The sequence below is a fragment of the Bos indicus genome, chromosome 16 (assembly GCF_029378745.1).
Source record: "Bos indicus isolate NIAB-ARS_2022 breed Sahiwal x Tharparkar chromosome 16, NIAB-ARS_B.indTharparkar_mat_pri_1.0, whole genome shotgun sequence".
Lineage (NCBI taxonomy): Eukaryota > Metazoa > Chordata > Mammalia > Artiodactyla > Bovidae > Bos > Bos indicus.
In genome coordinates, this window is record NC_091775.1 from 47,448,228 (window position 1) to 47,520,316 (window position 72,089).

Genomic DNA, 72,089 nt, shown 5'->3' on the forward strand with positions numbered 1-72,089 from the left:
ATTTTGAAAAAAGACTTGATAAACACCCAAAAAATGAAATTTGGGAGATTGTGAGTGGTTTTTCTTATTGTCTCTATTTTCTGTAATATAACTATCAGATCAGATCAGATCAGTCGCTCAGCCGTGTCCAACTCTTTGCGACCCCATGAATCGCAGCACGCCAGGCCTCCCTGTCCAGCACCAACTCCCGGAGTTCACCCACACCCACATCCATCCAGTCGGTGGTGCCATCCAGCCATCTCATCCTCTGTCGTCCCCTTCTCCTCTTGCCCCCAACCCCTCCCAGCATCAGAGTCTTTTCCAATGAGTCAACTCTTCGCATGAGGTGGCCAAAGTACTGGAGTTTCAGCTTTAGCATCAGTCCTTCCAAAGAACTCCCAGGGCTGATCTCCTTCAGAATGGACTGGTTGGATCTCCTTGCAGTCCAAGGAACTCTCAAGAGTCTTCTCCAACACCACAGTTGAAAAGCATCAATTCTTCAGTGCTCAGCCTTCTTCACAGTCCAACTCTCACATCCATACATGACCACAGGAAAAACCATAGCCTGGACTAGATGAACCTTTGTTGGCAAAGTAATGTCTCTGCTTTTATAATTAAGATATATGTTTAAATCTAGACTTCTTTGGCAGTCCAGTGGTTAAGACTCCATGCTTTCAATGCAGGGGGTGCCAGTTCCATCCCTGGTCAGGGAATTAGATCTCACTTGCTTCATGGTGTGGCCTAAAAAAAATTTTTTTAATTTAAAAACTATAAATAAATATATATATTTAAATTTAAAATAATTCTTTCAAATGTTCACTAGAGACTAGACACTGTTAGATGCTGAGGATGTGAAGTTGAATAAGATGGTATCCCTCCAAGGGGTAAAGCCTAGTGGGGTTGACATATGTGAAAAACAGCAGGTCAAGTGCAATGGGGAAACAGGAGAAGATACTATCACCTGGGCCTCAAGTCCAGCCTGTAAAACTATAAAACAATACCACTCTGATCGCTAATTTTTTGTTTAGGAAAATGTAGTTATAAAAAATATGATGGATGTTAATGTGTAATGGTGACTGCAGTCATGAAGTTCAAAGATGCTTGCTCCTTGGAAGAAAAGCTATGACAAACCTAGACAGCATATTAAAAAGCAGAGACATTACTTTGCTGACAAAGGTCCGTCTAGTCAAAACTATGGCTTTTCCAGTAGTTATGTACGGATGTAAGAGCTGGACCATAAAGAAAGCTGAGCACTGAAGAATTGATGCTTTTGAACTGCGGTGTTGGAGAAGACTCTTGAGAGTCCCTTGAATAGCAAGGAGATCAAACCAGTCAATCCTAAAGGAAATCAGTCCTGAATATTCATGGAAGGACTGATGCTGAAGCTGAAACTCCAATACTTTGGCCACCTGATACAAAGAACTGACTCATTTGAAAAGACCCTGATGCTGGGTAAGACTGAAGGCAGGAGGAGAAGGAGATGACAGAGGATGAGATGGTTGGATGGCATCACCGACTCGATGGAAATGAGTTTGAGCAAGCTCCAGGAGTTGGTGATGGACAGGGAGTCCTGGCGTGCTGCAGTCTGAGATGTGGAAAAGAGTCGGATACGACTGAGTGACTGAAAACTGAATGTGTAATGGGTTTCTATTTTCAATGAACTAATAAAATATTTTGTATGTCTATACAGCACATACACTACAAGTAAATCACAAAACAGAAGCTCAGGACTTCCCTGGTAGTCCGGTGGTTAAGAATACACTTTGCAATGCACAGGATGTAGGTTCAATTCCTGGTGGGGGCAACTAGGATCCCACATGCCACCGGGTAACTAAGTCAGTGAGCCACAACTATGGATCCTGCATGCCACAACAAAAGATCCCGAATGACCCAAAGAAGATCCCATGTGCTGAAACTAAGATCTGATGCAACCAAGTAAATGAATATTTACAAAAAAAAAAAAAAAGTTCTTCAGAGTCCTCAATTATTTTTAAGAATGGAAAGATATCCTGAGACCAACAAGTTTGAAAGCCTCTGCACTGGAGAATGAGATGTTTTGTGGGGAGGGGGACTGGTTGGCTGGTCTCCTAGACCATTCCAATTGCTATAACAAAGCTTCAAAGACTGGGTGGCTTATAGCAACAGAAATTTACTTCCCGCAGTTCTGAAGGCTGGAAGTTGAAGTCAGGGAGCTCCTCACATGGCAGAAAGAGGAAGTGAACCCTCTCATGACTCTTAAAAGGGCGCTAACCCCATCATGGCACCCCCCTACCATCGTCTCATCTAATCCTAATCACCCCCCCAAGGCCCCATTTCTTAATACCATCATGTGGAAGGTAGAATTTCAGCACATGGATTTGGGGGGCGCGGGGAGGGGGACACAAGCATTCAGTCCATAATAGCTGGTGTTTGTCTTTGCCCAGGAGGGTAACCAAGAGATGGGTATTTTCAGTAGGGAAAGTGGCCTGTGTTGCTAAAAAATTTAAAAAAGCTCAGTTAGAAGGGCTTCCTGGTAATTCAGTGGTTGAGACTCCACATGCCAATGTGGAAGATATGGGTTCGATCCCTGGTCCAGGAAGATCCCACCAAGGCAATGAAGCCCATGTGCCACAACTACTGAGCCTGTGCTCTAGAGCCCAAGAGCTGCAACAGCTGAGCCCACGTAACACAGCTTCTGAGCCTGCGTGCCTAGAGCCCAGGCTCCCCAAGAGAAACCACCACAATGAGAAACCTGCACACCAGCAACTAGAGAGTAACCCCGACTGCCCCAACTAGAGAAAGCCCACGAGCAGCAGCGAAGACCCAGTGCAACCAAAAATTTTTAAAAATAATTTAAAAAAAATTTTTTTAAGAACCCAGTTAGAAAGGAGAGCAGTCAGAACACACGCTGGACACCCCACCATCTGAATCCTTGCCCATTTTGGCCTTAATGTTCTTCCCAGAAAGGATGTTACTGTCCAGGACCAGATGGACATACATGAATAATGGGAATATTAAGAAGTTACTTTTCTACCTCAAAAATACTTGTAAAAGAGTGTCCTTTCCTGGTCAGCATGCTGAAGTACTTAAAAGTGACTGTTTGTTATTACTGCTGATGATAATAATAAAAGTGCTTGGGGGAATTCCGCTCAGTGTTATGTGGCAGCCTGTACGGGAGGGGAGTTTAAGGGAGAATGGATATGGTATATGTATGGCTGAGTCCCTTTGCTGTCCACCTGAAACTATCACAACATTGTTAATCAGCTATACTGCAATCATTGTGGACAGTGACTGCAGCCATAAAACTGGAAGCCACTTGCTCCTTGGAAGAAAAGCTATGACAAACCTAGACAGCGTATCAAAAGGCAGAGATATCACTTTGCTGACAAAGGACCATATAGTCAAAGCTACTGTTTTTCCAGTAGTCTTGTATGGATGTAAGACTTTGACCATAACAAAGGCTGAATGCTAGAGAATTGATTCTTTCAAACTGTGGTGCTGGAGAAAACTCTTGAGAGTCCCTTGGACAGCACGGAGGTCAATCCTAAAGGAAGTCAGTCCTGAATATTCATCGGAAGGACAGATGCTGAAGCTGAAGCTCCAATAATTTGGCCACCTGATGCCAAGAACTGACTCGTTGGAAAAGACCCTGATACTGGGGAAGATTGAAGGCAGGAGAAGGGGGTGGCAGAGGATGAGATGGTTGGATGGCATCACCGACTCAATGGACATGAGTTTGAGCAAACTCAGGGAGATAGTGAAGGACAGGGAAGCCTGGTGTGCTGCAGTCAATGGGGTCTCAAAGAGTGAGACACGACGGAGCAACTGAACCACAACTATACTTCAATACAAAATAAAAAGTTAATAAAATAGTAGAAATGCTTGGACTTGCTTCCTTCAACTCGTTAGTGAAGCTCCATGTTACTGGGATGGAAGAGGAAAGCTAGGGCTGAACTGAACCCATCTGAGAGCTTAATGACTCCTATAAGGGCAACTCACCAACACAGGATGAGGAAGAAATAATTATTCTGTCTATGCCTTCCTTAGATTTGAAGGGGCTGCATTGTGAAAAGCAATAACATTTTACAGTCCTAATTTCAAAAACTTTCTCCCCTTGCCTTTCCTTTAATTAATTCTTTTAATTTGGAGGTAATTGTAGATTTGCATGCAATTTTAGGAAATACTACAGAGATATCCCTTGTCCCACTGCCTTTTCAAGATAAAACATAATAAAAACTTGTGGGCTTGTTTTTTTTTTTCTACCACACTGAACAACACATAGGATTCCCTAACCAGGGATCAAAATGACACTCCCTACAGTAGAAGGGCAGACTTTTAACCACTGGATTGCCAGGGAAATCCCCTTGTGAGCTTCTTAAAAGTAACCTTTCACTAATATTCCTTGTTTTCCTACCCTGCAAACCCTCATCTTGCAGCCTCCCCACATCTGTTCAGGAAATCTGTCAGCTATTGCTATCCCAGAATATCTAACATTAGCATACAAGAGTAAAGATTTGTCAGATACCTGCAATATAAGGAGCTATCTGGGCCTAGTAGGCCTGAATTTCAGGTCATTTGAAATGTGATTTGAACATAAAAGTTCTGATTTGTGGACCAGGAATCTGTTGAAATTTTGAAATGAATATGCGGTTTCCCTTGTTCAATGTTCCGTAAGTGTAGTAAGAATGGACAGTAGGTCTAAGGACCAACCACACCACTTCGGTTGGTTTTATTTTCCTTTTAGTATCAAAACCAAGAACCTTATCCATCACAATAGGGGTTTCAAGAGATGTTGTTTAATGGAATACTACTGAGTCATATAAAAGAATGAAGTAATGCCATTTGCAGCAACAGGATGGACCTGGAGATGATCATACTAAGTGAAATAAGTCGGAAAGAGAAAGACAAATATCATATGATATTATCTATATGTGGAGTCTAAAATGTAACACAAATGGATTTATCTGCAGAACAGAAACAGACTCACAGACCTAGAGAACAGACTTGCAGTTGCCAAGGGGGACAGACAGTAGGGTGGGGGAGAGATGGCGTGGAAGCTTGCAATTAGCAGATGCAAAATATTATATATAGGGTGGATAGACAATAAGGTCCGATGGTATAGCACAGGGTACTATACTCAATATCCTATGATAAACCACAATGGACAGGGAAGCCTGGCATGCTGCAGTAAACAGGGTCGCAAAGAAGCGACACAACTGAGCAACTAAACAACAAACCACAATGGAAAATAATATTTTAAAAAAGAATGTCTGTATATGTATTGAATATAACTGAATCACCTTCCTGTGCATCAGAAATTGACACAACATTGTAAATCAACTATCCTTCAATTAAAAAAGAGATGTTGTTTACAATAGCTATAATCATAAAATCTCTCCCTATCACCCAGCTATTGCATAAAACATACCTGAGTGCACCTGCTGTCTAGAGACCCCCCTTGGAGTTACAGCTCAATGCCTTTGACTGAGTGTATCTCACCTCCATACCCTACTTAAAAAGTCAACCCAGCTTTTTCTAGACTTTCCCTTTTAAACTAGAGCCTTTCCTCTCCCTCTTGAGCCTTCTGGTATGACAACTGTATAGTTTCTTTTATTCAATCCAAACTCAGGACCAAAGAAATGCTTTTTTTTTTCTAAAAAGGAAAAAGATTAAAGAGATGGGGCTTGGCTGGTTCAGATGGGTGTGTAATGACTTCCAAAGTCAATAGATTTATAAGACCAGGATGCCACCTCTGCTTCCTGGAACCCAGCAAGACATCTGTGGAGCCCCCCAAAATCCCTACCGAACAAGGACTTGGGGCAGCAGTATGACTGGAGAGAAGGGACTTTAGTGTCTGCACAGCAAGGCCCAGTTTTCACATGCATTGTCTTGTTTATTCGGGATGCTTCCAGGAGGCTGATGGGGATGGTAAGGTTTCTCAAGGTCCCCCCTGCCCAGCCACCACTGAAGCCTGGTGAGACCATGTGGAGGGCTCTGTTTTGTCTGTTTCCTCATTTATTTGCCTCAACACTTTCCAACATCATTTATGTTGACTCTCCATCTCCCAGGGAAACTTTGTTTAGTTGTCGAAAGCAAAACGATCTGTCAAAACACCTGAAGGAAAAAGCTGCTGTTCCATCAGCACTATTGTCTTTGATGGTCGCTAAGAAGCCAGGGCTGGAGAAGAATTACACCAATGCTATCTACCAAAGAAAATTTGAAGAAAAAAAAGTGTAGACTCAGAGGCATTTCGTTGTCATCTTTTCCATTTTTCAAATGAAGTAAGTAATGTAACATGTTATAGAAAAACTTGAATGAATTTTTTGGCCAGCCCGGTAATTTTCTTTGTGTCTTAAGCTGTGGCATATTACACAGCCATTTAAAGTAAAAGTGAAAGTCACTCAGTCATGTCCGACTCTTTGCGACCCCATGGACTGTAGTCCGTAGAAATCTCCAGGCCGTAATATCAGGCGGAGGGTTGGTCGGCGGAGTAAGGGAGATTTCACGTGCAAGTAGGGGGCATTATCTTCCGTCTCCCTTTTCCCCCAGGGCTCCTGGGGAGGGAGAGTGACTTCAGTCTCCCTTCCAGGAGATTCTTCTGGCGGTATTTATTAAAAAATGTTTTCAATCCCCTGCCACGACCGAAACAGCGTGTTTATTAAGGCCTCTTTAAACCTCAAAAGCACGTGGTACCAAGCACTCCTTTTTCTATTTCTTTTGTTTCGTGTAAATAAAGGGGGGAAAGGGGTATAAAAATATCAGTTTGTGAAGGCTCCATTCACATCCCTGACAAAAAAAAATAGAAATCTCCAGGCCGTAATATTGGAGTGGTAGCCATTCCCTTCTCCAGGGGATCTTCCCAATGCAGGGATCAAACTCAGGTCTCCCGCTCTGCATGTGGATTCTTTACCAGCTGAGCCACGGGGGAAGCCCAAAGGTCAGGGTAAATCCATATGTCCTGCTATGGAAGGTTCTTCAGCTTAAATGTGTCACTGATAAGAAGGAAGGCACAGGGCATAGTACATAGGATTCTTGTGTGCGTACAGATACAATGTTCATTGTCTATATAGATATTCTTGTATATACAGAAAAAAAGTTTCTGGAAGAATAGCAAGAAGTCTATTGCCTGTAGTTAACTTTCAGGATGAGATAAAAAAAAATAGAAAGCTCACTCTTAGTTTTATATTGTTTAAATTGTTCGTCAGGTACATTCAGCCAAGCAGTATTTATTGGGTGCCTCTGATGTGCCAGACCCTGGTTCAAGGCGCTGGGGATACAACAGTGAAGAAAACAGACAAAAATCCTGGCCTCATGGAGCTGATGTGGAAGTGGGAGAGACACGATAAACAAGCATATGTATCATCACAGGTTAGAGAAGAAAAATGCTAGAAGAAAAATAAAGTAGTGTGAGAGGGAGGAAGAAGGAGGGTGCTGCCTTAGGGAAGCAAGATCTTGGACCTGAAGGAAGCTGGAGGGAGCCAGGCAGTTACAGCAGGCGGAGGAACATTCTGGACAGAGGAAACAGCAAGTGCAAAAGCCCTGGGGCAGGGGCACACTTGGTGTGCAGCAGGAACTGGGATACATCATTCGCAAAGGGCTCTGGGACAGGAATCCAAAGAGGAAGCTAAAGCTTTATCACACAGGACTGAGTTCCATGGTGAAATCTCTGGGTTTTATTCTGGAGGTTGTAGAAAGCTGGTGGAGGACACTGAGCTGGGAGTGTAATCTCAGTGGTGTCATAAAAGGATCTGTCTGCCATGATGTGGAAAACAGACTGCAAGGGAGCAAGTGAGGTAGCAGAGAGACTGGCTGGGAGACTCTTGCAATCACCAAGACTTGACAGTGGTTTAAGGCACTTTCCCTTTCCTGTGGCTGCTGTAACTAATTACCTTAGCGGCTTAAAACAAGCTAAGTTTACTCTCTTACTGTTCTGGAGGCTTAAAGTCAGAAAACAGTTTCATTGAGCCCAAATCAAGGTACCGGAAGGGCTGTACTCTCTCCAGAGGCTCCAGGGAATATCCGTTGCTGGCCTCTTCCAGCTTCCAGTGGCTGTCGGCATCCTTGGCTTGTGGTCACCATGCCTATCTCTGAGGCAGACCTTCAGACCTTTCTCTGTCCCATCTTCACGTTGCCCTTTCCCGTGTATGTGTTTCAAATACCCCTCTGTGTCTCTCTTATAAGCACACTTGTGACAGCATTTAGAGACCACCCAGACAATCCTGGATAATCTCCCTCATCTCAAGGTCCTTAACTTGGTCACATCTACAAAGATCCTTTATCCAAATGAGGTGAAAGTGACAAGTTCCAAGGATTATGACCTCATATCTTTGGGGCCATCAATCAGTCCAGCATACCAAGGGGTGGCAAACTGTTTTAGCAAAGGACCAGACAGTAAATATTTAAGCTTTGCATACCCTGTGGTCTCTGTCACAACTACTCAACTGTCACAACTGTCATAGAACAGGCAAACGCAACAGTGGACAGGGCTTCCCTGCTGTCTCAGTGGATAGATTCGAGACACAAGTTCAATCCCTGGTCTGGGAAGATCCCACATTTCTAAGAGCAACAAAACCGGTCTGCCACAATTATTGAGCCTGTGCTCAAGAGCCCGGGAGCTGAAACTAATGAGCCCAAATGCCATAATTACTGAAGCCCAAACACTCTAAAGCCCATGCTCTGCAATAAGAGAAGCCACCACAATAAGGAGCTGCAACTAGAGAGTTGTCCCTGCTCCCTCAACTAGATAATAGCCCCAATCCCTCAACTAGACAAAAGTTTGCTCAACAGCAAAGACCCAGCACAGCCAAAAATAAATAAATGAATGTTTTTTTTTAAATAAGCAACCATAGACAATATGGAAACCAGTGGGCATGCCTACATTCCAAAAAGAACTAAAAAAAAACCGGCCTCAGGTCTTAGATCAAAGTGGAAGTCTTGGAGATACGTGGATTTGGAATATGTATTGAAGGTAGGCCATTGCCCAAGTTTTGCTGATGAATTAGATGTGAAGTATATAGGAAAGAAATGCTCTGGGCCAAGATTTGACTCTTAAGAATTTTGCCTGAACAACTGAGTAAATGGTGTTGTCATTTAAAGTCAGGGGCAGAGCAAGTTAAAGATAAGACTTCCATTTAGGACTTGTTCATTCTGAAATGTCTATCAGATACTCAAGTGGAGATATCAAGAAGGCAAGTAAGTATATGCATGTGAGGCACAGAGAGGTGTGGCTACAGATAGAAATTGGGAAGTAACCAGTATTCAGTGGTTTCTACAACTATGGGACCTGATAAGGCTTCCTGGGGGAGAGGAGAGTGTAGTTCACTCTTTACTCAATCATAATTTTCAAAAAATTTTTAGAATCATAACTCTCATAAAAATATAGTGCATATGTATCGAAAATTTTCTTTAATTAGTGAGGGAACAAGTAAGGTGTTGAAACCAGTCCAAAAGAAAATCTGAAGAACAGAGATATAAGTGTAGACAAGGAAGAATGCTTGCTAAAAGATGCAAAATGCATTCATATCCTATAGGGCAATAGTGTCATGTGGGACTTCCCTGGGGGCCCAGTGGATAAGAATATGCCTGCCGATGCAGGGGACACAGGTTTGATCCCTGGTCCAGGAAGATCCCACATGCTAGGGAGTGAGTAAGCCCATGTGCCACAACTACTGAGCCCACACTCTAGAGCCTGCAAGCGGCAACTACTGGTCTGTGTGCCACAACTACTGAAGCCCAAGCACCTAGAGCCTGTGTTCTGCAACAAGAGAAACCACTGCAATGAGAAGCACCGCAACTAGAGAGTAGTCTCCACCCGCCACCACTAGAGAAAGCCTGGGCAAAGCAACGAACACTGAGTGCAACCAGAAGGAAAAGTGTCATATTTGGGGTTATCTTTTCTACAGAACAAGAATCACTTACATCCACGGGCAAGAATCATTTGCAATACTCCCAGTTTTCTACTTGTGCTGAGTCCATAGAAAGCCAGGAGAAAGATGCTCACTCCTGAAGAATCGACTCCTCCCCAGAGGGTCCACTGGGCAATGCCCAAGCCTTGGCTGAAAGAATGCTCCTGCTCATTTCCAAATCACAGGCAAATTTTTCCTGACGTTGTCGTTCGGCATTTTTAAAATTTATATTATTGAAGTGTAGTTGATTTACAATGTTGTGTTAATTTCTGCTGTACAGCAAAGTGATTCACTTATACATATATATATATTCTTTTTCATATTCTCTCCCATTACGGTTTATCACTGAATGTTGAATACAGTTCCCTGTGTTACACAGTAGGACCTTGCTGTTCATCTATTCTATATGTAATAGTTTGCATCTGCTGATCTCAAACTCTCATCCCATTCCTCCCTCAGCACACGAGCCCCTTGGCAATGCACGTCTATTCTCTGTATCAGTAGGTATGTTTCTGTTTTGTAGATAAGTTCATCTGTGTCATATTTTAGATTCTACATATAAATAACACAATATGATGTTGATATTTCTCTTTCTGACTTATTTCACTTAGCATGGTCCCCTTTAGGTCCATCCATGTCGCTGAAAATGACATTATTTCATTCTTCTTTATGAATGGATTAGTACTCTATTGTACATATACACCACATCTTCTTTATGCATTCATCTATCAATAGACATTTAGGTGGTTTCCATGTCTTGGCTATTGTAAATAGTACTGCTCTGAACATAGGGGTGCATGTATCTCTTTGAATTATGATTTTGTCCAGATATATGCCTGGGAGTCGGGTTGCTGAATCATGTGGCAACTCTGTCTTTAGTTTCTGAGGAACCTCCATACTGTTCTCCATAGTGGCTGCATCATTTGGCATGTATTGAACATCTACTAAAGGACACACACCATTCTGCAAAATTAGAGTACATCACTGAACAAAACCCAGATTCCTGGTCTCTTGGTACTTTTCTTCTAGCAGGGGACAATAAACATAACAAAGAAATTCTGTAATACAGGAGAAGGTTGTCAATGGTATGGAAAAAATAGAAAGTGGAGCACTTTGAAGGGGATCAGGAGTACCCGTGTTTGGAAACAGTTTTTTGATCAGTGTAGATCATTAAGAAATTGATATTTGAGGACTTCCCTGGTGGTCCAGTGGTTAAGACTTTACCTTTCAGCACAAGGGAGTTTGATCCCTGGGTGGGGAGCTAAGATCCCACATGCCAGGTGACAAAAAAAAAAAAAAACATAAACAGAAGCAATATTGTAACAAGCTCAGTAAAGACTTTAAAAATTATCCACAGTGAAAAAAAACCTTTAAAGCACAAAGAAATTGACATTTGGACCAAGACTCAAAAGAGGTAAGGGAGTTAGCCTTGTGACTATTGCAGAGAAAAATGCTGAAAATATAAAAAGAGTTCAGAATTTCTTTAAAAGAAGGTTTGTTTTATTTTTAATTAGTGAAGGGAAAAAAGCAGCAAAATTGAAATCCTAGATTGAGTCAAAACAGTTTGTTTTCCTGCCTACGACTCGTTCTTTCAAATTCTTAGCAGACGGATGCTGTGAGTACGAGATAAATGTGAAATCAGAAGAATAATTTTAACAGTCCTGATCTTTTCCCCTTTCAGAAGGAAAATTGGCTCTTCATTTTCATTGGAGGAGAGATCCAAGTACCTCACAGTCCCGCCCACGAAGAATCAGACTGTGTGTGTGACAATACTTAAGGGAAAATGAAAATCTTAGTAGTAAATAGCAACTCAAAAATAGGTCTCTTGAAAGAGACTATTTGCTAGTTAATGAAAGTGCTGCTCTGGAGTAGATCTGGAACTCCTGATCTGATTTCCAAAACTCTGCTGTAGTCAATGTGGGGAATTTCAGTTTTGTTTCCCTGCTCTTTATTTGGAGGGGGAGGGGGTCAGGATTATTTCCATTTTAATTTGAACTGGGTAAAGCAGAGCCCTGGGCTTCCCAGATGGCACTAGTGGCAAAGAACCAGCTTGCCAACTCAGAGGATATAAGAGATATGGTTTCGATCCCTGGATCTGCAAGATCCCCTGGAGGAGGGCATGGCAACCCTCTCCAGTATTCTTGCCTAGAGAATCCCATGGACAGAGGAGCCTTGCAGGCTACAGTCCATGGAGTCACAAAGAATTGGACACATCAAGCGAGTTAGCACGCACACAAAGCAAAACCTTAAGACTTATGCAAAGATTTCTTAAAGTACAATTTTCTTCAGTGACAAAAGATTTCTTTCTTTTTCATCTTGTCAAACATAATCACTCCCAGATAAAGTCAATTTGCTCTTTTTTGCCTTCCTGTTAGGCTATTTCCTTTTGCCAGCTGACTAACGTTTTTCTAGGGCAGGTTGGAATTAATCATTTTGCATCCTGAGGTTGCTCAGGCCAGCCAGGGCTAGGGATTAGAAACAATAAAACCAGGGTTTGCCCTCTAAAGGAAGACCTCACGCTTGTCCAGGTGTTGACATGAGACCACCTGAGAAAGGACAGTCTGGGACATTTTAACCAAATAGCCTGATCTTGATTCTCCATATCTAGGAAAATGTGTTCATTTGTCACCCTAACTAGAAGTCATTTGTGCTAATTATTCCAGAACTAGTGGCCGTTTTCTGCTTTCCCAAGAGGCCGCACCATCTTGGGAACGCAGGCACACTTCATTGTTTTTATCTCTGAATCCCCTTGGGCCTTCTAGGGAGTTCACTGAAAAATCCCAAACCCTCCTTGTATTTTCACCCCTGTGGCTAGAAGCCCTGAGTGTTGATTTTCCACTGGGCATCTTCAAGTGACCTGAAACGCTGTGTTCTTTCCACTAGGGTGGTGTCTTAATTGGCCCCTTCTGCAGAGCCAGCCTCCCGTCTGCCTGCGCTCACAAAAAAAAAAAAAAGTGCCCACTTGTCCTTCTTACATCTGGTGCCTTAAGATCCAAAGGCAGAATGTGGTCCCCAGCACACAGGGGCAGTAGGCTGGGACCAGCCGGTGCTTTTAGGCCGGCTGGCCAGGGTGCTGAAACAAATGTCAAGGGATATATGCTGCAAAGAGGCTCCAGAAATAATGTAAAATTGTTCTGTCCTTTTAAAAATGGAAAATGCCTTGGCAGGGTGATATATTATTTGCCTGGCTGCATTTTCTCTCTGTCTCCGTCAAGGCTTGAAAACTACTGGCACTCCTGCCTTTTCAAGCGAAGCTCAGTGTAACTGGACCACATCTAATGCCTGTACGATGCAAATGAAGATTGAAACTGTTGTTTCCTTTGATGTGTGTGACTAAATGCACAAAGGGGATATTTTCTTTTCGATTCTCCAGTGGATAGAGCCTCTTTAAAAATACCTGTTGGCTCCCTCTTCCCACTGGCAATGGGAGTGATTCCTGCACTGGAGGCCGGGTACCATCATGATAGATGCCTTGCTCTGGGAAGAATAACCTGCCCATGTCTGTGATGACTGTGAAAGTTCTGGAGGGAATTACGAAGCGTGAAAGGCACATTAATGCCAGGCACCTGCCATGAGCCACTCAGGCTCACCTGAAAAAGTCCAGAGAGCACATTTTGAGGGCAAAGTTGGGGAGGCAGATGAACCATAGCCAGATTCTCCAGCTCTTTCTGGCACCCAGCAGCACAAAGAGGAGGGGAAGCAGGCAGGGCTGCTGATGGAGAGAGAAGCCGATCCACATGCCGGTCATTCCGTCTCACCCCTCATCTTTCCTGCCAAGAGGAGGAACCGAACCTCAACAGCGCCCGTAGCATCCAGACTCTTCGCTGAGCCTGGGTGGTCGCTCGCTGGAAACACACAAACACAGGCAAAGAAATCAATAGCTCTGAGCACTGTCAGAGCCGCCGGGCTCCAAATTGGCTGTGCTGGGCACTTTGAACCACTTCCATAATGAGGAGAAGCATAATTATAATCCACCTCCATTACTTTTTCTTGCATGTCCATGTCAGCAAGGCAACCCATAAGCAAAGCTTACATATAAAAGCAAAAACACACTAACAAACATTTGGAACTGCTGATTTAGAACTGCTGATTTGGATCATTTAATTTACTTTCTTTCCCTTTTTTTCCGGTAAATGTTTGCAGTGTCTCACTCAGGGAAGACAGTGAAGAATGGGTCACTTTGGATGTGGGGTATCAGATGGTAGGTTCAGGATAACGGCGGGGGCGGGGGGGTGATTCCCTGGTGGCTCAACTGGTAAAGAACACGCCTGCAATGTGGGAGACCTGGATTTGATTCCTAGGTTGGGAAAAGCCCCTGAAAGAGGAAATGGCAACCCACTCCAGTATTCTTGCCTGGGAAATCCCATGCACGGAGGAGCCTGGTGGGCTACCTTCCATGAGGTCACAAAGTGTTGGACAGGACTGAGCGACTAACATTTTCACTTTCCCTCTTTTCCCCTGGTAAATGTTTGCAGTGTTTCTCCCAAGGAGGACAGTGGAGAACAGCTCATTTTGGACGTGGGGTATCAGATGATAGGTTCAGGATAACAAGGACTTTGCCACGGGTAGTGCTATGTGCCCAGCACGTAGATTGGACCATACACAGGACACTGTGCAGTAAATACTGAATGAATGAGTGAACATTCAGCCCAGCCCTATCCAAAGGAACCAACTGTAGGGCAGGAAATTCACAGAGAGAAGAATTAAAGATAGCCCTTGAATGGATGCTGTATTCATCAACTTGAGCCACAATAACAGTACCATGACTAGGGTGGCATGACCAACAGGACTGTATTTTCTCACCATTCTGGAGGCAAGACGTCCAAGATCAAATTAAGGTCTCTCAGCAGATTCGGTTTCTCCGAAGACCTTTCCTCTGGGTTTGTAGATGGCCATCTTCTCTCTGTGTCTTTGAAGGGTCTTTCCTCTGCACCTAAGCATTCATGGTGTCTCTCTGCATGTCCAGATTTCCTCTCCTTATGAGGACACCAGTTATACTGGGTCAGGGTGCACCCTAATAACCTCACCTGTATATCATCACCTACTTTCAGGGCCCCATCTCCAAATTTATAGAGTCACATTCTGAGGTACCTGAGGTTAAGGTTTCAAGAAACAACCTAGGGGGAATACAGTTCAACCGGTAACTTACAGGGACTGTGGTCACACTAACATTCAAACTTTGGTGCTTCTTAAAAGAGCACGGGTGAGGTGCTCTGTGACAACCTCCCAGTGGTCGGATGGGGTGGGGAGTTGGGGGAGGTTCAAGATGTAGAGGACATATGTATACTGAAGATCCCCTGGAAAAAGAAATGGCTACCCACTCCAGTATTCTTGCCTGGAGAATCCTAGGGACAGAGGAGCCTGGCAGGCTATAGTCCATGGGGTCCCAAAGAGTCAGACATGACTGAGCCACTAACACGTAACACAATGGTTGATTCATGTTGTCATATGGCAGAAGCCAGCACAATATTGTAAAGCAATTATCCTCCAATTAAAAAAAAAAAAAAAAAAAGCACTGGTGAGATTTCCGTGGTAGTTTCGTGGTTAGGACTCTGAGCTTCTGGTGGAGAGGGTGCAGGTTCGATCCCCACTCCGGGAACTCAGTTCAGTTCAATTGTTCAGTCATGTCCAACTCTTTGTGACCCCATGGACTGCAGCACTCCAGGCTTCCCTATCCTTCATCATCTTGCTCAAACTCATGCCTATTGAGTCGGTGATGTCATCCAAACATCACATCCTCTGACGTCCCCTTCTCCTGCCTTCAATCTTTCCCAGCATCAGGGTCTTTACAAATGAGTTAGCTCTTCACATCATGTGACAAAATTATTGGAGCTTCAGCTTCAGCATCAGTCCTTCCAATGAATATTCAGGACTGATTTCCTTAGGATTGACTGGTTGGATCTCCTTGCTGTCCAAGGGACTCTCAAGAGTCTTCTGCAACACCACAGTTCAAAAGCATCAATTCTTCAGTGCTCAGCTTTCTTTATGGTCCAATTCTCACATCCATACATGGCTACTGGAAAAACCATAGCTTTGACTAGACAGACCTTTGTCAGTAATGTCTCTGCTTTTTAATATGTTGTCTAGGTTGGTCATAGCTTTTCTTCCAAGGAGCAAGCTTCTTTGAATTTCATGGCTGTAGTCACCATCTGCAGTGATTTTGGAGCCCAGAAAAATAAAGTCTTTCACTGTTTCCATTGTTCCCGCATCTATTTGCCATGAAGTGATGGGACCAGATGTCATGATCTTTGTTTTCTGAATGTTGAGTTTTAAGCCAGCTTTTTCACTCTCCTCTTTCACTTTTATCAAGAGGCTCTTTAGTTCCTCTTCGCTTTCTGCTATAAGGGTGGTGTTATCTGCATATCTGAGGTTATTGATATTTCTCCCTGCAACCCTGATTCCAGCTTGTGCTTCATCCAGCCTGGCATTTTGCATGATGTACTCTGCATATAAGTTAAATAAGCAGGGTGACAATATACAGCCTTGACGTACTCCTTTCCCAATTTGGAACCAGTCTGTTGTTCCAAGTCCGGTTCTAAGTATTGCTTCTTGACCTGCATACAGATTTCTCAGGAGCAAGGTAAGGTGGTCTGGTATTTCCATCTCTTGAAGAATTTTCCACAGTTTGTTGTGATCCACAGAGTCAAAGGCTTTGGTGTAGTCAATGAAGCAGAAGTAGATGTTTTTCTGGAATTCTCTTGCTTTTTCTAAGATCCAATGGAAGTTGGCGATTTGAGCTCAGGAAACGAAGATTCTCCATACCACACATGCAGCCAAAATGTAAAAATAAAAAGAGCACTGGTCCCATTTCCTGCCATGTTAACTACGGCTGCGTTTCCCGAGTCTTTCATCACTCACTCAGCAAACCATATTATATAAATATCCCTTCAATGTAAACCCAGCTGCACTTTGTCTTTCAAGATCCTGGTTTTCTATCTTCTTTTATCTGTTTTAAGAGGTGGTGGGCCATGTTCTCAGGTGCTGGTGTCCTCCAGCCTGTGTTCTCAGAGACAAGATGACCTGGGGCAGGTCACCTACCGTTGCTGGACCTCATCCTCAGAAAGGGCTTAATAATTTCTATCCTGCCTGCCTCATAGCCTTCCTGTGAAGGTCCGGTGAGGTCATGTTTCCATGTTAAATTGGGTGCACGTGCCTCCAGACGTCTATACATATCCTGACACACAAACCCATCTTCCTAGAGCACCTGTTTTAAAAGATGATCCTTATGTTAAAATAAGCACAGATGCACTAGAAAGCAGAATGACAAATTGGCGCGAAAGGCAAATAAAACTGAAGATTTCAGATAACTCACGTCTTGCCACCACCTAGGTATTTCTGCCACCCTGGGTACTTGGGTAAGAAAAATTTAAGCAATGCTGGTTAAGATGGTGAAGACGTATGAGGGTGCTCTCCATGCATGGATACGGAACAATTGTCAAGATGTATTAAAGAGAGAACAATCCAGGTGCAGAACAAGGTGATTCCCTTTGTTTAAGAAAGAAAGATGTGTGGTTGGGGGAGGAGATTGACATTTATAAATGCTTGTGAATGCCAAGCATGGGCTTCCATGATGGCTCAGTGGTAAAGAATCCGCCTGCCAACGCAGGAGACACAAAAGAGAGACGATTCAATCCCTGGGTCAAGAAAATCTCCTGGAGGGGCAAATGGCAACTCAGTGATACCCAGGAAGCTTCTGACAGGGGCTTACCTCTGAGTAAAGGCCTGGGATCCAGAGACATGAGTGAGGAGGAGACATCTCATCATAAACCCTTCCACACTATCTGTTTTTTTCCCCAACATATACACATTACCTATTTTAAAAACACATTATTTTTCTTTTTTTGAAAATAAATTATTTTATGATGCAAAGGGCTGACTCATTGGAAAAGGCCCTGATGCTGGGAAAGATTGAAGGCAAAAGGAGAAGGGGGTGGCAGAAGATGAAGTGGTTAAATAGCATCACTGACTCAATGGACATGAATTTGAGCGAACTCCAGGAGATAGTGAAGGACAAGGGGACCTTGTGTGCTGCAGTCCCTGGGGTCGCAAAGAGTCAGACACGACTTAGCAACGGAACAACAGCAACAATTAAGTAAAACTCAGGAAGGCAGTGGAAGTACATTTCCAGTAAAGCTACAAATAAAAACACATTGTTTAAAAAAAAAACACATTGTTTTTTAAAGCAGCAAGTCTTTTTTTTAAAATGAATTCACTATCATCATTCAAATGATAGCTATCTTCTGAAGAAAAACCAATTACTGAACAACAGTGATTGGAAATGATTAAATAATTATTACTATTAATCCATATAATTAGATAATTCTTAAATATCATTGAGTGATTTAATAGTGAACTTAAACATTTACGCTCTCTCTCTCTTTAGCATCTGTGAATTATTTCTCTACTGTTTCTTTCCTTATCCAGGAGAAAAGTGCATCTGATTTCACATCCTGTGAGATTCTATCTACAAGTAACATTTAATTATGAAAGTTTAGCTCTAATACAACAAAAATTGAGTCATATTAATTCCTTTAGTACAAGCATACGTGACATGTATACATAACAAGGACATCGGTGTCCAGTCATCATGAATAATGATGGTATGAGATGCAAGTCGTCCACTCATTCATTCATGTGCCAAGGAACCACTAGCTGGGCACATACTCTGACACCAAGCACTATGAACCTGGGAATCCAGAAGAAATTTTTTTTAATAATTTTATTTTTTTATGGCTGTGCTGGGTTTTCATTGCTGTGTGGGCTTTTCTCTAGTTGTGGCAAGCTACAGCTAGAGAGGTTACTTTCTAGCTGCAGGTTGCGGGCTTCTCATTGTGGTGGCTGCTATTGTTATGGAGCATGGGCTCTAGAGTGCCAGGGCTTCAGTAGTTGTGACACATGCACTCAGTAGCTGTGGCTCCCGAGCTCCAGAGCACAGGCTCAGTTAGTCGTGGCACGTGGGCTTAGTTGCTTCAACACATGTGCAATCTTCCCGGACCAGGGATTGAACTCATGTCTCCTGCATTGGCAGGCAGATTCTTTACCACTGAGCCACCAGGGAAGTCCCAGAAGTAAATAAAAAGTTTAAATAAGAAGTTTTGTCCCTGTCCTCACATATTCTAGTCCGGTGATAGAGACAGAAGAAAATACATGATTGCATCTCAGGGTGAGAAATACTTTCTCTAAGGAGTATGGAATAGCCAGGAATGGTCACCTGGAGGCCAGGATGAAAAACACGTGCCTCTCTAAGCCTCCGTTTCCCAAATAGCAATACAGAGTTAATAACAGGTTGATGAGAGTGTCAAAGGATTAAAGACAAATTTTAAAGGACAAAGTGCTTATAAACCACAGACTCCTGTGCCTGACACAAATATCAGCTTTTTCAAATGCTTTTTAACTCTTGTTTTTAGTAGATGGTTGGACAGACAAGTCCAGAGCTCTGGAAAATCTGGATTAGAGATACAGATTCAACAGTCCACACCATTCAAGCAGGAGGTGAAGTCACGATGTCAAAGAAGTTATAATGAATATACAATGAGTATATAGAGGTTATGAGTATATGGAGGTTATGAATTATTGGGAATATACGAGTATATAGGATGAGAAACCCTGAATGTAGCCCTGGACAATGTTAGCATTAATGAGGTGATTGGAAACTGAAGGGGGAAAAGCAACCAGAAAAGTAGAAAACACAGAAAATGTGGAGGAAAAGGGGGTAGATGGTTTTGAGAAGGAAGTCTCCTTAGAGAAAAATGCCACAGAAAAGTCAAGCTAAAACCACTTCACATCCAATATATTGCCTATTATCAAATGAGAGAGAAAAGAAAAACTGAACAACAAGCATCGGCAAGAATGTGGAGGAATTGGAACCTTGTACGTTGCTGGTGGGAATACAATATGGCACAGCTGCTCTGGAAAACAGTGTGGAGTTTCCTCAAAAAATCAAGCTCCAAACCCTACATGATCATGTGATTCAGCAATTCCGCTCCTGGGCATGTACCCCAGAGACTTGAAAGCAAGGATGTACAGGGTGTACAGGGATGAAGGAGGATGTATAAACAGATATTTTTACATCCATGTTTATAGTGTACATGTAAGATTGAAGGCAGGAGGAGGAGGGGACGACAGAGGATGCGATGGTTGGATGGCACCACTGACTCGATGGACATGAGTTTAAGCAAGCTCCAGGAGCTGGTGATGGGCAGGGAAGCCTGGCATCCTGCAGTCCATGGAGTCACAAAGAGTCAGACACAACTGAGCTACTGAACTAATTGGCGAGAGACAGAAAGTAAAAGCAACCTAAGTGTCCATCAGTGGATGAATGGATAAACAAAATGTGGTATTTATATGGTTGAATACTATCCAGCTGTAAAAAGGAATGACATTCTGACAACGCTTAATGGATGAATCTTGAGGACATTATGGTAAGTCACAAGCAAGACAATCACAAAAGGACAAATATTCTAGAATTCTACTTATATGAGGTCCCTAGGGTAATCAAATGCATAGACAGAGAATAGAACAGTGTTTGCCGGGGTTGGGGGGAGGGGAACATGGGGACTGAGTGTCTAATGGGTGCAGACTTTTCACTGGGGAAAACAAGAGTTTCTGTGGATGAATGGTGGGGATGGTTGCACAGCAATCGTACTTAATATCACTGAGCTATACACTTAAAATGGTGAACTATGAACAGTACTGCCATGAACACTGGAGTGCATGTGTTTTTGAATTAGAGTCTTCTCTGGATATACGCCCAGGAGTGAGATTGCTGGATCATGAAGTAACAGTATTTTTAGTTTTTCAAGGAACCTCCATACTGCTTTCCATAGTGGCTGCCACAATATATCCCCACCAAAAGGAAGCAACCTGAAAGTCCACTGACAGGTGAATGGATAAAGAAGATGTGGTATATGTATATATACAATGGAATACTACTCAGCCATATAAAAGGATGAAATAATGCCATTTGCTGCAACATGGAGGGACCTAGAGATTATCATACTAAGTGAGTAAGTCAAAAAAAGAAAGACAAGTACCATGTGATACCACTTATATGTGGAATCTAAAATATGGTACAGGATGTCCCTGGTGGTACAGTGCACAAGAATCTTCCTGCCATTGCAGGGGATGGGTTCAATCCCTGGTCCAGGAAGATTCCACATACCATAGAACAACGAAGCCCATGCAGCACAGCTACCGAAGCCTACACACTCTAGGGCCAGGGAGCCACAACTACTGAGCTAGTTGCTGCAACTCCTGAAATCCTCGCGCCTAGAGCCTGTGCTCCCCAGCAAGAGAAGCCACCACAATGAGAAGCCCGCACACCGCAACAAAGAGTAGCCCCTGCTCTCCGAAGCTAGACAAAGGCTGCACACGGCAAGGAAGGCCAAGCTCAACCGAAAAATTTTAAAGTAATTAAATTAATTAATTTTTAAAAAGAAATAAGTGGAATCATGAAGTTTAAAAAATAAAAATAAATAGATACAAATGAACTTATTTACAAAACAGATTCACAGACATAGAAAACAAACTTACGGCTACCAAAGGGGAAAGTTAGGGGGAGGGAGAAGGGATAGATTAGGAGTTTGGGACTGGTAGATGCACACTACTATATATAAAATGGATAAACTACAAGTCCTACTGTATAGCACAGGGAACTATAGTCAATATCCTGTAATAAACCATAAGGGAAAAGAATCTGAAAAAGAATATTTATATATATATATATATGACTGAATCACTTTGTTGTACACCAAAAACTAACACAGCATTGTAAATAAACTATATACTTCAATAAAAATTTTAATGACACATTTTATGTTATATATGAATATATTTTACCACAATAAAACAAACATTAAGTTAGAAGATGGGTGTAAATCAAGCTCAAAATTTACCAGAGGTTTTGATGAGCATGATTTCTGTGGAGGCAAAAGGGCAGAAGTCAAACTACAGTGAGTTAAACAGATCAGCTGAAAGAAGGGGCATGAAGGAAGGAAGTTAAGACTGACCCAGGTGCCCCAGAAGGCAAGGGAAAGGCAGGTGACAGCTAAAGGGTGGGGAACACAATCTCAGTCATCCCTGGTCCCTCCCACTCCCCTAGTCATGCCTGGGTCCCAAATCCTGCCAAAGCATGGAGGAAGCACCTCAGAACCCCCCACCAGAGGACCCTCTTTTCTCTTCCAAGCCACTTTGGGTCACCCTTTCATCTCTCTTGTGAACATTCTTCTGTTTTCTCATGGGTTTGGGCTTTCAGGGTCAAAGTAGAGTCTTGCAGCTCCCCCTGCAATCTGCCGGCCCCAGAGCTTGTTGGAAGCAATGGAAGGTAGAGCCAGCTACCCACCAGGAGGAGGGGAAGGGAGAAGAGAAATTGCATGCACAGGTGCTCTCAGAGGACGGTATCTTCGGCATGTGCTTTTTGGGTTCTGTGCAGCTTCTTGCTGTTTGAGACCAACAAGTTGAAGACATTTCGATTGCTCAGCATGTACCGCCCCAATTCCTGCCTTTGCAGACCTTCCCTTCCCTCCTCCTCTCATTCTTTAGCACACCTCCTCTTACACTTGACATCAGAGTTCATTCAGCAAATATTCGCTAGTACCGACTCTAGGGCAGCACCTATAGCAAAACCACCCTTGTGGATTTCAGCATTCTTATAATGGGAACTAGACGGTACAGTTCAAAAGTTAAGTACACATATCAGATAGTGGCAAGCACTATGGGGGAAGAATAAGGCTGGAAAGGGAGATGAGGGGAACAAAAGTGAAGGATGGAATTGCAGTGTCCTAAAGATCTGTCAGGAAGGGTAGCCTTCAGGTGATATTTGGCCAGAGATGGAAGCAGGTGAGAAAGATCCTGGTGGGTCTCTGGAAGGGAAAACAAACCCGGCAGGGGAGGGGGCCACTGCAAAGGCCCTGAGGCCAGTGCTTCCCTTGAGGATTGGAGAGGGAGCAGGGAAGCTAAACCACCCTAACAGAGTGAGCACAGGGCTCAGTGAGAGATGTGCTCAGAGTTCAAAGGAGCCAGTGAGCAGATCTGATGGGCTGTGGCTCTGCTAGCTGGGGGAGGACTGTGGCTCTCGTTCTGGGTGCAGAGGGTAGCCATCAGAGGGGATGGGGGCACCGGATCCGACCCAGGAACCGTCAATCTGGACTCAGTGTGGAGAACAGACACTTGAGGGCCAGGAGGAGGGGCAGCGGGAAAAGCAGGGAGACCAGTTACAAAGTAACAGCTCATCTGGTAGGAGGTGAAGGTGGGGGACTCTGGCGTGAGAGCAATGGGGCTGGTGAGAAGGAGTCAGGCTCTGGATCGATGTTGAAGGCAGAACTGTCAGGATCTGTTGGCAGACCACACGTGGAGTGCAAGAGAAAGGTAAGAGTCAAGCAAGAGGAGACCTAAAAAAGTGATATGAATGAACTTATTTACAAACCAGAAACAGACTCACACAGTCTTACAACAGTTCCCAAAGGGGAAATGGGGGAGGGATAAATTAAGAGTTTGGGATTAAGAGATACACACTATTATACATAAGATATCAAATAAACAGCAAGGTCCTACTGTAGAGCTCTGGGAACTAAATTCAATAACTTGTAATAACATAATAGGAAAGAATCTAAAAATGTATTATTCACTTTGCTATACACCTGAAACTAACACAGTATTGTAAATCAACTATACTTTTGAAAAAAGGATGATTCCAAGAAGGGGATGTGTGTTTGTGGAGAGGGTTAAGCTCATCACCAAATGGCTGCACTGTTCTCTGGACCAGTTATTGCCCCTGGCAAGCTCACTACTTCCTAGCATCCTTCCTCCAGCTTCACTCAGGAGATGCGAACTTCAGGTCACAAAGTTCATAATCAAGAGTTTACTTTCCACTTATTCTGCCATTGGTAAATCAAAAATAAACCAACCTCTTGGACTTCGCTGGTGGTCCAGAGGTTAAGAACGTACCTGCCAGTGTAGGGAACATGGATTCCATCCCTGGTTCAGGAAGATCCCACAAGCTGCAGGGCAACTAAGCCCATGTCCCACAGCTACTGAAGCCCGCAGGCCCTAGAGCCAGTGCTCCACAAGAGAAGCCACTGCAATGAGAGGCCCACGAACTGCAACTAGAGGGCAGACCCTGCTTGCCACAACAGAAGAAAGCCCACCCGCAGCGATGAAGACCAGCGCGGCCAAAAAAACCAATAAATTTAAATATATAAATAATTAAATTAAATTTTATAAAAAGAATAAACCTCTAGTCAACGTTAATCATTTAAGAATAAAATGTTAATCATCAGCAATAGTTAGGAATAAAATGTGAATATTTTTGTAGCCTTTTCTTAGTGAAATGGAACGCAGCCAGAACACAGCCCCATCGTTTCTTGATGAGTCAATGTCAGTGTGACTTAGGTGCCAGGAGAGAATGAAAGGTGGATTTCAGGTTTTCTTTGTTAAGCACGGACAGTTCTGTAAATACCCGTCCACCTTCAGAGGAATCGGATGTGTCAGAAGTAGGGGTGTCCACACCCTTTTCTTGTGAGATGTGGCTCTGGATTGGTGGTTCTCAAAGTGGAGTCCCTAGATTAGCTGCATCATCATTTTCCAGAGATCTGTGAGAAAGGCAGATACCGGGGACCCAGTCCACCTACTGGATCAGCACCTCCTGGAGGACAGAGCCCCGAGCTCTGTGTCTTAACAAATCATCCAAGTGATTCTGGACACCTGGACCAAAGCTGAAGTTTGAGAAGCACTGCCCTGGATGACCAGCTGCCACGCCCTTTAGTGCTTACCTCTGGGAGGAGGAAACACTAAGAAGTTGGAAGATGGAGGGGGAAGCAACTTTTCTTTATGCCTTTACCGTCTAAGTGCCCTGTCTGGAAGTTTCTTTATTTAAGAAGCACACATATTGTACAGTAAGTCCCCTACAAGTGAATGAGTTCCATTCCAAGAGCACGTGCATAAATCCAATTTGTTCGTAAGTCCAACAAAGTTAGCCTCAGTCCCCAACTAGCAAAATCAGCTATATAGTACTGTACTGTAATTTTGCTGTTGTTCAATCGCTAAGTCATGTCTGACTCTTTGTGACCCCATGGAATGCAGCACTCCAGGCTCCTCTGGCCTTCGCTGTCTCCCAGAGTTTGCTCAAACTCATGTTCATTGAGTTGGTGATGCTATCTGTACTATAATAGGTTTCTAATACTTTTCATATAAATAACACATATAAAAAACAAATGCAAAAAATAAACATTTTTAATCGGACAGTACAGTACTTGAAAAGCATAGTAGCACAGTACAACAGCTGGTGTAGAGGGGCTGGCAAACATGCACGCATCATTGAAAGTTCACGACTTGAAGGTTCATACATGGGGGCTTATTGGACAGCTGCTGCTGCTGCTGCTAAGTCGCTTCAGTCGTGTCCGACTCTGTGCGACCCCATAGACGGCAGCCCAACAGGCTCCCCCGTCCCTGGGATTCTCCAGGCAAGAACACTGGAGTGGGTTGCCATTTCCTTCTCCAATGCAGGAAAATGAAAAGTGAAAGTGAAGTCACTCAGTCGTGTCCGACTCTTCGCGACCCCATGAACTGCAGCCCACGAGGCTCCTCCGTCCATGGGGTTTTCCAGGCAAGAGTACTGGAGTGGGGTGCCATATTGAACAGCACAGAGAACTATATTCAATATCCTATGATAAACATAATGGAAAAGAGTATTTTTTAAAAAAGACTGTATAGGGACTTCCCTGGAGGTCCAGGAAGCCAGAAGGTGGACGGGGAAGTGACTTTTCCTTGAGTAAAGACTTCACCTTACAATGCAGGGGGTGCAAGTTTAATCTCTGGTTGGGGAGCTAGGATCCCACATCCCTCATTGCCAAAATAACAAAACATCAAACAGAAGCAATACTGTGCTTGTGCTCAGCCGATCAATTGTGTCCAACTCTTTGCTACCTCATGGACTCTCGCCCACCAAGCTCCTCTGTCCATAGAATTTTCCAGGCAAGAATACTGGAGTGGGTTGCCATATCCTACTCCAGGGGCTCAGGACTGAAACCTTATCTCTTGTGTCTCCTGCATTGGCAGGCGGATTCTTTACCACTGTGCCACCCGGGAAGCCCCAAAGCAATATTGTAACAAATTCAATAAAGACTATTAAAATGGTCCACATTAAAAAAAAAAACTGACAGGGATCGAACCTGTGTCTCTTGCATCTCTTGCATTGACAGGTGGGTTCTTTACTACTAGTGCTATCTGAGACTTCCCGCATATGCACGGGGGCAGGCAGCTTCTCCTCCTGATGCAGCATTTGCAGCTCTGGACGGTAGCTAACAGTCTGGTGAAATTATGTCTATTTATGATTAAATAGAAAGAGATTGTACATATATGTATAACTGAATCATTTTTCTGTACAGCAGAAATTAATACAACACTGCAAATCAACTATGTTTCAAAAAATAAAAACCATCCAAAAAAGATGCACCCATGTAAGCCCCAGGGACCACATCCAAGCCTTTTGTCGTGGGCACCCCACCAACAACACTCACACATGTCCAGTTGCTTGGCAAAGCATGACACAACCAGATGATTTCCACAATTTCTAATGGTAAGAATGGCAACGTGGAAAGCTTTTTCATCTTGTGCCAGTCACAAAGTTTCTCTACAGAGGAAAACAGTGGTAAAAAATGCCAAGTGTTGTTGTTTTTTTAAGCACTAGTCAAACATGAGGCTCCCTTTTTCAATGTTTGTGCGATTGAGATAAAACCAACTGTTCTTTTGGCGTGGCGTCTTTTTCGTGTATCACTCTTTCTAAATAGGGTATAGGGGAAACCCTTCTAAGCTAGCCTGCCTTACAGCTTGAAATGCATGAAAACTCAGTCCTTTTTCTTTTCTGTTCTAAAAGTTTGAGTCTTTACAGTAGTCTAGAGGTAGGCTTGGAGAAGGCGATGGCACCCCACTCCAGTACTGCCTGGAAAATCCCATGGATGGAGGAGCCTGGTAGGCTGCACTCCATGGGGTTATGAAGAGTTGGACACGACTGAGCGACTTCACTTTGACTTTTCACTTTCATGCATTGAAGAAGGAAATGGCAACCTACTCCAGTGTTCTTGCCTGGAGAATCCCAGGGACGGGGGAGCCTGGTGGGCTGCCGTCTATGGAGTCGCATAGAGTCGGACACAACTGAAGCAACTTAGCAGCAGCAGGAGCAGAGGTAGGCTTAATGAGACACGACCGAGCTTCCCAAATACGGGTTCAGAACCACTTGGAGTTATCTATCCCTTCTTACAGCCCCACAGTCTGGGGGCATCCATCTAATCTGACTGTCTCTCATTCATTGATACGTTCGTGGGACTTGCAGGAAAACAGCTCTGCCTGGAATTTCATATGAGCAGTAGATGCTGAGTCAGCATTGATTTGTCATATCAGATTTTCTTATGGGTCCGATGAGACAGGTCACCAGACTGTTAGCTACCGTCCAGAGCTGCAAATGCTGCATCAGGAGGAGAAGCTGCCTGCCCCCGTGCATACACGGGAAGTCTCAGATAGCACTAGTAGTAAAGAACCCACCTGTCAATGCAAGAGATGCAAGAGACACAGGTTCGATCCCTGGATGGGGAAGATCCCCTAGAGAAGGAAATGGCAACCCACTCCAGTATTCTTGCCTGAAGAATCTCACAGACAGAGGAGCCTGGCGGGTTACAGTCCATGGGATCACAGAGTCAGACACAACTGAAGCGACTTAGCACACAGCACGCACGCACACAGGGACTCTGTCGAGGGTGGTGAGAAAATTCCCTCATTTTCGATACCATTCCTCAGAGACCACTTTCTCTGGATATAAATAGTCCCAAGTTAGAATGATGGGCTCGGGACTTTCCTGGTGGTCCAGTGGCTAAGACCCCGTGCTCCCAGTGCAGGGGGCCCAGGTTCGATCCCTGGTCAGGGAACTAGATCCCACATGCCACAACTAAGAGTTCACATGCTGGAATTAAAGATCCTGCCACCACTAAGACCCGGCACAGCCAAATAAGTAAATAAAAATAAATATTTCAAAAAAATAGAAAAGAACGAGAGGCTCTGGGAGTGGGAAGGGAATGCCTGGCAGAGCTGTCCTTCATTAGGGAATAAACCAAGTCTGCTCCTAGACATAGGGTGTGGGAAGAACATAAATAGAAAAGAAGTTTTGTCTACACTTCAGGGCAATGTCCATGAGCCAGCCAGATCCCAACAGGACAATGCTTAACTGATGCAACTCTCTCCCCACCCTCAGCATTCCCCTCAACAGCAGGCTTTGTGGGCACTCCATGCCAGAGCCAGGATGTGGGGTGGGCAAGACAGGGCCCTGGGGTGCAGCATTTCCCGAGGAACCACCCTGTGTGTGTACGACCCCTAGTACCTCCTTACAGGTGATACTCCAGCCTCCCCAGAGACATAACAAAATGCTGCAGAGGATTATTTATTTTTCTAAATATTTGTTTATTTTTGGCCTGCCCTAGGTCTTCATTGCTATGTGTGGGCTTTCTCTAGTTGCAGCAAGCCTGGGCTACTCTTCATTGCAGTGGGCAAGCCTCTCACTGTGGTGCTTCTCTCGTTGTGGAGTGTGGGCTCTAGAGTTCAGGGGCTCAATGGCACATGGGCTTAGTTGCCCTGAAGCATGTGGATCTTCCCAGATCAGGGATCGTACCTGTGTCCCCTGCATTGGCAGGCAGATTCTTAACCACTGGGCCACCAGGGAAGTCCAGTAGAGGATTAGTTAACAAGACCAGGGCATCCACGTGCCATGAAGATGATAGACAAGCTGAAGTTGCTCTCAAGCCTAATTCTCCAAACCATCACAAAAGATGGCAAAGGAAATGGAGAGGAAATGAATCTGAGGGCGTCTGCATCCCAACTCATCGATCTGGCCGCTGGTCTCATGGTATCAGCAGAAACTCCTCTGCTTCCTTCACTGTGGTTCCCACTGTTACTTTGCAATTTGGGAGCATCGGAGCTGGACCGATAGGCAGGCCTGCATTCTACCACCTGCCCCTGCCGAGTCACCGGCCTGCCAGCATGGGGCAAGTCATCCTTCTGTGAGCTCTGCCCAACTCATCTGAAAATGTGCATAGTCCTACAGGTACACAGCACAAGTTATTATGAATGTCAGAACACCTGATAAAGTATTCTCTTGAAAATGCAAAATATACTAAAATAGAAGGGATAACAATTGCTATTTGCTGTTAATCACTTACAGTTCGGCAGCAGCCCTCTGCTTATCTAGCCAGTCATTTCCATAGTTTTTTTCCATTATTTTTTAAAAAATATTTACTTATTTGACTGCATCAGGTCTTCATTGTGGCACACAGGCTCTAGATTGGGAAGACTCCCAAAGCACAAGGGATCTTAGTTCCCCAACCACTGCATCCCCTGCATTACAAGACAGATTCTCTATTTAAAATTTTTTATTTATTTTTGACTGTGCTGGGTGTTTGTTGCTGTGCAGGCTCTTTTCTAGCTGCGGTGCACAGGCCTCTCATTGCAGTGTCTTCTCTTGTCATGGAGCACAGGCTCTAAGGCATGTGGACTCAGTATTGTGGCTCCCAGGCTCTAGGGCACAGGCTTAATAGCTGTGGTGCGTGGGCTTAGCTGCTGCAAGGCTTGTGGGATCTGCCCAGATCAGGGATGGAACCCATGTCCACTGCTCTGATAGGCGAATTCTTTATCACTGAGCTACCAGGGAAGCCCACAGGTCAGATTCTTAACCACTGGGCCACGAGGGAAGTCCTTTCGTTCCCACTTTAAACTGCAGTACCCTTGTTTGAGGTTGTAGGAACTAAGAAAGCAAGCCCTGGAGACTTCGATGGAGACTTTCAACCCACATTGTGTTTGTTTTTTCTGTGTTATTTCCTGTTTGTATTTACCAAGCTTATTTAATCCATTGTGTTGAAGTAATAGAACTTGACCGCCTTCATCATGGGACCAGAAAACAAGGAGGAAATGCAGGCTTCATCCATATTAACTTTAGGGTAAAGGGGAGCTCAAACTAGAGCAAATAATATGCTCAAGATTTATGAGAAGTGCCTTATACAAAGTCCCAACACTCAGTTCTATTCATTCAACTACCTTTTCTCATTCACTAACCTTCCAGAAGCTCTAAGGATTTTGCTGGTCATTATCGAAGAAGGAAATGGCAACCCACTCCAGTATTCTTGCCTGGAGAATCCCAGGGATGGAGGAGCCCGGTGGGCTACCGTCCATGGGGTCGCACAGAGTCAGACACGACTGAAGCAACTTAGCAGCAGCAGCAGCATTAGGCTTAAAGAAGGAACTCTAAGCTGCCCTCCAAGGAAGACCTAAGGGTAACAGTGTTGGTGAGGGTTCTCCAGAGAAACAGAACTATTAGGAGAGATGTAGATATTGATATAGGCTTCCAAGCTGGTGCTAGTGATAAAGAATCTGCCTACTAATGCAAGAGACGTGGGTTCTATCCCTGGGTCAGGAAGATCCCCTGGAGTAGGAAATGGCTATCCACTCCAATATGCTTGCCTGGAAAATTCCATGGACAGAGAAGCTTGGCATGCTACATACAGTCCACGGGGTCTCAAAGAGTCAGACACGACTGAGTGACTGAGCACACACATATAGATATACAGTAAGTCCCCTACATATGAACCTTCAAGCTGTGAACTTTCAAAGATAAGCATGTTTGTTCGCAAGTCTGATCACATCAATTAGTTCGTATGTTTGGCAGGCATTGTCACGTGCGTGCATCCCCCACAATTGGTTGTACTTTTGTGTTCTTTACTGTATAGTACTATACAGAGTACAGCAGTAGGGGATCTTTATTTCAAGCCCAGGAAGTCAAGAAGCAAGCATAAAAGTAGCCAGTTGTTAACTAGGTTAACTCTGATGGGCTTATGAACAAATTGGACTTCTGAATGTGCTCTCATAATGGAACCTGTTTGAATGTAGGGGGCTTACTGCAGATATAGATTTAGATTTATATAAGGAGATAGGGAGACTGAGAGAGTGATTCATTACAGGAATTGGCTCACATGGTTATGGAGACTGAGAAGTCCCACCATCCACCAGCTGCAAGGTGGAGACCCAGGAAAACTGCTGCTGCTGCTAAGTCGCTTCCCTCGTGTCTGACTCTGTGAGACCCCATAGACGGCAGCCCACCAGGCTCCCCCGTCCCTAGGATTCTCCAGGCAAGAGCACTGGAGTGGGGTGCCATTGCCTTCTCCCCAAGAAAACTAAACTGGTGGGTGATATAATTCGAACGGAGACCGAAGGCTGAGAACCAGGGACCCAATGGTTTAACTTCCAATCTGAGAGCTGGAAAAGATGATATAAGAGATCCCAGATGAAGCAGGCAGGCAGAGAACAAAATGGGGTGAATCCTCCTCCCTCTCCTTTTTGTTCTATTCAGGCCTCCATGGATGAGGTGATACCCACCTGCATAGGAGAGGGCCATCTCCTTTGCCGAGTCCACCGATTGAATTGCCAATCTCACTTAGAAACACCCTCACAGGCACACCCAGAAATAATGTTTCATCTGGACATACCATGGTTCTGAAGTCAACAAAGCAGAGAAAGAGGATAACGATTTCCTTGCTGGGCACATGGGATGCTGTTTTAGCTGGAACTATGGGAATATCTGGCTTCCCTGGTGGCTCACATGGTAAAGAATCCACCTGCAACACAGGAGACTCAAGTTCGAGCCCTGGGTTGGGAACATCCCCTGGAAAAAGGAATGGCTACCCACTACAGTATTCTTGCCTGGAGAATCCCTTGGACAGAGAAGACTGGTGGGCTACAGTCCATGGGTTCACAAAAAGTCAGACATGACTGAGTGACTAACACTTCACTTTCATGGGAATATCTGAGGAAATGCATGTTAGGGACAGAAAAGGCCTGAACAATGACCCAAGGAATGCAATCAGCTCAGTGTAAGGAGAAAATATGACCACCAAACCAGGAAGAAAGGAGCCAGAACTCAAGGGGACTTGTTGGCCCAGATGAGAAGTTTGGATTTTATTGCAAATGTAGTAGAAGTCTATTTATAGGGTTTTCAGCAAAGGGAAATCACATGATTTCAACTTTGGGGAGAGCCAAGACTCTGTTTCTCAATGGGTTCCCCAAGACTATTTCTTAATGGTTTCCAACCATATATTTTTTAAATTAATTAATTTATTTTTGAGAGTGCTGAGTCTTTGTCACTGCATGCAGGCCTTCTCTAGTTGTGATAAGCCACAGCTACTCTCTAATTGTGGTGTGGGAGCTTCTCACTGCTGTGGCTTCTCGTTGCAGAGCATAGGCTCTAGCACTGGCTCAGCAGTTGTGGCACATGGGCTTAATTGCTTCGCAGCATGTGGAATCTTCCCAGACCAGGGATTGAACCCATGTCCCCTGCATTGGCAGGTGGATTCTTAACCACTGGACCACCAAGGAAGTCCTCCAGTTACTGAACTGAACAGACTTTGTCCATTCTGCCAACACCAGCCATATGACCTTAGCCAAACCTCTCCACCAACAAATCTCCCACAGGGTCATCTTTGCTCTTAGTAGGCATGAGCCCCATATTTGCTAGATGAAGATTTGGGGTCAGCTCATGATAACAGGAAGTCAGTGGACAATGACTAAGGTGCTTCTTAGCTCCAGCGCATGCATGAGTCTGTGACCTCAAACTGCTGAAATGGCCTGGAGTTATCCAAGCTTCTCCTAATGCTTGGTTCCAATTGGGTTATTACAGCCCATTTCTCTCTGGAATGACCCACACCCCTCCCTCCAGTCTTAGCCACAAAGGGAAAATTAACAGTAACATAAAAAGTTAAGAAGGTGAGAGAACATTATCACTCTTGTCAACAATAAAATCTGCTGCTGATCTTCAGTTGTGAAGACAGGCACATCTATTATTTATAGAATACAGATGGTTAAATATTAAATACTGGAGCCCAGGACAGCATAAGGGTAAAACCAAGAGTGTGAACTTGTCAAAATCATAAAAATGGTAACTCTTTGTAAGGGTGGAGTGCACCTGCATTTATGACCGCTTTTATTGCACTATAAATTAAGGAAGGGAAACCTATGATGTGTCAATTTCAAGTTCTAAGTGATATGCATTATCTTTGGGATGGTATTGGTTTGACTCTGCTTCACAAATAGCTACTAAGCCCCCTTGCTTCAACTATTAATTATTCTGGCCAGAAAGGAGGTCAAAGATAAGGTTTTCTTCCTTATTTACCACACAAGGGAATAACAGACAAGTAAAACATTTTATGAGCTGGCAATTTTTCTTGGAATTACTTGCACATCTGATCTAATATTTGCCCAAAGGTTTGTGTTCATAAAGGCAAAGATACTTCTTAAAAATCTTAAAAATTACATGTGAGGCCAAACATCTTAATTCTTATATGATTTTGACATCTTTCAATCTACCCTAATGTATTTCTGGCCTGAATTTTTCATGCAAATTAAAAAATTTGAATCACTGCCATTTGTTCCATAATACAAAGTAGAATACCATGAGATCGGTCAGGGTCTGAGCAACCCACTCAGCGTGCCCCTACAGCTCACAGGTGTAAAAACTTGATTCTTTAATTTACTGCTCATAATAAAATGATTTTCCTTCTTACAAAGAAGAGTTGCACATCCAGTTTGCTTTTCCTTTTGGAAAAAATGTGTTGAATTTAGCCAAAGAATTTCTAGCGAAGCACCTAATTCTGTCCATTAAAATAGACTGTCTTATGTTTACTAAGTGCTCAGCAGGGATTATGCAATAAATTATCTTCCTCAAAAACTTGCTGATAGACATCAATATTTAGATTGATTGTAATGTTAAAGAAGTAAATCCTTAACAGTTCCATTTTAGGAGGAAAGGAAACCTATGACTTAATTGTATAACAATTTAACCTTGATTATCCCTTTTTCTGATTGAACGCTATACAACGATATTAAATTCAAAAATTAATCTAGCCTGCAGGATGGATAATTAGTCAAAACCAGGGAAAAGTCACAAGAAATTAACAATGAAATCAATTCCTTGATTGTGTGTCACATCTCTTTCTCCTGGGCGTTTTCAGGCAGATCTCCAATGTGAGCTCATTGCCTTCTTCTAATTCTGCTGAAGCTATATTACAGAAAGATCTAGACTGTTCTTTTTCGAGATGGGAAAACTGAGGTAAGGCAAAGTTCTCGGATGACAGAAAGGAAAGAGAGAAGAAATGATTCAGAAAGACACTGGGGAATAGGAAAGAGCCAGTGTTCAGAGTGGCTGAGGTGACCCAAACAAGAAGAGAGTGAATGCCAAGAGAATGGCAATGGAGGGGAGAAATTACCTGGTCATATACTCACAGGAATTTAAAGCAGGGACTGATCAAAAAATACAAAACAAAAACAGAGTAGATATATGTACATGTACAACTGAATCACTTTGCTGTATACCTGAAACTAACACTTTGTAAGTCAATTACACTTCAATTAAAAAAAAAAGCAGGGACTGAAACAAATCCTTGCATGCCAACGTTCTTTGCACCCCAAAGTGAAAACAAAAGATTTTTTTAATGTGTTGTATACATACAATGGAGTGTGTTATTCACTCAGCTGTGTCCGACCCTTATTTGACCTCATAGACTGTAGCCCACCAGGCTCCTCTGTCCTTGGAATTCTCCAGCCAAGAATATACTGGAGTGGGTAGTCATTCCCTTCTCCAGGGGATCTTCCCAACACAGGGAACGATCCCAAGTCTCCTGCACTGCAGGCTGATTCTTTACCATCTGAGCCACAAGGTAAGCTCCAAATATACAATGGAATTCAGCATAAATGGGAGGAAATTCTGACATGTGGTACAATATGGATGAACCTTGAAGACATCTTGCCAAGTAAAATAAGTCAGTCACAAAAAGACACACTCTGTGTGATTCCATCTACACGAGGTAAATGGAGTTATCAAAATCATAGAAAGCAGAGTGGTGAGTTCCAGGGGTTGGGGAAATGGGGAGTTATCACTTAATCATTACAGATTTTCTTTTCTGTAATCAATGTTTTGGAAATTATATGTATACAAAATTATGTATATATGTATATGATTGTATCAAATCAACATTTTGTACACCTTCAATTCAGTTGTCGCTCAGTTCAGTTCAGTTCAGTCACTCAGTCATGTCCAACTCTTTGCGACCCCATGAATCGCAGCACGCCAGGCCTCCCTGTCCATCACCAACTCCCGGAGTTCACTCAGACTCTTGTCCATCGAGTCAGTGATGCCATCCAGCCATCTCATCCTCTGTTGTCCCCTTTTCCTCCTGCCCCCAATCCCTCCCAGGATCAGAGTCTTTTCCAATGAGTCAACTCTTCACATGAGGTGGCCAAAGTACTGGAGTTTCAGCTTTAGCATCATTCCTTCCAAAGAAATCCCAGGGCTGATCTCTTTAGAATGGACTGGTTGGATCTCCTTGCAGTCCAAGGGACTCTGAGGGGTCTTCTCCAACACCACAGTTCAAAAGCATCAATTCTTCGGCACTCAGCTTTCTTCACAGTCCAACTCTCACATCCATACATGACCACAGGAAAAACCATAGCCTTGACTAGATGGACCTTTGTTGGCAAAGTAATGGCTCTGCTTTTCAATATGCTATCTAGGTTGGTCATAACTTTTCTTCCAAGGAGTAAGTGTCTTTTAATTTCATGGTTGCAGTCACCATCTGCAGTGATTTTGGAGCCCAGTAAAATAAAACAACATAATGGGAAAGACTAGAGATCTCTTCAAGAAAACTAGAGATACCAAAGGAACATTTCATGCAAAGATGGGCTCGATAAAGGACAGAAATGGTATGGACCTAACAGGAGCAGAAGATATTAAGAAGAGGTGGCAAGAATACACAGAACTGTACAAAAAAGATCTTCATGACCAAGATAATCACGATGGTATGATCACTCACCTAGAGCCAGATATCCTGGAATGTGAAGTCAAGTGGGCCTTAGAAAGCATCACTACGAACAAAGCTAGTGGAGGTGATAGAATTCCAGTTGAGCTATTTCAAATCCTGAAAGACGATGCTGTGAAAGTGCTGCACTCAATATGCCAGCAAATTTGGAAAACTCAGCAGTGGCCACAGGACTGGAAAAGGTCAGTTTTCATTCCAATCCCAAAGAAAGGCAATGCCAAACAATGCTCAAACTACCGCACAATTGCACTCATCTCACATGCTAGTAAAGTAATGCTCAAAATTCTCCAAGCCAGGCTTCCGCAATACATAAACCGTGAACTTCCAGATGTTCAAGCTGATTTTAGGAAAGGCAGAGGAACCAGAGATCAAATTGCCAACATCCGCTGGATCATGGAAAAAGCAAGAGAGTTCCAGAAAAACATCTATTTCTGCTTTATTGACTATGCCAAAGCCTTTGACTGCGTGGATCACAATAGACTGTGGGAAATTCTGAGAGATGGGAATACCAGACCACCTGACCTGCCTCTTGAGAAACCTATATGCAGGTCAGGAAGCAACAGTTAGAACTGGACATGGAACAACACACTGGTTCCAAATAGGAAAAGGAGTACGTCAAGGCTGTATATTGTCACCCTGCTTATTGAACTTCTATCCAGAGTACATCATGAGAAACGCTGGGCTGGAAGAAGCACAAGCTGGAATCAAGATTGCCAGGAGAAATATCAATAACCTCAGATATGCAGATGACACCACCCTTATGGCACAAAGTGAAGAGGAACTAAAGAGCCTCTTGATGAAAGTGAAAGAGGAGAGTGAAAAAGTTGGCTTAAAGCTCAACATTCAGAAAACGAAGATCATGGCATCTGGTCCCATCACTTCATGGGAAATAGATGGGGAAACAGTGGAAACAGTGTCAGTCTCTCAGTTGTGTCTGGCTCTTTGCGACCCCATAGACTGCAGCATGCCAGGCTTCCCTGTCCTTCACCATCTTCCAGAGCTTGCTCAAACTTTGTCCGTTGATGCCATCCAACCATCTCATCCTCTGTCATCCCCTTCTCCTCTTGCTTTCAATCTTTCCCCGCATCAGGGTCTTTTCTAATGAGTCAGTTCTTCACATCAGGTAGCCAAAGTATTGGAGTTTCAGCTTTAGCCTCAGTCTTTCCAATGAATATTCAGGACTGATTTCCTGATTAGGATTGTACACCTTAATACTTTGTATACCACAACACTTTGCATACAATGTTATATATTAATTATATCTCAATAAAAAAATGAAGCAGGGAATTTTAAAAAAAGCAGCTGGGAATCAAGCAAGCAACTGTCCAGTTTGGAGCAGGAAAGCAGAGAGCTCCAGAGGAATGGTCTCTGGTGAGAATAGATGGTGTAATAGAGCTTGAAAAATATTTGAGAATAGGATGAAGACAAGCCATGCTGAAAAAAAAAAAGCGGGGGTGGGGGGGTGGGGGGGAATGGTGATCAGGCCTTCCAGAAAAAACAATAAAAAGTACATAAGAAATTAAGGTTGAAGAATGAAGCAAATAAAATGTCATCATTTTAAGCAACCATGGAATATGATAATAATAATATTTTTGTATTCGGAAAAATGGCACAGAGTTCACTCTTAGGACATGCATCAACCCTCCTAAATACATTATTGGAGTGTAAAGGCATTCGTTGGTTTTTTGTTTTGTTTTGTTGGTCTTTGTTGCTGTGCTCAGGCTTTATCTCGTTGCCCCAAGTGGGGGCTACTCTGTAGTCACGCTGCATATTCTTCTCATTGCAGTGACTCCTCTCATTGTGGAAGATGGGCTCTAGGACCTACAGGCTTCAGTAGTTGTGGTGCACCGGCTGAGTTGCCCCAAGGCATGTGGAATCTTCCTGGACAAGGGATTGAACCTGTGTTCCCTGCATTGGCAGGCAGATTCTTAACCACTGAACCACCAGGGAAGTCTCCGTTCATTGTTTTTTAATTTTTCATTCAAACAGCAGACAGCACATAAAAGTTTGTTGTGTCCTCAGGACAGAATACAAACATCACCAACTTTGATGTTCTGAAAGTATAGCTAAAATATATTAACAAGGAAAAGGGGAAGGAAGGCAGGAAGTAAAAATCCGTATCTGACAAAAGAGATGTTGAAATGAAATTGTGGAGAGCTGATGCACAAAGAAACAAGAGACAAGTCCATTATTTAAAATTAGAAAAAGTAGACTTCCCTGGTGGATAAGAATCTGGCTGCCAATGCAAGGGACACAGGTTTGATCCCTGGTCCAGGAAGATCCCTCATGCCGTGGAGCAACTAAGCCCATGTGCCACAACTTCTAAGTCTGCACTCTAGAGCTGCCACTCCTGACCCCACATGCCCTAGAGGCTCCCAAGAGAAGCCACCACAGTGAGAAGTCTGAGGACCACATTGAAGAGTAGCCCCTACTTGCCCCAACTAGAGAAACCTTGTGCACAGCAATGAAGTCCCAGAGCAACCAAAAATAATTTAAAATTTTTTAATTAAAAAAAAAAGTTAGAAAAAGAGACTGATAGAAGAACTTTAAATAATAACATAAATTCCAAACTTTAGGAGAAGAAAGAAAACTCAACAAAGGAATGAAGAAGAAATAGGAAATATCAACAGACTGATAATAAGTAAAAAGACTGAATTAGTAATTACAAACTTGCCCTCCTGCCCCTGAACACACGCACAAAAGCCTAGGTTTAGTTTCTTCACTGATGAGTCCTGCCAAATATTCAAAGAAGAATTGATACCAATCCCTCACAAACTCATCCATAAAAATAAAGCAGGTAACAACACGTCCCAACTCATTCTATGAAACCAGTGTTCTCTGACCACCAGACCACCTTACCTGTCTCCTGAGAAACCTGGATGCACTTTAAGAAGCAACAGTTGAAACCAGACATGAAATAACTGACCTGTTCAAAACTGGGAAAGGAATATGTCAAGGCTGTATATTGTCACCCTGCTTATTTAGCTTACATGCAGAGCACATCATGTGAAATGCCGGGTTGTATGAATCACAAGCTGGAATCAAGATTGCCAGGAAAAATGTCAACAACCTCAGATATGTAAAAGATACCACTCTAATGGCAGAAAGCAAAGAGGAACTAAAGGGCCTCTTAGTGAGAGTGAAAGAGGAGGGTGGAAAAGCTGGCTTAAAAGTCAACATTCCAAAAACTAAAATGATGGCATCTAGTCCCATCATGTCATGGCAAATAGAAGGAGAAAAACTAGAAGCAGTGACAGATTTTCTTCTCTTGGGCTCCAAATCACTGCATTTGGTGGACTGCAGCCATGAAATTCAAAGATGCTTGTTTCTTGGAAGAAAAGTTATGACAAACCTAGACAGTGTATTAAAAAACAGAGACATCACTTTGCAGACTAAAGTCTCTGTAATCAAAGCTATGGTTTTTCCAGCATTCATGTATGGATGTTTTGAATTGATGTTTTCAAATTGTGGTGCTGGACAAGACTCTTGAGAGTTCTTGGGACTGCAAGGAAATCAAAATCATCAATCCTAAAGGAAATCAACTCTGAATATTCATTGGAAGGACTGATGCTGAAGTTGAAGCTCCAAAATTTTGGCAACCTGATGTAAAGAGCCAACTCATTGGAAAAAACCCTGACACTGGGAAAGACTGAGGACAGGAGGAAAAGGGGAAGACAGAGGACGAGATGGTTGGATGGCATCACCGACTCAATGAACATGAATGTGAGCAATCTCCAGGAGACGGTGGAGGACAGAGGCTAGTGTGCTGCAGTCCATGGGGTCGAAAGAGTCTAACAGGACTAAGCAACTCAACAACAACAACAAAAAAAAAAAAGATGCAAAAATCCTCAACAAAATGCCAGCAAATCCAATCCAGCAATTTTCCTGGTAGTCCAGTGGCTAAGACTGGCTAAGACTTTGCACTTTCAGTGCAGGGAGCTGGAATCAGTCCCCGCTCAGGGAACTAGGTCCCACATGCCACAGCTAAGACCCACCACAGCCAAATCACTACTACTAAAAAAACTTAGGAGTTTTTTAAAACAAGGATTGTATGACCAAACGGGATTTATTCCAGGAATGCAATGTTGGTTTCACATATAGAATAAATCAATGTAATACACTGTGTTAATAGAATAAAGGACCAAAAGTACACAATCCTCTCATAGACACACAAAAAAAGCATTTAACAAAATCCAACACCTCTCCAGTATTCTGGCGCAGAGAATACCATGGACTATATAGTCTATGGGGTGGCAAAGAGTCGGACACGACTGAGAGACTTTCACACACACGCACAACACTCTTTCACATTAAAAGCACTTGACTAACTAGGCATAGAAGGAAACTTCCTCAACTTGGTAAAGGACACCTATAGAGAGTCCACAGTTAACACCATACTTAATGGTGAAAGAGGAAACATTTTCCCCCTACAACTGAGACAAGGATAGCCACTCTTAGCACTTCTACTGAACATTGTACTGAAAGTTCTACCCAGGGCAATTAGGTGAAAAAAAAATCTATATTGGAAGAGAAGAAGTAAAACTATCTAATCACAGATGATAAAAAGGAAATCCTAAGAAATACACACACATACACACACACACAAACTATTAGAACTAATAAACAAGTCCAGCAAGGCTGCAGGATACAAAATCAATATACAAAAATCAATTGTATTTCTACATGCTAGCTATGAACAATCTGAAAATGAAATTAAGCAAACAATTCTATTTAAAACAACATCAAAGACTAAAAATGGGGAAAAAATTACTGAAAATAAAATTAAAGAAGACAAATAAATGAAATCCATGTTCATGGACTGGAAGACTCAATATTGTTAAAATGGCAACTCCCCAAACTTATCCACAGCAACATAGTCCCTATCAGAGACCTAAATGTAAGAGCCAAGACTATACAAGTCTTAGAAAAAACCTTCATAGCCTTGGATTAGGCAATGGTTTCTTAGATATAATACCAAAATGTAAGTGACCAAAGAAAAAACAGATTAATTAGATTTCGTCAAAATTTAAAATTTTTGTAATTCGAAGGACACCATCAAGAAAGGACAAGCCAGAGAAAGGGAGAAAACAGTTGTGAATCATATAGCCAATGAGGATCTAGTAACCAGAATATACAAGGAATTCTTACACATCAACAATAAACAAGAAATCCAATTTAAAAAGACAAAGGATGTGAAAAGACATTTCTGCAAAGAAGATCTATAAATGACCATTCAGTTCATGAAAAGTTCCTCAAACTCATTAGTAGTTGCTGCTGCTGCTGCTGCTGCTAAGTCGCTTCAATCGTGTCCGACTCTGTGCAACCCCACAGACGGCAGCCCAGCAGGCTCCCCTGTTCCTGGGATTTTCCAGGCAAGAACACTGGAGTGGGTTGCCATTTCCTTCTCCAATGCATGAAAGTGAAAAATGAAAGTGAAGTCGCTCAGTCATATCCGACTCTTAGCCACCCCATGGACTGCAGCCTACCAGGCTCCTCCGTCCATGGCATTTTCCAGGCAAGAGTTCTGGCGTGTTCAGTTCAGTTCAGTTAAGTCACTCAGTCGTGTCTGACTCTTTGAGACCCCATGAATTGCAGCACGCCAGGCCTCCCTGTCCATCACCAACTCCTGAAGTTCACTCAAACTCACATCCATCAAGTTGGTAATGCCATCCAGCCATCTCATCCTCTGTCATCCCCTTCTCCTCCTGCCCCCAATCCTTCCCAGCATCAGAATCTTTTCCAATGAGTCAAGTCTTCGCATGAGGTGGCCAAAGTACTGGAGTTTCAGCTTTAGCATCATTCCTTCCAAAGAAATCCCAGGGCTGATCTCCTTCAGAATGGACTGGTTGGATCTCCTTGCAGTCCAAGGGACTCTCAAGAGTCTTCAACACCACAGTTCAAAAGCATCAATTCTTTTTTGCGCTCAGCTTTCTTCACAGTCCAACTCTCACATCCATACATGAACACTGGAAAAACCATAGCCTTGACTAGACGGACCTTTGTTGGCAAAGTAATGTAGGGACAGCCAAATCAAAACCATAGTCAGAAACTACTTCACATCCACTAGAATGATTGTGAGAAAGAAAGACAGATAAGAAGTGCTGGTGGGCAATGATAAGAGAACAGACTCTGCATGATTTCCATACCTTTAGATTATGAAATTTTTGCACTTTGCTTTACATCCCTGGATATGTTGCAGTGTCTCCTAATTTATAGTCTATGGGAACTTGAATAGAATTTGCATCCTACTGTTGTGTGAAAATTGTATAAATCTTAATTATGTTGAATTGGTTCATAGTGCTTTTCAGATCTACTATATCCTTCTACATCTCTGTATATTCATTCTACTAATTTTTGAGAGTTTGATATTGAAACTCCAACGAAAAATCTTAATTTATCTACCTAAGAAAATAAATGTAACATATAGTGGAAGTATATGTAACCTTCCAGTACAGTATATGTTCTGTACTTTCCAAGTCTCCTATAAATGTGTTATCATATTTTCATAATTAAAAAAAAATTTTTAACTTCAAAAGAGCACATAGAAAAAAAAGAAGTCCTGCTGGGGATGTGGAAAAATTAATAGTTGCTAAAAGTTGGGAGGAGGGTAGATGAGGAGGGTGGGGGGCTTCCCTGTAGGAGACAAAATGCCCTGGGTGCACCCTGGGCTTAGAAACGATTGCACAACTTTGTGAACATACAAAACCCCGCTGAATGATACACTTTAATAGAGAGAGTTTTATGGTATGTGAATTCTAGCTCAATAAAGCAGTTATAAAAATAAAAGAGAGAGAGAGACAAGAAGGAAAGGATGGGGTAGGTGAACTGAATCCTTATCTTTCTCCTTGGGAGTCAAAAGATAGTGCCCAAAATTGGAAAAAAATCAAACAATAGAGGTATAATCATAAAACAGCAGAGAAAGCTCCAGAAGAATTAAAGGAAGGAACAAAGTCGCTTTGGAGAGAGGGCTGAATAAGAATGAAGCTTTACAACAGTTATCTCTTCTCTACTTTTTAATTTGTTACTATGTGTGTGTACCTCCAGGTGAGTGTGTGGGTGTATACGTGTGTGTTACATTGATACAAAATTTCTTAAAAATCTTGAAAATGCAAGCATTTTTTTTTATGCTCCTGGAGCTTGAGGCCAGGGAAAGGGGAGTTTTAACAGGTACTCATGAGACACCGAGGTGGAGCTTCTGGACCAGAGCTTCTTCCAGGGAACCGTCCTCGTACTGAAATCTTGTCTCAGCTCCATGCCTGCTGCTCCTCCTTACAGTCTCCTGCTGCGGCCAGATGACCCTGTCTAGGCTCCAGCAAGAGTGATGACTGATACAGATTTTTCCTAACCAGCTGAGAGATCTTCGTGTGATGCTGTCAAAAAAGGAACGCTGGAAAGAATTAACTGTAAAATTAATTAAATGTCATGCACTCAAAATCGCAGCAAGATTGGAAGAAGAATGGGGGCTCTGGTTTAAACAGTCAGCACCTAACTTTCAAATAAGTCTCTAATGTTCCAAAGTGTGCTGAGAAATCGGGGGTTCACTCTGTCCTCAGTGGTCTTTATGTCTTTAATTTCTAATCACTCTTCTGGGTTGAATCTGTTTTTTAGCTAACATACAGCTCAGAAAGCTCTACGTTTGATCCAATATTTGGAAATTTTAAAAATAAATAAATAAAACACAGTATGTAAGGCAATTTTGTCCCAGATCTTTCCCTCCAAGTCATGAACATAATAGATTTGACTTTTTACATCGTGTGCCCCCCTAAGAAGCATAAAGGAAAGGTTACACTGGCAGGCAGCTAGAAAAGAGTTTAATTAATCCCAAAGTGTGCGCTTCATTTGGAAAGAACATCACAAAAGAACCCTGTGTTTACTGAACTAGATCCTTAGGGCCATTATCCTTCCACCAATGGTGAGGTTTTTTCGGAGGGAGTCTCATCCCTTGTGGTCTGGAAGGTACTGCCATTAAATGTAAGATCCACACAGGGAACCAGAACTGAAGATGCTGACGAAGCAGGCACTTTCCCCTTGGCAGAGGTAATTGGCATCCTGGCATTTGTGGGAGGATGTGCAAGCCCTAATCTTGCAGACTTCACTTTCCTGGGCTGACAGTGTCAAGCCAGCTTTCCCCAGACCATTCCTACAAGGCAGATGAAGGGTGGTCTGCATTTGGCAAGCTCCTAGTTTGCCATTGCTGTTTTGAAAGCACATGCTGCCCTTAGCAGATACGGGGGCTAGGACTAATCAGAAACTGCTTGCCTAAAACAAACAAACAAACAAAAATGTAGTTGTGCTTCAATTTAGCACTACTTTTATCAATTAGGTGAATGATTTTTTTTTTAATTTCTATTACTTGGACAAGCCACATGGCATGTGGGATTGTAGTTCCCCAAAGAGGGATCAAACTCATACCCGTGCAGCAGAAACCCAGAGACTTAACCACTAGACCACCAGGGAAGTTCCGTCTTTTCTTTCTTAATTTTCTTTTTTCATGAGTGATTTTTTTTTAAGCTTAGGATGTTGCAACATGGATAAACCTCAAAAACCTTATTCCCAGTGAAATATGCCAGTCACAAAAGGATAAATATTGCAGGATTCCATTCATATGAGGTCCCTGTTGTTGTTATTGTTCAATCACTAATCTTATCTGACTCATTTGCGACCCTATGGACTGCAGCGTGCCAAGATTCCCTGTCCTTTACCATCTCCCGGAGTTTGCTCAAACTCATGTCCACTGAGTCAGTGATACCATCCAACCATTTCATCTTCTGTCTCCCATTCTCCTCCTGCCCTCGATCTTTCCCAGCATCAGGATCTTTCCAATGAGATAGCTCTACATATCAAGTGGCCCAAGTATTGGAGCTTCAGCATCACTCCTTTCAATGAATATCAAAGGCTGATTTTCTTTAGGATTGACTGGTTCGATCACCTTGCTTTAAATGTAAACTCCAGGGGATTCTCAAGAGTCTTTTCCAGCACAACTGTTCGAAACCATCAATTCTTTGATGCTCAGCCTTTTTTATGGTCCAACTCTCACATTCATACATGACTACTAGAAAAACCATAGCTTTGGCTATAAAGACCTTTGTCTGCAAAGTGATGTCTCTGCTTTTTAATACACTAAGTTTGTCATGGCAACCCACTCCAGTATTCTTGCCTAGAGAATTCCATGGACAGAGAAGCCTGGAGAGCTCCAGTCCATGGGGTCACAAAGAGTCAGACACGACTGAGTGGAGACTAACACTTTCACACAAGGTTGTCATAGCTTTTCTTCCAAAGAGAAAATTTCTTTGAATTTCATGACTGCAGTCTTCATCTGCAGTGATTCTGGAGCCCAAGAAAATTAAACCTGTCGCTTTTTCCCCATCTATTTGCCATGAAGTGAAGGGACAGATGCCATGATCTTAGTTTTTAAATGTTGAGTTTCAAACCAGCTTTTTTACCCTCTTCTTTCACCCTCATCAAGAGGCTCTTTAGCTCCTCTTCACTTTCTGCCACGTGAGTGGTATCATCTTCATATCTGAGGTTGTTGATTTTTCTCCCAGCAATCTAGACTCTAGCTTGTGCTTCATACAGCCCAGCATTTCGCATGATATACTCTACATATAAGTTAAATAAGCGGCATGACAACATACAGCCTTGACGTACTCCTTTCCCAAATCCAATGGAACCAGTCCATTGTTCCATGCTCAGTTCTAACTGTTGCTTCTTGACCTACATACAGCTTTCTCAGGAGACTGGTAAGGTGATCTAGTAGAAGAATTTTCTTGAAGAATTTTTTAAGAATTCTCCATCTCTTGAAGAATTTTCCACAGTTTGTTGTGAGCCACACAGGCAAAGGTTTTAGTGTAGTCAATGAAGCAGAAGTAGATGTTTTTCTGGAACTCTCTTGCTGTCTATGATCCGACAGATGTTGGCAATTTGATCTCTGGTTCCTCTGCCTTTTCTAAATCCAGCTTGTACATCTGGAAGTTCTAGGTTCACATACTGTTGAATCCTAACTTGAAGGATTTTGAGCATTACCTTGATAGCGTGTGAAAAGAGCATAATTGTGTGGTAGTTTGAACACTCTTTGGCGTTGTCTTTCTTTGACACTGGAATGAAAACTAATCTTTTCCAGTCCTATGGCCATTACTGAGTTTTCCAAATTTGCTGACATAGTGAATGAACCAATTTAACAGCATCATTAGGATTTTAAGTAGCTCAGCTGGAATTCCATCACCTCCACTAGCTTTGTTTATAGTAATGCTTCTTAAGGCCCACTTGACTTCACACTTCAGGATGTCTGGCTCTAGGTAAGTGACCACACCATTGTGGTTAACCAGGTGATTAAGACTTTTTTTTGTATAGTTCTGTGTATTCTTGCCACTTCTTCCTAATCCCTTCTGCTTTTGTTAAGTCCATACCATTTTTGTCTTTTATTGTGCTCATCCTTCATGACTGTTCCCTTGGTATCTCCAGTTCTCTTGAAGAGGTCTCTAGTCTTTCCCATGCTATAGTTTTACTCTGCTCCTTTACATTGTGCACTTAAGAAAGCTTTCTTTTCTCTCCTTGCTAATCTCTGGAACTCTGCTTTCAGATGGAAATATCTTTCCCTTTCTCCTTTGCCTTTTGCTTCTCTTCTTTTCTCAGTTATTTGTAAGGCCTCCTCATACTTTGCCTTCTTGCATTTCTTTTTCTTTGGTGGTTTTGGTCACCACTTCCTATACAATGTTACAAATCTCCGTTCATAGTTCTTCAGGCACTCTGTTCACCAGATCTAATTCCTTGAATCTAATCATCACCTCCATTGTATAATCATAAGGGATTTGATTTAGATCTTTCCTACTTTCTTCAATTTAAGCCTGAATTTTGCAATAAGGAGCTAATAATCTGAGCCACAGTCAGCTCCCAGTCTTGTTTTTACTAACTGTATAGAGCTTCTCTCTCTTTGGCTGCAAAGAATATAATCAATCTGATTTCGGTATTGACCAACTAGGGATGTCCATGTGTAGAGTTGTCTCTTGTGTTGCTGGAAAAGGGTGTTTGCTATGACCAGTGTGTTCTCTTGGCAAAACTCTGTTAGCCTTTGCCCTGCTGGTGCCTAGAGGAGTCAAATCCATAGAGACAGTAAAAGGATGGTGTTTACCAAAGACGGGTGGGGGTAGGGATGGGGAGTTAGTGTTTAAGGGAACAGGGTTGAGTTTGGGAAGTTGGTAAAGTTCTGGAGAAAGACAGTGGGGATGGTTGCACAACAATGTGAACTATCCTCATAAAATTGTTAAGATGGCCAATTTTACCTTTTACATGAAGTGTGTGTGCTCACTTGTGTCTGACTCTTCACAACCTCATGGACTGTAACCCGCCAGACTCCTCTGTCCATGGAATTCTCCAGGCAAGAATACTGGAGTGGGTAGCCTTTCCCTTCTCCAGGAGATCTTCCCAACCCAGGGATCAAACCTGTATCTCTTGCACCTCCTGCATTGGCAGGCGGGTTCTTTATCACGGCATCACCCAGAAAGCAAGGGGGTGGAAGGAGGTGGCCAGGTGGACTTTCTCAGCGGTCACTCCCCACCAAAGGCCAACTTCTCCAAACCCCAGGGGCCCAGACAGGCAAACCCAAGATGCCGCCTGCATCGTCCCTCTTGGGCCTGTCCCTTCCACCCTTGGGACCTGTGAACCCACTGACATACGGGGGGGGGGGGGGGGGAACCCAATGACATGCAAGGATCCTGCAGCTCTTGAGTATACAGTCCCATCCACAATTCAGAAAATAATTTGATTGTTGAAAGCTTTAGAACTTATGCTGTTTAAAAATCCCACATTGTGCTTTGTTGTAGGTGTAAGTGTTATACTGTTTCCAGAGACAAGGCAGAGGCCCTAAGTGGGCATCTGAGGGCAAATCCAACTCTCCTAGAGACCAGGAGGGAGGAAGCTTGCCCTGCTTGTGAGTAATGACTGTGGTTTTCTGGCAAACATTAAGAAGGAAGGAACTAAAAATACTTATCGGCCACTCTGCCAAAACTCCACAGCACTCAGAACGTACCAGGCCAACACGTTGAAGCACTCTCAGAGCAAGCGGAACCGGACCAAACACCAAGGTCAAAGCCATTTCACAGCCCTCGCCTCTCCCCAGGCTGGTGCACAGAGGAGGGACCGGGTGCCCAGCACTGCACTGGCCAGCTGTCCAGCCACTGCCCAGGAGAGAGGCAGGAGCAGGAGGAACTGGCGGGGCCCCTGGCCATGCCAGCCACAGACTCACTGCCCCCACCAGCTGCAGGGCTCACCGAGTCCTGCCAGACAATGACTCTTCTTGTGCCAACTCACAGAAGCCAAGACAGAAAGAGCAACATAGACATTTCCCCGATGCTTTCTTTCAAACTGCTGGAGCCAGAGCCCCAGACACCTGCAGAGGGGGCGGGAGAGAAGGCGAACCGCCCAGATGGAGCTCAGTCCTCCAGACCCTGCTTCTCACACCATAAGGTGCAAATGCATCACCTGACATCTGGTTCAAGTGCAGTTTCAGGTTCAGCAGGTCTGGGTAGGGCCAGAGATTCTGCATCTCGAACAAGTGCCCTGGTAGGCAGATGCTGCTGGTCCATGGCCCAGGAGTGAGACAGAAACCTATCAGACACACAGAGCAAAGAAGGATGGGGATGTGGGTGAGGCTAAAGGCAGCTCAGATGTGGAAAGCTCCTGGTTTGGAGGATGGAGAGCATTTTCTTTTTTTAACTCCTTACTTTGTGTTGGGATATAGATGATTAACAGTGTCATGTTAGTTTCAGGTGTACCGCAAAGGGGCTCAGCCATACATATACATGTATCCATTCTTCCTCACTCTTTCTGGAGTTATTTCTCCACTCTTCTCCAGTAGCAATATTGGGCACCTACTGACCTGGGGAGTCCATCTTTCAGTGTCATATCTTTTTGCTTCTTCAGACTGTTCATGGAGTTCTCAAAGCAAGAAAACTGAAGTGGTTTGCCATTCCCTTCTCCAGGGGACCATGTTTTGTCAGAACTCTCCGCCATGACCTGTCCATCTTGGGTGGCCCTACAGAGCATGGCTCATAGTTTCATTGAGTTAGACAAGGCTGTGATCCATGTGATCAGTTTGGTTAGTTTTCTGTGATTCTGGTTTTCATTCTGTCTGCCTTCTGATGGATGAGTATAAGAGGAGTGTGGAAGCTTCCTGATGGGAGAGACTGACAGGGGGAATCTGGGTCTTGTTCTTATGGGCGGGGCCATGCTCAGTAAATTTTTAATCCAATTTCCTGTTGATGGGCGGGGCTATGTTCCCTCCCTGTTGTCTAGCCTGAGGCCAAACTATGGTAGGGGCAATGGCGGTAATGGCAACCTCCTTCAAAAGGACTTGTGCATGCCCCGTTGTATTCAGTGCTCCTGACCCCACAGCAGGCTAGTGTTGACCCATGCCTCTGCCAGAGACTCCTGGACACTCACAGGCAAGTCTGGCTCAGTCTCTTATGGGGACACTGCTCCTTTCTCCTGGCTCCTGGTGCACACAAAGTTTGTTTGTGCCCTCCAAGAGTCTGTTTCCCCAGTCCTGTGTAAGTTCTGTAATCAAATCCCACTGGCCTCCAAAGTCAAATACCCTGGGAGTTCTCAGTCCCTTTGCCAGATCCCCAGGTTGGGAAATCTGTTGTGGGTCCTAGAACTTTCTTAACAGTGCAAGAATTTCTTTGGTATAATTATTCTGCAGTTTGTGGGTCTTCTGCTCAGTGGTTCTATGGTGGCACTAATGGCAACCTCCTCCAAGAGGATTTATGCCACATGCTGCATGTCCCAGGTCTGTTGCAGCCAGAGCCCCTGGCCCTGCAGCAGGCCACTGTTGACCTGTGCCTCCACAGGAGACACTCAAACACTCAAGGCAGGTCTAGCTCAGTCACTGTGGGGTCTCTGGGTCCTGCTGTGCACAAGGTTTTGCTTGAGCCCTCTGAAACCATACTTCACTCAGTATGACAATTTCTCAGCTTGGCTTGCCATGCAGCTCAGCTTTGCCATGCAGCTCAGCATGGAAGCCAACAGCCCATGATTTTGAATCCACCACGTGGGTAAATTTGACTCAGCATAGGCACTGCCCAGGACCCCTTGTGAGTTTGGGGGCTACAGGGACCCACTCACCACTAGTGGACTGTGAGTCATGGCAGAAAGGGTACACATTGACCCAAACGTGTAAGCCAGGGAGTCAGACACACCAAACATTGACAGATGGGGTCCAAGTCCCAGATGTTCCACACCAGCTGTGTGACCTTGGGTAAGTCATTCTGATCCTCAATTTCCTTATTTGTAAAGTGGGACGAATAATGGTACTTTCCATGGTAGACAGAATAATGACCCCCAAAGAAGTATATATCATTATCCCCAGAACCTGAGACTGTGTACCTTTATGTAGCCAAAGGGTCTTTGCAGGTGTGATTAAATTAAACATCCTGGGTTAGAGATTCTCCTAGATTACGGGCATAGGGTGGGCCCAATCAATCACAAGAGTGTTTATAAGAGGGAGATAGGGGGACTTTCATGGTGGTCCAGTGGTTGAGATCCCATGCTTTTACTGCAGGAAGCACAGATTCGACTCTTCTTCAGGGAACTAAGACCCCCACATGTCACGCAGTGTGGCCAGAAGAATTAATTTTTTTTAAAAAATGGGAGATAGGAAGATCAGAACAAGGCAAGAGGATGTGAGGATGAAGCAAAGGTTAGACAGAGAGATTTGAAGGTGCTATGGGAGGAAGGGATTACAGACCAAGGACTATGGGTGTCTCTAGAAGCCGGAAAAGGTGAGGAACCGGATTCTCCCCTAGAGCCTTGGAAGGAACAGAAGGAAACAAGTCTTTCCACACCTTGGTTTTAACTCCAGATGACCCATTTCCTCCAGAATTGTAAGATAAATAAATTTGTGTTGTTTGCATGCTAAGTCACTTCAGTCGTGTCCAACTCTCTGAGATCTTATGGACCATGGCCCTCCAGGCTCCTCTGTCCATGGGATTCTCCAGGCAAGAATATTGGAGTGGGTTGCTATGCCCTCCTCCAGGGGATCTTCCTGACCCAGGGATCAAATCTGCCTCCCCTTCATTGGCAAGCAGGATCTTTACCAGTAGCGCCGCCTTTGTGTTGCTTGGGGGGTGTGGGTCACTAAATCTGTGGTAACCAGTTCCAGCAGTTACAGGAAACAAATACACTTTCCCACAGGATGGTTGCAAAGATGCATGAACAACATACAGTGCCTGGCACCAGGTGAGCTGCACCTGTTAGCGGGTACACAGCAAGGACCCCCAGGCTTCCCTGCGGTCATTAGCAGGGGTGCAGCCTTGCCAGGTGATGGCTGCCACCCTCACCCTGTGCTAGGAACACTGAAGGTTTCTCAGACCCCTGTTCATCACTAAATGATGACCAAGACTTCCCACTCCCAAGCACTCCAGATGATTCTGAGGTCAGACAAGCTTGGGGGAAGAGGGTCCCCAAAGCAAAGATTTGGAATCACTGGTGAAGCACAAAGGGGATGCTAGACAGAGGATTCCAGCCACATCAGGCATTTCCTTTAGCTGAGAGATAAACCCACTTTTTAAGAACCTCTATATCTCCACAGTAACATCCCAAAGATATGCTGTTTTAGGAGCAAAGAGGCAAGAATATAAAATGGACATTGTGCAGCTGGAGTTTCAGGTTAATGCAAACTGAAACGGACTTGCTAACAGAGACGACGGCTTCTGGGCCGCAGAGTTCTCGCTCTGACAGCGATCTCGCGAGGCTCCAGGATTTCCAGACCTGGCCCCAGGCCAAGTCATAATGTATTATAACTATATAGTAAGTTATTCAAATTATGATCATTTCAGGAACCTTTTTTATGAGAAAATAAATTTTAAATAATAGCATTTTAAACTTTTTATGGTTACATTTGTCATGTGACCCAGGACAAGGTATATTTTTGCACCAAAATGGGACACATTAATTATCTCCAAAGTAACACTCACTCAGTAACAACGTTAGCAAGATGAAAGGACAGGCTGAACCAGACAGTCCTTCTTTCCACCTGAGACACACACACACACACACATGTGCGGGATAAAGGTGGGATAGTTTGGCCCACGGGTTGAAGACAGGTCCCTGAAGAGCAGAGGAAGACTGCAAACAGGGTAGTGGATTTAATTCAGGCGAATGAAGTAATCCATGTGAAGTGGGATATATTAGGAGTTTGAGGATGAACACACACACAAGACTGATAATCAACAAGGACCTACTGGACTTCCCTGGTGGTCCAGTGGTTAAGAATCCAGCTGCCAGCGCAGGGGACACAGACTCCATCCCTGGTCCCACATGACATGGGACGACTGCACTGGGGCCCTGCAGCTACTGAGCCCAAGCTCTAGAGCTCGTGCTTTGCAACAAGAGAAGCCACCGCAGTGAGAAGCCCCAGGGCGTGGCAATTAGAGAGGAGCCCCCACTCTCTGCAACTTGAGAAAGCCCACAAGCAGCAATGAAGACCCAGGACAGCCAAAAATAAATAAAATATTTCAAAAAGCAAGGACCTACTGTATGGCACGGGCTTCCCTAGTGGCTTAGTGGGAAAGAACTAGCCTACCAATGTGGGAGACGCAAGTTCGATCCCTGGATTGGGAAGACAGCCTAGAAAAGGAAATGACAATCCACTCCAGTATTCTTGCCTGGGAAACCCCATGGACAGAAGAGCCTGGAGGGCTACAGTCCAGGGGTCTGCAAAAGAGTTGGACACGACTTAGCAACTAAACGACAACTGCACAGCACAGGGAACTCTGTTCTGTAATAATTCTGTAATAATAAAAATGGGGAAAGTATCTGAAAAAGAAAAATATGTATATATGTATAACTGAATCACTTTGCTGTACACTTGAAATTAACACAATAGTCCAATATAAAATAAAAATTAAATAAAAAACAAGGTAATCTGTATGTGTGTGTGTGTGTATTTGTGCGTGCGTGCATGTGTTTGCTTTGCTTGCTTATGAAACAATTAAAAAGTTTACCTTTGGCCACATACTTCCCTAAACTTCTAGAGACAGATAGTATACTTCTATGAGCAGTGGATTCTCCACCTGTCTCTCAGAAGGTCTAAACTCACCTGCAGGTTCCCATCTGTGCAGATTCCCTGGGTCAGGTCAGATGGTCGGACTGTGGGAATGGAAGATTTCCCGGCAGGAAAACCCCAGACGGTGGGGGGGTGGTCCACACAGTCTTTTTTATCCCTGAGGAGATGAGAGGCTTTTAAATAACAATTAATGCTTTGAATAGTGCTTTACAGTTTAATTTTTTTCAAAATTACATCATTTTGTCCACGATGTGGCATATGGGATCTTAGTTCCCTGACCAGGGGTTGAATCCGTGCCTCCTGCAGTGGAAGTGCAGAGTCTTAACCACACTGGACCACCAGGGAAGTCCCATGTACAGTGGTTTATGATTTAGAAGTCCTTTACCATACATCATATCACCTGCCTGGGGCAAGCTATAAAATCTGTGCAAGATGAAAATGCAAGCCCTTGTTTAAAAATTTTTAGGAATCTCAGGATGGCAACATGGAGCATCAAGCCAAGCTCAGAGCACTGTGTGATGACCTAGGTGGCCACCTGTAAAACCAGCCTTCTTCCTACTGACATTCAGAACTGACTGTTTGAAACATCAGCAACCCACTGCCTTCCATGCCCAAGGCCTCTCCCCTCTTACCCCTCCATCTCTGTAAAGCAGCTGCAAATTACAAACACACAGCCCAAACTGGCTTACACAATAAGGAAATGTATTGGATCACATGACTAGCAGGCAAGAGAGAGGGTGGGCTTCAGGACCTACATGGTCCATGGTCTCTGGATGTTTCCCTGGCCTGCCCTGGGTTTTTTCACTTGGGCGGTGATATCATCCTCCAGCCAGAAGCAAGGATGGCTGCATAAGCTCTGGACCTTCCCACTGTGCAACACAATGTCCCAAAGAAGAGAAACCTCCTTCCTCCATGGCTCTCCTCTGAGAACAAGGACCTTTCCAGCCCAGCAGTGCTCTGCTTATCTCCCCTGTGAAATATCAGTCTGACTGATAAACCCACATCCCCGGACCAAACCCTGCACAGAGGAATGTTGTGTGCTGGCCCAACCTGGGGTCCTCTGACCAAGACCTGGCAAGGGTCAGAGAAGTGAAATTACCTCAGTTGACTTCAGCAGCCCTTTCCTGGTCCAACTGAGGTCCAGTCCCTGCACACATGGCTACTCCACAGTACAGGGTGTTACAGAGACTGCGCCCGCACCCCTTGGTGACAGCTGCCATGGGCAGCCATGTTTTCTAGCACATTGCATTGACCTCCAGCTACGTCTGATTGGACCATGAGTATTCTGATCTGGGGACCTCCAATCCGTTGGCCGTACAATGCAGAGAAAGATGAACTGGGCCGGATTGTTGCTCTGAGCATTTGAAGAAGAAATTATAAGACTGGTCCACCAACAGATGAATCGATAAAGATGGTGTGGTACATATAGACAATGGAATACTACTCAGTAATAAAACAGAACAAAATAATACCATTTGCAGCAACATGGATGGAACTAGAGATCATCATACCAAGTGAAGTAAGTCAGAAAGAGAAAGACCAATGCTGCATGATATGGTTGACATGTGGAATCTAAAATACGACACAAATGAACTTATCTACAAAGCAGAAACACATTCACAGACATAGAGAACAGACTTGTTGCCAAGGAGGAGGCAGGTGGGGGAGAGATGGATGGGGAGTTTGGGATTAGCAGATGCAAACTAGTATATATAGAATGGATAGACAACAAGGTCCTACTGCATAGCACAGGGAACTATGTGCAGTACGCTGTGACAAACCATAATGGAAGAGAATGTAAAAAAGAATATAGATTATATGTGTATATACATTATACATTATATTATACATATTATAATATACATATATATTATATTATACATATATATTATATATGTGTGTATATATATGTATATATAAGTGAATCACTTTCCTTTACAGCAGAAATTAACACAGCATTGTGAATCAACTACATTTTAATATTAAAAAAAAAAAGAAACTACAGGGCTGAGAGAAGAAGGCAGTCAGTATGCAAATTTGAAGTTTAAACATAGCAATGTAGAAAGAAGTCAGAGAGGCTACAGGGGGTCTTGAGCACCTGAAGTCATGAGGAAGAAGAAAGCCTGGACAAGCTTAAGCTCTAGAGGACAGAAAACATGTTGACTAAAGAGTGAGAAGCAGGCGAGGGGAGCAGAGGAGCTTGGAGAAGCTGACTTGTGTTAATGGCAGTAGCCAGAGTAAAACGTACAAACTGCTCCTGTGAGCAGTTTGATCACCAGGGCAGCCCTGAATCAGAACAGCCCTCTAGCTGCTGGAATTTCTGAGTCTGCATATCCAGCATTTCCTGGACTCCTTACCTGTGCCTAGCCCTCCCCTTCCTCTCCCACCACCGTTCTTTGACTGTTTTTGTGTTTCTTTACAACCAGAGGAGCCCTGTCTCAAGCAAGGGATCTTAGATTTCCAACTGCACTTGTCAGCTGAGTGAGACACAAGGAATACAAGAAAATAGCCATTCATTTATTCATCCATTCATTCATTCATACTGAAAACCTTGTACCCCATACTCCTTTGGGGATATTAGCAATAGGCTTCCTTGGTGGCTCAGAAAGTAAAGACTCTGCCTGCAATGCAGAAGACTGGGGTTCGATCCCTGAGTTAGAAAGATTCCCTGGAGAAGGAAATGGCTACCCATTCCACTATTCTTGCCTGGAGAATTCCAAGGACAGAGTAGCCTGGAGGACTTCAGTCATGGGGTCACAAAGAGTCAGACACGACCGAGTGAGTAACACACACACACATTCAGGAACATCACAGCCAGATTGGGGGAAGGGAGAAGACAGACAGGTAAACAAGTAATTAGGCTGTGCTGTGATGAGCATGATCAAGAGAGGAAGGCAGTGATGGAAATGGTCTCCCAAACTCAGCCACCTCAGAGGGAAGTGCCTCCGAAGCTTAAACCTCATTCGAAATGTTTGCTCCGAGGGAAGACGAGAGGCAAATGTTTGATAATAAACAAGCATATGGCGGATTAGTTTCCCTCCTCCTCCCCACTGTTTCCCTGTATCTATAATTCTTCCACTCGCATGACAAAAGAATTAAAAACAAACAAACACGGTTGATCCTGAGAGCTCTGCGCAGGTTGGTTCTGACGATGGACTGAAGTCCACAAAAGTGCAGCTCCTGGTTACTAAGAACTGTGATAACCAAAGCATATCCATGGTAACTGATCAGAAACATAGGAAATCTATGGCCTAGGAATCACTGATGAAACAGAGTAATCTGAGTAGATGATACTGACTTATGAATCCAGTTATGAAATTTTATTAGAAAAGGAATTATACCTTCAGAGAAAAGAAGGGGTTCACATATCAACAAACATCCATCTGCATCAGAGTAAATAACCTCACCTAGATTCCAAAGGAATTGTCCATTTCTCTGAAGAAGTCCAGGGATTTGAGACTCAAAAGCCGTGTGTTTATTGGTGGGGTGGGGTTTCAGGGGAGCAGAGAATGAGGGAAAACTTGTATATTTCTCTGGGGAGTATCTAACCACTCTTTCATGACTCATCTCATGGTCATTCAATAAATCCACTGCAAATTCACAGCTTGACGCTTCATACTGAAAGGCTACTTTAAGAAAGCACTAAGTCCTACAGGTGGGAAATCTTGCCAGGTCTCCGGAGCAAAAGGGCCCAAGGACCCTGTTGTTTAAGCATCCTATATATACTAGTTTGCATCTGCTTATCCCAAGCTCCCAACAAGGCGCTACTGTAAGTGGTGATGATTCAGTCGCTAAGTCATGTCTGACTCTTATGACCCCATGGACAGTAGCCTGCCAAGCTCCTCTGTCCGTGGGATTTCCCAGGCAAGAGTACTGGAGTGAGTGAGTTGCCGTTTCCTTTTCCAGGGAATCTTCTTGACCCAGGGATTGAACCCTCAGACCTGAGTCTCCGGGATTGCAGGTGGATTCTTTACCACTGAGCCACCAGGGAGGCCCATCCTACTGCATAGCACAGGGAATTATATTCAATATCCTGTGATACACCAGAGTGGAAAAGAATATGAAAAACAATGCACATATATATATATATATATATATATATAATCACTTTGCTGAGTAGAAATTAACACATTATAAATCAACTATACTTCAATAAAAAAATTTTAAGAAAGAAAAAAAAAAAAACACCTCCAAGGATATTTGGTCTAAACTTTGGAGAAGGACCTTAGCTTAATGCTTAGAGAGAAATAATTACAGCCCACCCCCTCCCTGCCTCATTGGGACCTCACTAACATGCAAGATGTGCCATTAAACTTCTGAAACAAATAGCACTGCATAAATCATAAAGACTGAAATTTAATTTTTATATTACAATGGAGACAAGCAAGCCTGAGAAGAAGGCCCTAAGGTCAGCCAAGGGGAACAGAAATTGATTTCTTCATGAAGTCATCGTGCTGCAAACCCCTGGCCAGAGGTGACCTGGCCAGTGTCCACATCTGTATCAGAGAATCCCAACTGCCCTCCTCTCATACTTAGAAAACAGATTAATAACACAGCAAGCAATGATTGCATTAACGGTGTCACAGCTGCCTGTCTGATGAATTGCAACGGGCAGAAGTGTATATGGAAGCTACATTTTCAGAGTCAATGAGTTTTGATAATTGAGTTTATCTCACACAATGAGTACAGTTCTAGGAAATCTAGATAAAAAGCGTTACGGGCTTTGTTTGCTTAAGTGTTTCCTGAGCAGGACCATTAGCTTCCTACGACTTTTTTGGACATTTTGTTGTCATTCCATCCTGGGTAGGGTTTTCAGCAGAGATCTCAGGCATCATTTTCACCCCCACAGAACAGTTTTTGAATAATGTATGGGAGGACAAGCGAATCACACAGGACAAAGTCCAAAGCTCTGGTTAGTGGAGGCTAAGGGGAGCCTGACCTCTATGGCTTTGTTGTCATCCCCCATTACACACCGAAGCCCCCGAGAGAGGGTCCTGGGGGCACAGTTTGAAAACCACTGCACGATCCACAGTAAACCTCCACGCCTCTTTCCTAGTTAATAGAGTGTCACTGAAGCCTTGGGGAAGGGCTGGACTTGGCTTGGCCCTGGTGTGGGTCTGTACAACTAGAGAGGGAGGTGAGCACTGCCTGGGAAGACAATGTGCTTAGGCGAAGGGGGAGGGGTGGGAGGGAGTCTGGGATGGCAGGAGCCTAGGAGCCGATGGGGAACAGGAGGACCAAGACGGGACAGGAAGAAGAGAGACTGGAAAGTGGGGTGGGACAAGGACACAGCGGGTCTTGAACATCAAGTTAAGAAATTTGACCTTTGTCTTGTGACTGATTGTATCACTTTGCCAGGGCTGCCATGACAAAGAGTCACAGACTAGGGGGCCTGTAAGACAGACATTTTTTTTTAAGATTTTCTTTTTATGTGGACTGTGGTTATTTTATCTTTGATTGTACTGGGTCTTCGTTGCTGCACATGGACTTTCCCTGGTTGCGGCAAGCTGGGGTTACTCTTCATTGCGGTGCATGGGCTTGTCATTGCACTGCCTTCTCTTACTGTGGAGCACAGGCTCTAGGCACATGGGCTTCAGCAGTTGTCAAGCAGGGGCTTAGTTGCTCCGAGGCTTGAAGGATCTTTCCTGACCGGGGATCAAACCCATGTCCCCTGTATTGGCAGGTGGATTCTTATCCACTGTACCACCAGGGAAGTCCTATGTGGACCATTTGAATTTGTTACAATATTGCTTCTGTTTTATGGTTTGGGGTTGTGGGCCATGAGGCATGTAGGGTCTTAGCTTTCTGACCAGGTATCGAACCTGCACCCCCTGCATTGGAAGGTGGTCTTAATTAACCACTGGACCACCAAGAAAATCTCTAAATCATATTTCTAGAAGCTAGAAGTTCAAGATCAGGATGTAGGCAGGTTGCTTTCTTCTGAAGCCTCTCTCCCTGGCTAACAGACAGCCATCTTCTCTCTGGGTCTTCACACGGTCTTCCCTCTGTGTGTGTGTCCTAATCTCCTCGTCTTAGGGACACAAATCATATCGGATTAGGGCCCACCCAAGTGACCTCTTTTTAGATTACTTCTTTGAAGACCCAGTTTAAATGCAGTCATATTCTTAGGTACCAGGAGTTAAGACTTCACCAAACAAATTTGGAAGGCACACCTTTCAGCCCATAACAATGAGATTTATATTTATATCATACATAGATAAATACATATTTTTAGGCTTTAAAAAAAATTCATCTGGCAATAGGGCAAAAAAAATTGATTGGCTCCAGGCATAGTGCAAAAGTGGAGAGAGTTAGAAAAGAGAAAAGCCTGAAGACACAGCCCACTGCAGAGCTGTAAAATAGTGCACATGCAATAAGCAAGGAATAAACAGCAACTGTAATTACTCGCTGGCTCGGAAGGTGCAGTCCAGTCCATGCATACCATGGGAGTTCCGTGTGTGGCCAGGGGCTTGTGGAGGGCTCACATCTCAAGGGGTGGATTTCAGATAGGAGAGCTGAGGGAGTGAAAAAGCAAAAGTGTTAGTAGCTCAATCATGTCCGACTCCTTGCAACCCCATGGACTGTAGCCCACTAGGCTGCTCTGTCCATGGGATTCTCCAGGCAAGAACACTGGAATGCGTTGCCATTCCCTTCGCCAGGGGATCTTCCCAACCCAGGGATGAACCTGGGTCTCCTAAAATGCAGGCAGATTCTTTACAATCTGAGTTGAGGGAGGGTCTACATTTTAAAACAGAGAAGGCAATGGCACCCCACTCCAGTACTCTTGCCTGGAAAATGCCACGGATGGAGGAGCCTGGTAGGCTGCAGTCCATGGGGTCGCTAAGGGTCGGACACGACTGAGCAACTTCACTTTCACTTTTCACTTTCATGCATTGGAGAAGGAAATGGCAACTCACTCCAGTGTTCTTGCCTGGAGAGTCCCAGGGACGGGGGAGCCTGGTGGGCTGCCGTCTATGGGGTCACACAGAGTCGAACACGATTGAAATGACTTAGCAGCAGTAGCAGCAGCTACATTTAAAAAGAGGTGAAGAAAGAACCCAAGTACAGGCTTTGCCGCTGGAACCAGTGTTTGCAGACCTCCATCTGTAAAGTCTGGACAAGACTGCACTACTGGGGGCTTCTGGCCCAAATTCACTAGGTTAGGATGTGCTGCTCAGAGCGTGATATTTAAATTTGAAGGGCTGGGGACTTCCCTGGTGGTCCAATGGCTAAGACTCATTCAAAACGCAGGGGGCCCAGGTTTGATCCCTGCTCAGGGAACTAGATCCCACATGCTGCAACTAAAAGATCCTGCGTGCTGCACCTAAGACCCAGCACAGCCGAGGAAGTAAAAAAAAATAATAATAAATTAAATATGAAGGACTTTGCCCTCGCATCTTAACTGATCCTGAAGAGATGCCCAGATTCGATGCTGAAAGAGCACTTGCTTCCTTCGATGACTTGGGGTTTTGCATTTTTATCCTGTTGGAATACACTAGACAACCTCTCAGGGTCCCTGAATCCCAACAAGGCAAACAGCAGCCCCCAGTGGAGGATGGGGCGGGGGGGGGGTGGCGTCTCCCATCTGAGCAAGTCACACAGTTGCTAGCACCCCCACCCTGCATGTGTTTCAATGGGACTGATTTTTCAGAAAGAATTTTTAGACAAGCTCAAATAACAATCTCAAAAAGCCAGACTCCAGAGAACAATGAGAAAATGTAGAAAAGCCAAATATAAAAATACTGGCACATGCAGAAGAAAAGAAAAGAAAAATCAATTCACTTCCACAGATTACAACTGGTAATTCCCAGAGGGACGGGTAGATTTTGGAAGAGAAAAAGAGATTATATTTTATGGGAAGAGATACAATAACCATTCTCTTCCCATAAAGCAACTGATGGAAGATTGTCTCTGCTCCATAGCTACACTGCACATTTTCGGGATAATACTAACAGGAAATCAATAGGATGTTTTCTATGTGAAAAGACATTATCTCTCTGGAATCCCAGCATGGCTAATCAGGCTACAGAAGATCTTCATGAAAACTTACCATTCACCATTCATCTTGGTCCTGGGACAGTAAGTAGCTCTTAAATCCAGACCTTTGTTTATTTAAAAATTATTCCCATTTTTTTAAAATAAATAATCATATAGAAAGCTTCACCCTTCATTAGCACCAACAAGCCTTCAGAAAACACCCCATGACAAGTGTCTCCACGGTGGGCCAGTGCCCTTCAGAAAGTCCCTCCCACCCATGGGTAAAGAACCATAACTTTAGCCACCAGAAGTTTCATCAAGGCATAATGTGGCAGCTGGGCTTCTCTGGTGGTTCAGTGGTAAAGAATCTGCCTCCAGTGCAGAAGAAGTAGATTTGAGCCCTGGGTCCAGAAGATCTCCTGGAGAAGGAAATAGCAACCCACTCCAGTATCCTTAGGGCTTCCCTCATAGCTCAGCTGGTAAAGAATCCACCTGCAATGCAGGAGACCCCATTTGATGTCTGGGTTAGGAAGATCTGCTGGAGAAGGGATAGACTACCCACTCCAAAATTCTTGAGCTTCCCTAGTAGCTCAGCTGGTAAAGAATCTGAGACCTGGGTTCAATCCCTGGGTTGGGAAGATCCCCTGGAGAAGGGAAAGGTTTTGTGGCCTGGAGAATTCCATGAAGTATATAGTTCATGGGGTCGCAAAGACTCGGACATGACTGAGCGACTTTCACTTTCACTTTCTTTCCAGTATCCTTGCCTGGAGAATCCCATGGACAGAGAGGAGCCTGTCAGGCTACAGTACATGGGGTCACAAAGAGTCAGACACAACTGAGCAATGGAATAGCAATGTGCCAGCTACGACAAGCTCAGTGGGATTTATGGGATCTTGTTTTTAACACCCACGGGTCTGACAGAGAACCAAAGTTAATATTAGCCAAAAAAAAAAAAAGTTTGTGCTGGGGTAATTTTCCCGAGAAAGGCTTTGGTGGCTGGTGGATTTGAACGCTTTTATACATGTGCCCTTGGTCAGGTGACCCATAAGTATGCAAGAGACTGGACATCTTGTCTCTCCTTCCTCAGTAGGATGTCAACTCCATCCTGGAAGTCTCTCATTTTTCCAAGAAACTAATTTGATTGTCCCACTCAGATCAGGTTTGGGTTTAGCACTGGGTCTGCCCTTGTTGCAGTTTCCTAGGGCTGCCTTAACACAATACCAAACACTGGATGTCTCAGAACAACAAGGGACTTCCCCAGTGGCCCAGTGGTTAAGAATCTGCCTTCCAATGCAAGGGACTCGAGTTTGATCCCCGGTCAGGGAACTAGGATCCCACACGCCCAGAGCATCTAAACTTTCATGCCACAGCTAGAGAAGCCTATTTCACAAGGAAGAGTCAATACAGCCAAAAAAACCAACAGTAATAATAATAAAACAACAGAAATTTGGGTGGAGGCTAGAACTCCGAAATCAAGGTGTCGGCAGGGCTGTGCCTTCCCTAAGGGCTCCCAAGGAGAATCCTTCCTGGCTTCATCCAGCTTTGGAGGCTTCCAGCAATCACTGGCGTTCCACATTTCCAGAGAAAAGCATATTGTAAGATACTAGGGTTTAGGACTTTAACATGTCTTTTTTTTAGAAGACACGATTTAAGCTGTAACAGCCCTCAAGGAACTGACCTCTTACTAAGTACTGACTAGATAACTCCTAACATGGTTAGGTTACATCAGGGTTTCTCAACCTTGGCATATAGGACATATTGTCCGGGCAATTCTTCACTGTGGGGAGTCGTCCTGGGCACTGGAGGAGGTTTAGCAAAATCTCTTGCTCCTGCCAATTAGAGATGCCAGAACACTCCTCCACCCTTGAGACAGGCTGTCTCTAGATATTGCCAAAAAGACCCCTGACTGGGCACAATTACCCCTGGTTGAGACTCACTGGCTTAAATGAAATGAAAACCAAGCTTATAAAGGTGCCACGTGTTGGATCCCTGGGTCAGGAAGATTCCTCTGGAGGAGGAAATTGCAACTCGCTCCAGTATTCCTGCCTGGAAAATCCCCACAGAGGAGCCTGGTGAGCAATAGTCCACGGGGTTGCAAAGAGTCAGACATGACTAAGCAACTGAGCATCACAGTAGGTTGAATGCATACAAAGAGGTTAGGTTAGATATGCATCAATCAAAGGTTTCCTAGAAGATATGAATCCTAAGCAGCTCCCTAAACATCTGGATTTTCTTTCATTTATTCAGCGATTATTTACTGAGTGCCAACTATATATCAGGTACGAGACTGATCTGAGCACCGGGAGAAAAATAGACAACCGCATTGATTTGAAACCTCTGCCTTAAACATCATGTGTTTCAGGGGATTCCCTGGCAGTCCAGTGGTTAGGACTCCATGCTTCTACTGCAGGGCACATGGGTTTGATCCCTGGTCAGGAAACTAAGTCTCCGAAAGCCACATAGCTTGACCAAAAACAAGCAAGCAAACAAACAAAACACATCATCTATTTCAGTGAGAAAGACCAAAAGTATGAGGTAAATAAAATATATACAGTTGGCCCCCCAGCAACACAGTTTCAAACTGCATGGGTCCCCTTACATGCAGATTTTTTTAATAGTACAGTCCCACAGGAGTCCCAGTAGGCTAAATCTGCAGATTCCCAAGTGGGGATACAGAGAGACCGTGTGTATTAGAAGGCCAACCATAAGTCACACGTGGATTTTGACTGTGAGGAGGATTGGCACCCTGAAACCCCACGTTCTTCAAGGGTCAAGCATAGTATGGTAAATAATGCTACCTGTGAATGCAAAAAAAACTAAAGCTGGCAAGGAAGGTAGGAAGTGTTGGGAGGATGCTGAAATTTTTCCAGAGTGGCCTAGGAAGAGCTCACTGAAATGTGGATGCAAGTCTTAGAAATGGGGGCAAGCCAGGGAAATTTGGGCAGAGGTCATGTAGGCAGAGGGGAGGGCAGGGGCCAAGGCCCTGAGGCAGAGATATTCCCAAGGTGTCTGAACATCAGGAGGCCTGTGGAACAGAGAGAGAGATAGGAGGGGATGGTAGGAGGGGAAGTCAGGGAGGTAACTTCAGGGTACAGACAATACAGGGTTTGTGGTCCGAGTAAAGGCATGCCGTCACTCCAAATGATGTGAAAAGCCAGTGGAGATATGTGCGGAGGGATGAACGTGGACCAGTGTGTTGGGTGGTGTGAGACGTGGTGAGATTCTAAATGCACGTATTTGAAGGTACCGCCAAGAAGACTTACTGATGTGCTGAACGGAGAATCAGTCTTTGGCTTTGACTAATGGAAAAACAGTCAGTATTAATTGAGATGGGCGGGGGTGGGCTTCCCTGGTGGCTCAGTGGTAAAGAATTTGCCAGCCAATGCAGGAGACACGGGTTCCATCCCTGGTCCAGGAAGATTCCGCATGCCTCAGAGCAACTAAGCCCATGTGCCACGACTACTGAGCCTGCGCTCTAGAGCCCATGTGCTCCACAATAAGAGAAGCCACGGCAGTGAGAAGCCCGTGCGCCTCAGCTAGAGAGTAGGCCCCGCTTGCCACAACTAGAGAAAAGCCTGTCCAGCAACAAAGACCCAGCACAGCCAGAAATAATAAATAAATAAAATTTTCCAAAAAAAATTTTTTAATGTGCTAATCTGAAGGTTCTTTATTTTTTAAAAAATTGAGATGGGAAGTCTGAAGAAGGAGTGTGTTTGGAGGGATTATCAGAGGATTAAGGTTTTTTAATGTAGTAAATATAAATAACAAAATTTACCACTCTAACCATTTTGAAGTATACAGTTCTGTGTCATTTAATTCATTCATTGTTGTACAACCACCACCACCCTCCATCTCTGGTACTGTTATAGCTTCTCCAGCTGAGACTGTGTACCTATTACCCCACCCCTTCTCCCCAGCAATCACCATTCTATTGATACTTTGTCTCTATGAATTGGACTAGTCTAGAATCTCATGTAAGAGGAATCATACAGTATTTGTCCTTTTGTGACTGGCTCATTTCACCTAGCATAATGTCATCAAGCCTCCGTCAAATTGAGGCATGTCAACATTCCCTTCCTTTTTAAAGCTGAATAATATTCCAGTGTGAGTAGGTATCACATTTGAATTCTCCATTCATCCATTGACAGACACTTGGGTTGCCTCCACTCATTGGTTACTGCAAGTAACACTGCTATGAACTTGAGTGGACAAGTATCTGTGTGAGTTCCTGTTTTCAGTTCTGGACATATATTTAGGAGTAGAGTTACTGAATCATACGGTAATTCTGCCTAAGTTTTCAAAGAACTGTCCTGCCATTTCCCACTGCAGCTGCACCATTTTACATCCCTATATGCAATGCACAAGAGTTCCAATTTCTCCACATCTTCAGTATGGATTTTAGCAGAAAGGTCAGACCAGCTACACCAATTTGCGAATCAGAGCTTACCAATGGAGTTTATTTGTTTATTAATATTTATTCATTTATTTGGCTGTGCCAGGTCTTAGTTGTGGCATATGGGATCTAACTCCCTGTCAAGGGATCAAGCCCGTGCCCCCTGCATTGGGAGTTCAGAGTCTTAGCCACCGGACCACCAGGGAAGTCCCCTACAGATGATATTTAAAGTCATCACACTGGCTGGAATCATCTAGGTCTGTGTCATTCAACAGAGTAGCCTCAAGCCACATATGGTCATTTACCTTTATATTAATTGAAATTAACTAAAACTTTAATTCCTTAGCAACATTTCAGGTACTCTCTAAACACATGTGACTAGCGGCTATTGCATTGGACAGCACAGATCCAGAACATCCCCATCATCACATAAAACTCCACTGGACAGCACTGGTTAGGAACACAGAAAATATAAAAAAGAAGCTTCGACTTCCCTGGTGGTCCAGTGGCTAAGACTGTGTTCCCAATGCAGGGTCCCAGGATTCAAGCCCTGGTTGGGGAGCTGGATTCCACAGGCCACAACTAAGAGTTCAAATGCCACAACTAAAGATCCTGCATGCCACGACTAAGGCCCAGCACAGACATATAAATAAAAACAAACAGAAGAGGCAGAGGTCCACGCCCGGAGTCAGAGGGCGCTTTAACACTGAGATCTATGGCAGAGCTGAGTACAGTCCTCCTAGAGCTGTTACCCTCTTTGCCAGGGACAGTTCCAACTGTGCTTATGGCCCTAGGATAATTAATAGTGGCTCCTTCCACTCTGAAAAGTGCTCCAGTGTGGGTGATAATATGGTCACCCCACCTACACCCCACCTACATCTCATCTACACTGAAGTAAGAGTTACCAGGTGGCATCTCCCGTGAAGGGAATATGCAGAGCTGCAGTGACTCAGAATCCTCACCCGGGCTGCCCCACCAGACACTCAGCTCATTACTGGGAGCCATTTAGAGGATTGGTTACAGTCTGCTTCTCTCTATGACTAAACCATCCTGGAGAAATCTGTGCATGTTCAAGGCTGTGCCTTTGGGACCGGCTGGAAGCAGGTGTGAACTCCAGGCCCCTGTGCTAAGGGTCACAAGGACAAGCACATAGCCTTGTGTCCCCTTGTTTCTTTCACTCACTGGTTCTGATGCCCTGACAAAGGATGAGTTTCGACTCGTAAAGACTCTGCCTCTGACATCTCCTGCTAGAACGTGCCTCTCTCCCACAGCCTACCCTGGGGCCACCATCTGCTTATTTACAGCAAATCTCACTTCACCTGTTGACATTTACATGCACATGCCAAAACTAAAAGAAAGCCTGAAGAATGAGGGATGAGAAGATCTGGGGTGTTCCCAGGCCACTCCATGCTTCCTTCACTAGGTGGGCTGGAATATGGTAGACAAGCAGGAAGTTAAGGGCATGCATTCCGAAATCCCCTCTGACACCTTCACAATGAGTGAAACCCCGTGGTAGGCAAAAACAATAGCCCTTGTTTAATTCTGAAGTTTATATGCACGTTGGCATGGTTCTAGCGCAACCTCTCATTTCCATGGAAACCATGTATGAGGCTACAAAAAGAGGATTCTGACCAGAGTGAGAAAGGAGTAGTAGTGATGAAACTTGCTTTCAGATAAGCTTCTGGTAAAAGGAAGGACAGGAGAAAACCAAGAGGAGCTCCAGGTACCTAAAGCTATTGTTAGGGAGAGTGATGCTCTCAAGACACGCAGAATGAGAACTCGCCGCCCAAGCAGAGCCTGCTGACCCCTGAGCTGATTCTGATCATCTAGGTGGCTGCGTGGTTCATCCAAAACGGCTTTTATTTTTTAATTGATTTATTTACTTTTGGCTACACTAGGTCTTTGTGGCTATGCACAGGCTTTCTCTAGCTGCTGTGCACGGGCTTCTCACTGCTGTGGCTTCTCTTGTTGCAGAGCACGTGCTCCAGGGCTTGAGGGCTCGGGAGTTGTGGCACATGGGCTTAGGTTGCTCCTCCGCATGTGGAATCATCCTGGACCATGGATCGAACCCCTGGCCCCTGCAGTGGCAGGTGGACTCCCATCCCCTGTACCATTGGGGAAGTCCAAGACTGCCTTATTTTTGTTTTCTTAAGAAAAACCACACGTTCTTCAGTCAATGGCTCTCCTCTACAAGGAGAGGCATGGGATGGGAGAGTAGAAGGGACCCGTGGTGTCAGTTTCCTGTGACTGCCATATAAAGTGCCACAAACTGGAGGACTTAAAAAGCAGACATGTGGGGCTACCCTGGGGGCCCAGTGGTACAGAACCCACCTGACAACGAAGGCGACACTAGTTCAATCGCTGATCTGGGAAGATCCCACATGGCACAGGGCAACTAAGGCCATGTGCCACAACTACCAAGCCTATGGCACCAGAGTCCAGAAGCCACAGCTGCGGAAGTCCACATGCTCTGGAGCCCACGCTCCATGACAAGAGAAGCCTCCACAATGAGAAGCCCGCGCACCGCATTTAGAGAGTAGCCCCCAGATGCCACAACTAGAGAAAAACCCACGCAGCAATGAAGACCCAGCACAGCCAAAAATAAACAAACAAAAAAAAGCAGACATCTATTCTTTCACAGTTCTGAAAGCCAGAAGCCTGAAATCAGAGTGTCAGCAGAACCACTTCCTCTGAAGGATCCTAGGGCAGGATCCTTCTTGGATCCTGCCGACTTCTGGTGTCTCCTGGCACCTCTGGCTTCTGGCAGCATCGCTCCAACCCCTGCCCCTGTGTTGACGTGAATGCCTTCCCTGCATCTATGTCTCAAATCTCCTCTGCCTTCTTCTTATAAGGACGCCTGTCTTTGGATTTAGGGCCCAATCAAAATCCAGGAGAATGTCAACTTGAGATTTTTAAATATGCAAAGACCCTTTCCCCAAATGAGCTTGCATTCACAGATTCCAAAGATTAAGACCTGAACATATATCTGGGGGGACCACTATCCCCACATCACAGGAGACTCTGCCCTGGGAGCTGCAAAAATTCACTCTGTGCACCAACAAGGTGATGCCATGAGTCCTGAGGCTTTGGCCAATTTCAGAGGCACGGCAAGACCAGTTTCTATCACACTGAGACCTGCCAACACAGGAAAGCTGAGGCGTTGCCATGGCAATTCCAAACCTTGAAACTTTTGTCCTTTTGTATTGTTTGCAAGGAACTAATTGCTCTACCATCACATGAAACTCATGAATCAAATAGATGGGCTGTTTCTGGAGGAAAACTGTTGCTCAGAGTGGGAACTTCCCTCTCATCAAGCAAACAGAATCTGTGACATCCTTTGGATTTCCCCGAATGACCATTGTCCTAGCCTTAGCAGTAACCTTAAACTCACAATCAGACACATTTGGTAAGAGCGGAGAGAAGTACCACCCATACTTAGTGCCCTCCACCACTCCAGCTCAGAAGAGACTTTGAAAATGCTGGTCTTTGGACTTCCCTGGTTGTCCAGTGATTAAGACTCCATACTTCCAAAAAAAAAGAAAAAAAAGACTCCATGCTTCCAATGCAGGGGCTGCAGGTTCAATCCCTGGTCGGGGAACTAAAATCCCACACGATGTGGGGCATAGCCAAAAAGAGAGAGAGAGAAAGAGAAAGAAAAGGCCAGGGGTAACACGGACAGAAGAGGAAAAGCCTCAGTATCAATAGTTTATCATGATGGATACGCTCTGCCAGGCGCAGAACACGTTACAAGGAGCTGGCAGAAGGGCCAGGCAGCAGGTGAAAGCCTATTTCTTGGAGACACCCTGTCTTTTTTGTTCACCCTTCCTGGGATTTTCATGCAGGTAGGCATGTAAGAGGGATGATTTTAGTAAACGCATCAGAGTTTCATCCTAGACAGAATTTTGGCTGAAGGTTCTGTGGATGATTCTCTGCTCTGTGAATAAAGACAGCTGTGACTACCCTCTTCACTTCATCCATCACCAAGGCAAGAATTCAGCACCTTGCCTTGGTAGCATGCAGGGATGTCAACACATGGCCCCACGCGGCAGTCATGGCATGGAGCTCCAGAGAAAGGAAAATGCAGAGGAAACCCTCTCCTTCTCAATAATATTTCACAATAGATACAGTTTTTGCTTCTATCACAGTTACAGACTGTGATCAGCTTAAAAATGAAACATCAGGACCTGCCTGGTGATCCATTGATTATGCCTGCCAGTGCAGGGGACATGGGTTTGATCCTGGTCTGGGAAGATCCCACATGCCATGGAGCAACTGAGCCCTTGTGCTACGTCTACGGAGCCCACATGCCCTAAAGCCCATGCTCCACAAGAGAAGCCACTGCAATGAGAAGCCCACGCATTTCAATGAGAGAGTAGCTGCCACTCTCCGAAACTAGAGAAAGCCTGCAAGCAGCAACGAAGACCCAGTGCAGCCAAAAATAAATTTGCTTTCAAAAATGAAATGTCAGAAATAGGACAACAAAGTTAAGATGGTCTTCAAACTTCGGGTTCTCAAGAAAAAAATTTTCAAGTTCTCTTTATAGAAGGAGGTTGCGCGTTTTTAAAAGAATAGGATAATTAAACATATTGTCCACAAAATTATTTAAAAGGCCCCACCTCTGGACAAGGAAGTGATGACAGTAACATTTTCCTGAAATCGTTACCCTCTCTGTTCTAAACCTTCAAGAACAGTTTGCTTTGCCCACTTCTGTTGATCAGGACCACAGGTCTGCCCTCTGCTGGTGAAGGGACAGTTCAGCATCATTACAACTGGAAAGGGGATGGCTGTCGGGCCAATTTCCCAGCTGCCTTGCCAGAGATGCAGAAATGTGCTGAATCTCCTAATTCAGAGACTTTTAAAAAATAATTATCATATGTCCGACTCTTCGTGATCCCATGGATTGAAGCCCCCCAGGCTCCTCTCCTCTGTAATCTCCCAGAGTTTGTTCAAATTCATATCCATTGAGTCAGTGATACCATCCAACCATCTCATCTTCTGCGTCCCCTTTTTCTTTTGCTTCAGTCTTTCCCAGCATCAGTTACACATCGACATATATCCATTCTCTTTTTTTTAACTTTGGTTTGTTTTTTGTTTTTAAAATGTATTTATGTATTTGCTTTTGGGTACACTGGGTCTTTGTTGCTGTGCAGGGGCTTTCTCTAGTTGCAGCAAGGGGGGGTGCTCTCTAGTTGACATGCACAGGCTTCTCTCTGTGGCGGCTTCTCTTGTTGTGGAGCACAGGCCCAGGTGAGCAGGCTTCAGTGGTTGTGGCACACAGGCTTAGTTGCCCTGTAGCACCCTGTGGCATGTGGAATCTTCCTGGACCTGGGATTGAACCAGCTCCCTTTGCATTGCAAGGAAATTCCTAACCACTGGACCATCATGGGAAGTCCTCTTTTTTTAAATATTTATTTATTAGACAGTGAGGGATCTTCGTTGCGGTCCACAGGAGTTTTTGTGGCAGCGTGTAGACTCTCTAGCTGTGGCACATGGGCTCCTGAGTGTGTGGGCTCAGGAGCTGCAGGACGTAGGCCTAGTTGCTCCAAGGCGTGCGCGATCTTAGCTTCCCCAACCAGGGATGGAACCTGAGTCCCCTGCATTGCAAGGTAGATTCTTAACAACTTGGCCACCAGGGAAGCCTTGGCCCACTCTTCTTTAGATTTTTCCCATATAGGCCCTTACAGAATACTGAGTAGTCTTCCCTGTGCTATACCGTAGGTCCTTGTCGTTTGCCTATTTTATATATAGTAGCATGTATATGTCAATCCCAATTTCCTAACTTACCCCTCCCCCTCTATTTCATGGAGACTTTATCTCAGAGTCAGAGCTCTTGAGTGGGCAACTTCCCACACACATATCTGAAACATCACTATATAAATTAAACTGAAAAAGAAAAACAAAAGTAAAGGCTGTCATAAAAGGAGATAGACCTTCAGTGGAACCCTGGTTTCACAATGTGCTAGTTGCACAAGCTGGAAAAAGCAGATCTCAACCTAGTTTCCTCATCTGAAAATGAGGCTGCTAATACTTACTGAAAGGATTACTTGTGTCCGACTCTTGGCGACCCCATGGACTGCAGCCCACCAAGTTCCTCTGTCCATGGAATTCTCCAGACAAGAATACTGGAGTGGGTTGCCATTCTCTTCTCTGGGAGATCTTCCTGACCCAGTGATCGAACCTGCGTCTCCTGCATTGCAGGCAAATTCTTTACCGTCTGAGCCACCAATACTGACTCAATGGACACAAGTTTGAGCAAACTCCTGGAGACAGTGAAGGACAGGGAAGCCTGGCATGCTGCAGTTCATAGGGTAGCAAAGAGTCAGACACCACTTAGCGACTAAACAACAGCAACAATACTTACGAAGCTGGCAAAACGGTCATTCGGATTTTTCTGTAACATTTTATGGAAAAGCCCAAATGAACTTTTTAGCCAACCCAGTACATCAGCAAGTTTTCCAAAAGACTCAATGAGATAGTGAATTCGTTGCCACAATGTCTGGCACACGGTCAGTATTCCATACATGACATAAAAGAGTAAATATTTTTCTTTGCTACTGGCTGCAGTAGGAGAAGCCAACGTCAGCAATGAAAAATGGGCCCTGAGATTCTATAGTTTGTAAATAACATCATCACCTCTGGCCGAACAGTTCTCAACCTGTGTCCCCCAGGGGGATTTTGGCAATGTCTGGAGACGTTTTTGGTTGTCCCAGCTGGGGAACGGTACCACCGACATCTAGCGGGTGGAGGCTGGAATGCTACTTAGCATGCCATGGTGCACAGGATAGACCCACGGCACTAAATGTTCTTAGCACCAAGGTGGAAAACTGCTCCAGCCTTTCTAGAAGCGTCTTTAGCTTTAACACCGAGGAACTAAGGCCTCAGCCACCAGCTACCTACAGATG